The following is a 72,089-nucleotide window of genomic DNA, read 5'->3' as shown; positions in this document are numbered from 1 at the left end:
TGGAACTCTACTCAACCTGAGGGCTAAGGAATAACTAAAAACATATTTTGGAGAAAGGTTAAGGAATCTGGGTTTCAGAAGACACATGTATATCAGTAAACCTGAGTTCATCTGGTAATGCATGGTTTTTTACAGAAGTTTGTGTTCAAAAGGTTTTAGTCTTCTGTTAAACTCACTAGTGATGCACATAGAGGAATCAGTTCCCTTATCTGAACTGAAATCTTAGATTGAACTCTTCTACATTTCTTGAATTAAATTGTTCCAGGTAGACATGAGATTTGGACTGGTGTTCAACTATTCAAAAAAAGGTTTTAATGAAACTAAATGAAAATTTATTGTACTCTTTGCAGTACTTTTCTAGATTATCTAGAGCAATATTAAAGCAGACAAATCACTATATTAAATACATATTTCCTAATTACTACTTTTTTTTCACATAATTCCCACAATGGGGCAATCTATCTGTCCTTCTCTCCTGACCTCCATGGCCAGTTTCAATCAAATTAGAAAGAATAAGGTTCAAGTTGGAATCTTATCTTATGATCTTAATTTGAGCATTTTGGGAAACTGTTGAATAAGCCCTCCTAGAGCAAAGTTTCCCTCTACAGTCAGTGGAGACAGGTGAATAATTTTGGATCTCTCTGAAGGCAGATCTCATCTGCAAAAATTAGATATCTAATCTCAGCAAGGCAGCGATGATCTATTGTTGCTTTTGGTAGGGCAGAAACCCTGGAATAAGGCTGGCTTCCTGGCTTTCTCGAATTGAAGCTCAAGTTATGTCCCTCAGTTAGGCAGGCTTGATTCCATCTTAGGCATCTATAAAACAGTGAAGGTCTTCTGGAGGACAAAAGTCCTCAGACAACTTGCCCTGCCTGAGATAGAGACCCAACGAGCTCAGCTATTGTAGGGCCTGGCTGGCTGGGGCCAGGGGGCCAACAGCACCCCCCAGCTCTGGGTAAGCTGCAGCATATGATGAGTCTCAGCTGGCTCAAATGGTGCCGAGGACCTGGGCAGGGAAGCTGGAGTTATGATGACGGAGACTGAAGAGCAAATCCATAAGGAACAATTTGTTCCTTTTAGAATTTGTTTGCATTCATTCGTTTTGCTGCTCAGGAAACAACTTATTCAAATATGTCAGTTGCTTTTGTTTACTCTTGTAAATGCCAAATGCATTCCAAACTCAACTGCTGGAGTAATGGGTAAGCCTGTCCTTACCGTACCAATTGCTTTTCCAGAACATAAAATGCAAATCCTATGTTGTAGGAATGTATCTTTTGTGGGTGGATTTGCTGATATTGCAGTCCAAATGCCTAACTTTTACAGAAACAACCATTGCACTGACTCTTGCTTTCATTTTTAATCTTTCTTTGGCCCTTGGCCATATTCTAAATAAATGAAACATGCCTATATTGTTCCATCCAGCAGACAGATGATAAAAAGTGTGTTTCAGACTATGGGCAAGTCAGTCTTCAACCAGTCACTTCCAAAGATATGGAACAAGTACAGCAGTCTTTAAGTTTAATGCAACCCTTTCACATTTTAAATCAATTTACAATCTTTCTTTGTAATCAGTTTGGTTAATTCCCAAATCCAGTACAGGGGATATTTTATTGCCAATTCTTCATTTCTGTTATGATGTTCTTGATAAGGGTTATGTCAAAGACAACAATTCTTGATCTGTACAGAATCTTTGAAACAGTATCTCACACAGGTCCTTTGTTTCAATAAAGCTATGGATGGTACATAAACCTTAACAAGGCATTTTTTTAATTACCTGCTATGAAAGTCACAAAATACTGTTAATGATGTTCCAAGTAACAAGGACCCTTTGCCTTCTAGAACTCCCCTTGAGAACATACTTGGCTGAAATAAAATTTTATGTATATTAACAATATAATCTTTTTGCAGTGCTCACAAAATAAGACGTACTTGCATTAGTGAAGACACAACACTTCATAAGCCAATACATAATTCAACTGAGAATATTGATTTTCAGTCTGAATTAAAAGTAACCTTATAGTATAGCTAGTTTCATGATTAACATGTACAGCAAGCTAAGAATTCACCAAATACCTGATTACCAGTAAGATTCATTTTGCACATGAATTCAGGAGACCTTTAAAAGACAAACAAAAAACTATGTGAAATGAAAAGCTTTATATAGCATAGGAGCTGAAACCATTAACGCAGAAGCAATTGAAAAATCTTAAATTCTTAGGTATAACAAAAAAAATCTTAGTATAGCTTCATATTTCCACAGAAAAGGCCCCTTTTTCCACCTTAAAATTTCTACTGTCAGAAAAAAGAAAAACATGGTCAAGGATTCCTTCATGCCTGGCTGTCCATTTGGAGCCATGGCAATTGCTTTGCCCAGGCTGTCAGTTCTGGACAAATGGACACTATACATGCATCAGTACCTGCACTTACCTGCAGCCGTTACACAGTCTATTTGCACACATTACAGATGCAGATGTACAGTAAGTTTTCTGCAGATTCAGTAAGTCTTATACTTCCAGAAATGTCAAGATCACAGTGTGTGAACTGGCCATCTCTATGCAATCTTCACCCATAACTCCTAGATGAGCCTTGTAAGATTTATTTGAATATTGACTTGTTGTGTCTGCTTGCAGTAGACCTATTAAGCAAAAATTCTCACTGGACATGTTGTGAGCCATCTCGAAGCATGGCTGTGTCTATACTAGTAAATAAATCAAGTCAGGGTGCCTTCCATGGACCCAAGAGAAGAAGCATGATGCTAATGCTGTACTTTTCCCCAAAACAGGGTGGCTCTGTGTGGTGGGTTGACCCAGGCTGGGTGCCAGGTGCCCACCAAAGCTGCTCTGTCACTTCCCTTCTCAGCTGAGCAGGGCAGAGAAAACATAAGGAAAGGCTCATGGGTTGAGATAAGGGCAGAGGGAGATTACTTACCAATTAACATCATGAGAAAAACAGACTCAATTTGGGGAAATTAATTTACTGTCAATCAAATCAGAACAGAGTAATGAGAAATAAACTCAAATTTTAAATCACCTTCCACTCACCCCTCCGTTCTTCCAGGGAGTCATAGGTTTACTTGCTCTAAAAATGCAAGCAGAAATTTTCCTTTCCCCTGACCCACTGTAAGAGAAGGAGGTTGAACGAGAAGGTGGAAGGGATAACTAACTATACAAAAGAACTAGCTGGTAGACCTGCATTCCCGGCTAATAGCCCATCTAAAAGAGTGCAGGGAGGAAGGAGGAGTATTGTGCCTTAACAGAGGCAAGGTGTGTTGGAAAAGCTCGGAGGCCGTTTTGCTCATCATCTGTCTGTTCTCCAGCCTTGGTTTGTCTATGGTCTGCTCTGTTGCCAGCTGAATCTGCTCAGATTTCATCGTAGAGTTTGTGCTCACCGACGAACAAAGGGGGAGTCCTGTCTACAGCCAGCTGCAGACAGCATGAGTTTAGTGGGAAAGAAACTGCCTTTCTTTCACCTTTCTTCCCTTTCCCCTTCCCCTTCCCCTCCTTGGTGTGGGGGGAGATCTCCATTTTGGCTTCTCCCGTGATCCGGGGCCCCCCACGCGGTGGCCGCCAGAGCCCAACAGCGCCCCTGCTGACCAACACTGAGCACTGCAGGCTCTGCTCCTCCAGGGATCCCACAGCGCTCCTGCCCACCGTGATCAGAACCGCGCCAGAGGACAGAGAAGTATCAGACTGCTTCCTTTTTGAAGGGGACTTTTTGGGAACAGGATTATTGCTTAGTTGTTTTTGTGTTCTGTTACTGGTTTTGCCAATATACATATACCCTTCAATAAAGGGTTGTTATTTCTTCCTTCTTCCATACTTCCTCGATTGGAGCCTCTTAATTTCGGACTTACAATTGGTGAGAGAGAAGAGTTTGGTCTACCTCATAACTCATCCTCCTTAGCAAAACACTCCAGTCTCTTTAAACTGAGACACAGGGCTCAACTTCACTCCTGGTTTTTCTACCTCTTCCCTGCCAGTGGCGCAGGGGGATGGTGAATGGAGATTGCGGTCAGTTCATCACATGTTGTCATCACACATCCTCAGTGGGAGAGTCACACTTCCCCTGCTCCAGCATGGTGTCCCTCCCACGGGGGACAGTCCTCCACAAACTTCTCCAATGTTAAGTCCTTTCCACAGGCTACAGTTCTTCAATGCACTGCTCCCATGTGGATCCCTTCCATGGGGTGCAGTCCTTCAGGAACAGACTACTCAAGTGTGGATCTCCATGGGGCCACAGGTCCTGCCAGGAGCCTGCTCCAGTACGGGTTTCCCACAGGGTCATAGTCTCTTTTGGGCACATCCACTTGCTCTGGATGGGGTCCTTTGCTGGTTGCTGGGGAATATGTGTTCCAGAATGGGTCCCCGTGGGCTGCAGGGGCACAGCTGCCTCAGCATGGTCTGCACCATAGGCTGCGGGGAATCTCTGCTCCAGTGCCTGAAGCACACCCTGCCCCTCCTTCTCCACTGACCTTGGTGTCTGCAGAGCTGTTGCTTTCACATATTCTCACTCTCCTCTTTGGCTGAAATGGTGCAGATTTTTTGCCACTTCTTTAATCTGTTATCCCAGGGGCACTGCCACTGTCACTGCTGGGATTGGCCTTGGCCAGAAGCAGGCCCATCCTGGGGCTGTCTGGCATTGTCTCTGGCTGATATGGGGTAAGCTTCTGGCAGCTTCTTTCTCACAGAAGCCACCCCTGTAGCCCCCTGCTACCAAAAGCTTGCCATGCAAACCCAATACACACTGTTTTTACTATTTATTGGGCATAGTCTTGTTGTCCCTAACATTGTGCTGGGGCAGTGTCTGGGAGTTTATTAGTTGGCACAAGACTATGCCTGGAGTTGCTACCAGTTAGACAATACAGATGGTTTCTGGACAGTGTTTGGGGGCATGCTCTAACCCTGTTCATTTTACTTCTTCTGATGTCACTCACAGTAACAGTAAAGGTGTCACAACCAGGCATTATGGAGGAGGCAGGTGAAGCCATCTGTGTCCTGGGGGACTTGGCCACTCTAACTACAGAAATACCAAATCCTGGCCTCAGAATTGCATGTAAGTAAATGAAGAACCAATACCTTTTTTTAAATATGGTTCTTCATCTATGAGGGCAGTGTTTGTATTCTGCTTTAAATGAGGCTCCTTACATATAAAACTCAGGTGTCTCAAACTGCTAGAGACCTGCTTGTTCTTTCTAAACCCACTCATGCATGTGCTTTCTGCTTACAGTTCACCCTGCTTCCACTTGTAAGCAATGTTTGGTTCTCACACAACCACTACACAGCCCACACTTCTGACCCTGTGGAGGTATTTCTACGTATAACCATAGATGGGCATAGGCAGATAATCCCTTCAATATATTTGTTTTTTAGAATACCAACAACATAACAATACTTCCAAATCCACCAGCGAAGCTTGTTTTATAATGAATTTGAGTTCCGTAGGTGATTGAACTTTCCTTTGGATTGTAGCATAAGCTCAAGTTCTTGTTAGACTTCAGATAACCCATGCAGGTGGTAGCCATTTTACAAATGCTATCACTCAAAGCTGGGAAGCCTTCAGGAATATTCATACTTACATGTATCATGGTTAAACTCCCGTTGGCAGCTAAGCACCATGCAGCCGCCTACTCACTCCCACCCGCCTTGGTGAAGAGAAGAATCGGAAAAATTTCAACCTCATGGGTTGAGGTAAGAAGAGTTTAATAACTGAGACAAAATAAAATATATTAATGATAATAATAAGAGCATTTGTAATGAAAAAGGAGAGAGAGAGAGAAATAAAGCCAAAGAAAAATGAGCAATGCTCAGTACAATTGCTAACCACACAATGACTGATGCCCAGATGGTCCCCACGCAGCAGTCTGCCTCTCCTGGCCAACTCCCCAGAGTTTATATACTGAGCATGACATTCTACGGTATGGAATATCCTTTTGGCCAGTTTGGGTCAGCTGTCCTGACCATGTTTCCTCCTGGCTTCTTGTGTACCTGCTGGCTAGCAGAGCACGGGAAACTGAAAAGTCCTTGATTCAGAGGAAGCACTACTAAGCAAAAACTAGAACATCAGTGTGTTATCAATATTATTCTCATACCAACTTCAAAACACAGCACTGTACCAGCTACTAAGAAGAAAATTAACTATATCCCAGCCGACAGCAACATGAAAGAATAATTAAAAGAGAAAAATCTTGGCTATGATGTTGATACCCCAGTGTCTTGTGGAACCTAATCATTAAAATACTCATGGCTAAGGCATTTAGAATTTACGTTTCTGTATCTCGCAATCCTCTTCTCCCCTAGAAAGGTCATTAACATCATCTAATACACCTTAAGGTGTCTGATATATGCATATGGATATAGAGGATATGACAAAAGACCTATGGAAGACCACTGTCTCACTGGACCAAAAGTGGGTGGCCAGGTGTTCCAACTCTGCAATCAAACTGAGCCTACAGTCAATAAATGCCATGGATTTTAGAGAGCTAATGAGCTGTCCAGAGACGGGAGAGCTGAATGTCACCTGTAGGGTGTTTCTTTCCTCAACCCAGGTGCATGTTCTCATAAAATATGAACCTGTATCAAATGTGCCTGAAGTCAGTGACCACTTTCTGAGAGAGGACTGAGACATGCATACATATGCACAATATGCTCCCCTAAGCCCTACTTCCTTGGGGGACTGGGCTACAAACACCACTCAGAGTTTCCATAACTATTCTTCTGTTGCTGCTAGTTCCCAATCCCATTCTATCAATGGTAGAGGACAGAGACCTTCTATGTGATCTAGAGGACTGTTATGCCAGCCCCAGTGACAGAAATTCAGTGGGTCTGCTGGAAGACTAACGCTGGGTTTGAAGCACACAAATTACCATCTCTGGTGACAATTGCATTCAGCAGACTGGCACACAGTATTTGCTAGAAAAGAAACCAAGTTTGCATGGAATGATCTCTCTGAAGATAGCACTATAAACAGTTCTGTTCTTTGAGATCTCACCTGGAGGGTTTTCTGCAAGAGGATAAGTCTGTTGTTTTAGACTAGTATATCTGAAAACAGAAGTCATCTATTTAATGATGGTGGTTGTTCAGAGAGAATTCCTCAAAGAGGAAAAATGGGAACAGAAAATCAAAGGGAATTACAGCTATTTAAAGATGTTTGAGGAGAAGAATAACTGGCATTTCTGGACTATATGGATAGTATTCTAGGATAAATAGTATTTGAGGATACTCTAGGATAAATAGTACTCACACAAATGTCTGAGAAATTTAGACATCTGTTCCTCAATATCAAAGGAATGAAGTTTCAGTAGAACAATACACAGATAGACATATGCATATACATATTTCATATGGAAGATATATATATATATATAAATATTTTAAATGGTTATGTCAGTATATACAGGTATATGTACAGTATATTTATTTATCCATGTGTATAAACTGTGGTAGAAAGGTATTGTTCGCAATTTTTTACCTTACAGATATTACATTTCTAACCATTGATACTCTGGAAGGAAAAGCGCAGCATCAAGACTGTCAAAATACTTTTGATTGATGATAATAATAACATGATGATAATAATAAATTGACGATAATAACAACAACAATGACACCAACAAAAATAACAATAACAATAACAACAACAATAACAACAACAATAATAATAATAATAATACCACAGCACTTATAAGGGTCACTGTAACATTCAGTCTCAAATATTGCCTTCTTTCTTACCAACCTGGACAGTTTGTTTGATGGCTTTTTTCCATATTCTGCTTTTCAAGTGAACATTTGTTTTTTGAACAGTGTACTGATGGGCCTGAGAAATTTGTTGAAATACGCAGTAAAGGAAAGCAGAGCTAATATGGCTACTGCAACACTTCTGATGCAGCAACTTTAATCTAAAAATGTCAGAAAAATCTCCATGTGTGGTGGGTTTTAATTTTTTTTTTTTTTTGCTAGTGTCTGAGTCATAATCGGAGGATGTTTTGCAGTAACTTACTGCAGTGGATGAATGTATCATGCACATTAAAAAAGTGTCGCTACTGTTCATTTCAAGCCAGCTCACAATCTGTATACTCATTCAACTTTTTTCTCTAAACAGTATGCATCATTCTGAGCAGCTTCTATAAACAGATCAAGGTCTGCTTGCTGTAGCAACACACCTCCAGTAAGTGATTTTCTGGTTGATTAAACAAGAAAAATAACATTTCTTAGATCCAGCATACTTGGGTCAATAAATATCTACTTGTGCTAACCTCACAATAAGGCCCTCATCCATTCTTAGGATGTGATGGATACACAAAAAACAGGGGGAAAAGAGGTAATGATTACAACTGTATGTAAGCTGGGGCCTCTCTCAGTACAGAAAAAAAACAAAAATGTAATGGAGAAAGGTTCTTACCTTTTGTCAGAGATATCTGTGATTTGGATATCTACCTCCAGATAGATGGGATAATTCTGAGATAAACTTACAAAGTAGGCCAGATGAATCCTATTCTGTCCATTAACTATAAAGAGATACTACATAATCAGGTTTAAACTAGGTATTTATAGTATAAAATTAGGCAATATGAGTTCCATGGTTTCTGTAGTGTGTGCCTATATTTCCCCATCTAATTCTGCTTTCTCTACTTTTCCCTCTCTTACTGCTATTGGACCTGACATACCAGCAAACTTTGGAACTCAGTAGATTATTTCTATTAAGGCAAAAAACTATAATTTTTACCTACAGGTGTATAAGGTGACACAAGCTTGTTTAGTGCAAAGGACAAAGCGATTTCTGCTCAGAGCTGGTTAGAATCTTATCTACCATTGCTTGACCACTTTTAAATGAATACTGTTATTTTCCTTAAAATGGACTATTTTCAATAAGAGAAGTACTTGGTTAGATGAATACTGTCATGAAGAACTATTTAAAATAATTATTTTTCAACTTGAGAGATTGACTTGAAATTTCAGTTAGAAATTCAAATATTGTTTTACAGGCTTGTAATTAATACCTGCATGTGTTTTTTCAGCTCAAGGACATCTTTGTGTTAGGCTCCATATGGTCTTATAAGTCACAGCAGTACCTTCTAGGGTCACTAAAATTAAAATACAGGGGTTAACCAGCTCTCTAGTATTTTCGAATTTATAAAAAAGATTAGGTTGGGAAAGTGTTTTATGAGCAAGCAAACCTATTCTGGAGGACAAGACAACTGGATATGTTCCCTCCTTATGTGTCAGCATATGTGTGTTTCATGTGACCAAAATGGAAATTTTTCCTGCAACAAAATGAGGCTGTGCCCAGGCATGTGTGATGAGATGATCCCATTATTTGAACTGAGGGAGATGGATCTAACATTTTAGTCAAATCAGGGAGTATTTTTGGTCTCACAGTGAGGAAGGACTATGATTTGCTTGGGTAGAAACTTCAGAAACTTCATCACTGGTTTATGTTCTGTTAAAGTTATGCTAAGATTATACCATTTGTCATTTAAATGAACTTATTTTAATGTATAATAAAGCATGATTCATGTTCTTTATACAGTTTTGTTAGGCTTTTCAGTTTTCATATTTATCTGTTGTTTTATTTTTTTATATGTATCCATGATAAGTCTTGAGGATAAAGAGGTGTGGTTCTTGTCTAATAGGAAGAAAAATAAGGGAGAAAAGGACTGAATGAAATATTTTCCATTTGTTTCAATGACACACCTACTTTGTTTCGAATAAAACCAAACAATAATTTGACCTGTGATGAACTGAGAACAGTGTTTCAAACTAGATAATTTAAAATGAATCATAATTATCCTGGTACATCAGCTAAAGTTACATGTATCAATAGGCCTTTTACTGGAATGAAATTAAACCCTTGCATATATATACATCTGACCCTTAAATGTGCAGATCAATGAATTTAAAGTTATGCATGTAAATGCTTGAACCACTGAAGCATAAAATAGATAAACTTGGCCCATATTTGTTGAAACAGTGTAAAATGAAACATAATCATGTGGAAACATTTTTGTCTTTTAAAGGACAACCTTGACTTAACAATAAATCACACTTCTTTCTAAACATTGTTTTGTTTCTTGCTCTGAGCAAAATTTAAATGTTGCTTCACTTAACACTAGTGTAAGGGAGGAGGAAGGGGTAAATTCCATAGCTGAAGATGGACAAAGGTAGCATTTCTTTGGCAGCAAAGTAAGTTTCGTTTGGCAAAGAGGGATGCTTGCATTTGCACAGACATTTGGATTATAGGAAACAGCCCTAGCAGAAATGAATGAACAGACAGCATGCAGGTGAAGTCTGAATGCACATCAAATGGCTCTGAAATGTGGAAAATGATTGTCCTCAGATCGGATGTAATCCCATATTGGATGCATTTAGCTTTCCAAACTTAATGAGTCATACGGACCCAAATGAGAATATCCATGTGCGTAAAATTAAGATTTGAGTATTTAAAATGATATCACCACAGCAGTGCAGATTAGTCTAATGTTTTAAACTTCATCATTTTCTTTCTGGGTGACATCACTAAGGTTTAAAAGTGTTGGCAAGCCTGGAGATAAAGTAGTTCTTAAGCAAATAAGACTCTAGTATCATCAACTCCTGACAGAAATCCCTAATTAGTTTATCTTTAGCTTAAAATGATATAGTATATCCTCTGTTTATAAGGGTGAATTATATATTTCAAGTGTGCATGAGTAACAGCAGTAAGTTTTAAATATTTAGTATGTATAAATTAATGTATTATTTTTATTCCAAAACTGATGTCATTCTAGAGCCTTATCCAGGCCTATTTGAGAATTTCCATTTGGGGTATTTCAAAGTATGTAAGAAAAACATTTCTATCTGATAATTCATGGAAAAGGACATTATAGATCTCAGGGCCAATATACATCTAGAGATTGTGGGAGATGATCATAAATCAAAAGAAATTAACAGCTGGAATGTCCATTCAGCTCATATGATGTTAGGAGTACTCAGCACCTCTGAAAATAAGCTTGCTTACCAGATGCCTAAATAAGGATGGATTGGGGCTTTGAAAAATGTGAACTTAATAAGTTAGTTTTGTAAATGTACAGCAGTGTTTACTATAATATTCCATCACACCCTACAGTAAGGGAGGAAATAGGATATCTGGAACAAATGCAGTTTATGCCTCTAGACTTGACCCTGATACACGCTGCATCCGAAGGTTTGCAGGGTTGAATTCCCGGCTTTTCCAGAGCTTTGTTAAGCTCTGTGGTGTACAACCGAGCCTAGGACTCGTTGTCATTTTCAGGGCTAGAAGCCGAATTACGGACAAACCTTTCTACATATGGAAGGTTTTCCTTCTAGGAAAGTTTCAAACACAGCAAACAGCTCTGTTCTGCTCTTCCAGTGGTCTTATACAGATTACAGTGGAACAGTCATGATCTTCTATCTCTCTTTGCTGACACAAGTACTGAGGAGAGTTTTACAAGACCCATTAGTGAATGCTGCAATCCAGGCATATGCCATGGCAAATTGCAATCACTCCAAGAACAAGTGATTCCACTGGGAACTTCTTCAAAACACATGGTGCAACGTGGTCTTTGGCACTTAAATGTTGCCTTACTTCAAGCAGGGGGAAAAAGGTCAGAAAAATTAAAATAAAACACATTTAGATTACATTAATCTCGGTTATGAAGGTATATGCTCAAACTTCAGGAAATTATTTTTCTCAGACTTACATCAACTCAGCTGTTTTGCATATGTGAATATTGGTTAGTTCTGCTCTGTTTTGGGGCATAGATGTTAGTATGTTTTTAATATTTCTTTCATATCTTTGAGATTTGCTATTGATATGTATACTTTAATACTTTTGATAACAATTTTTGCCTCCTAAATATCTGGGAAGGTGGCCATCAACCCAGTTTTGTCTTAGTAAAGCCAAGTTTATGTATATATATATATGTATGTACACAAAAATAAGCCTTTTATGTTGTGACTATGGTATGATCTGGAGGTATAGAACCTATTTAACAGGATCACATTATACACTGGGTAGGATGACTGTTATGAGAGGACTCTGGCTCTGTTCCTGTCCAGCCTTGTAGGGCTGAAGTTCTACAGAACGGCGAAGGCTGGCAGGCACCTCTGGAGAGGGTCAAGTCCAGCCCTCTGCTCAGGGCTGGGCCAGCTACAGGAAGTTCTCAGGTCTGATTTTTAATGCCTCCACTGATAAAGATGTTGTGGTTGTTCAGGACAACCTGCTCCAATGTTCAACCACTTGCACACTAAAGGCATATTGTCTTATGATTAAATGGAGTTTCTTGCATTTCAGTTTGTGCCCTTTGAGTCAAGCCCTGTCAGCTGGTCCTGTTGAAAAGGGCCTGGCTCCATGCTCTTCACTCCACTCATGAGGTATTTAGGTATAGGGATTAAGATCCTCCCACCCCCCACCAAAGCTTTCTCTTCTCCAGGCTGAACAGGATCAGCTATTGGTCCTTGCTCATCTCATATGTTCAAATCTATTCATCACCCCTGTGGCTCTGCATTTCAGAGTCACAGAATCACACAATGGGTCCAGTTGGAAGGGACCACAGTGGGTCATCTGGTCCAACCTCCCTGCTTCAGCAAGGTCATCCTAGAACACATTGCACAGGATTGCATCCAGGCAGCTCTTGAATATCCCCAGTAAGGGAGACTCCACAACCTCCCTGGGAAATCTCTCCCAGTGCATGTTCATATGTATAGTAAAGCTCTTTCTCATGTTCTGGTGGAATTTCCTGTGCATGAGTTTCTGCCCGTTGCCTCATGTCCTAGTAGTTGGCACCACTGAGAAGAGCCTGGCTCCATTTTCTTGACATCCTCCCTTCAGATGCTTGTACACATTGATGAGGTCCCCACTCAGTCATCTCTACTTGAGGCCAAACAGGCCCAGTTCCCTCAGCCTTTCCTCATAAGAGAGATGCTTCAGTCCCTTAATCATCTTTGTTGCCCTCCACTGGACCTCCTCCAGGAGATCCATGTCTCTCTTGTACTAATGGAAATTTCTGCCTTTAGGTCCAGACTCATCACACCGCATAAAGAGCTGGGCCCCATCAAGACAAAGCTTTCAGCAGAGGGGTTGGCAGTGACAGGGAGGTGGCAGCCACTGCTCAGCGATAGCTGCCTGAATGTCTGACAAGGACTGCTGCAACACAGCCACCTCCCACCCATCCCGCGAAAGGACAGGGCTGCAAGAAAGCCCTTCCTCCCAGTCCTCAGGGTGTGAGGGTAAAGGTCTGTACAAGGAAGCAGCCCTGCTGCCTGTCCATTCCTGGGCCAAGAGTGCGCCGGTGGGGACAGGGAGGCTGAGCCGGGTTCCATGGTGCTGCCTTCCTGCTCTAGAATCCCAGAAGATAAGGGGCTAATGTGTACGTCTCAAACACCAAGAGCTGGATAGCTGTGGAGACAACAGGTACTAACACATGTTGGTACTAACACGCTGTGAGAAAACCAAGATGCTGCTGGAGAAGGGGGCCATATGGAGGTAGGGCAGCACTTTTCTGGGACAAACACCCTTGTTCTAGTTCCTGGAGATAAGCACAACACAGTAAGTGCAAGTACAGGAATGAGGCCAAGAAGTGGGCATGGACTGTACAGGAGGATCAAGACCACCCAAGACCCCTGAAGCCCTCCAAACCCTTCCCAGAAAGGCCTGAAAGAATAGAGTGCACATGATAACTGATTTACATAGAAAGCGAGAAACCTATCTTCAGGGTGGGGAAACCTATTCATAAAAATGTACCCCCCCATCAAGCCCGGGTGGCACCCCTCAGGACCCTGGGCATCCCATCAGCGCCGTAATCAGGACTGACATCTCATCAGATGGATCGACGCTGGTAAAAGGACTGGTGATCTCTTTTTCCCTCTTTCTTTCTCTCTCCTCCTCTTCAATTAATCTCTTCCTTTCTCCCTCTCTCCCTTACATCCTACCCCTTTATCCAAAACCCATTGCCGTGTGCTTATATACCAGGTCAGCGACTAACACAACAATTTTCATGCCAAGTGTTTAATTTACTAATAAAACTTTCTGATCGTTTGCGGACACTCCGACCCCTATCGTTCCTTTCCACCACAACCACTTACGAAACCCGGCTCCACCCCTTCCCTTCAGGGTGGGATGTCACACCCGCCTGTCTCCCACGCCCCCGCCCGTCAGCCCCGCTGGCGGGGCGGGGCAAAGGACCGGCTCTGCTGCCCGCGGTCCCGCCCGCCCTGGTTTATACCAATTCCCTCTGTCTGGCGGGGGAAGAGGAAACGGCGAAGCGGCAGCGCAGCCCCGGCCATCCCAGTGCGGTGCTGCCGCCCGCCCCTTTCCCGCGCCCGCCCCGCCCCGCCCGCCATGTTCCGGCGGGAGCGCGGGGCGCACGGAGCATGCAGGGCGCAGAGCACTCCGGGCAGTGGGTGCTCATTGCACCAGGTAACCCAGCGGCTTCACTCCGAGGTGGGACAGGCTCTGCCGCAGCGCCGGTCTCGCCCCCCGCCCGCCGGCCGGGGCGGTGCCGTCGCTCGGGCAGGAGGCGGGTGCCCGTGGCCGAGCGCTGGGGCGGGTCTCCGGGCTGCTGCGTGCGGCCAGCCCCGGTCCGGGTGCGGCTTCACACAGCTTTGACACCAGGCCCCGCAGAGCACCCGCCCTCTCCTCCCCAGGGACCCTGTTTAATTTGTGTGTGTCATTAGGGTTTTCAGAAGGCCCGGTCGCTCCCGGATGCCAAACAGCGTTGTGTGTGAGCCCTGGGAACAGAGTTTTAGGAGAGACCTCTTTGTCAACGAGGTCCCTGGTGGAGCCTCGCTGTCCCCTCCCTAGAGCTGACAGCCCACCTTGCCTCCATCCCCTTAGTCCATTCCTGCATTTTTTTGAAGGAAACCTAAGCCACAGCTGTAAAAGAAACTTAAATGCTAAGCTAGAGTGAGATCTCAGCTCTTGCTCTGTAGGCTGAAGAAGCAGAGCTCTCTACATGGCAGCTCCGCAGGTGCAATAGATACAAGGCCTTAAACACTGCAGGTTTTGTCTCTCTCACGCAGTGCTGAATTAATGGGAGGATACCTTTGCTCCTTTACATTATTTCTGCCTAGTGTCAGGTTTTAAACTCACAGATCAGAAATTGTTTTGCTTTTAAAGAAGATGAGTGAAACAGGGTATGCTCAAACTATAAGACACTTGGAGGAAGGAGATAATAATTACCTTTCTTAGTTTGGTTTTCTAAGGAAATGCAACTTCCACAATTATCTGTGGCCCAGCTTTGTACTGTGGCTATTCCTTAGGCCACCCAAAACTTACAAGTGTTAATAACCACACATGATAAAAGGGACGAGCGCTTTGGAATAATTCTATGAACTTTGCCTGTGATGGTGTGCGAAGTGCTATCAATGACACCACTGAAGGAAGTGTATAGGAAAAGCTTAGTTCAGCAAAAGCTGAAAATAAGGCAGGAGCTCAATTTTGAGACATGCATCCATGAGAAACCAGTCTCTAGTTAAATGAGAAACAGAACCAATTGTCATGCTTTCACTGATTCCTCTCTTCCTCTGGTTTTAACTTTTCAGTTCCACCCTTTGGTATCTGACATACTTGATGCCTAAGAAAAGAATTTATAAAGTGAGGAATTCCTTTTTTTAATATTGACTCTATGCAGACTAGGATTTAAAGCTGAATCTTTTATCAGATGACTGGCTGTGCCAACAGATGTCCATACTGTGCAAATATTTACAAATATGCTTAGCTTATGCATGAGTAGTCAGTTCTGTGCAGTGAGTTAAATTCTTCAGTAAGTGTTTGCAGGACTGGAGCCAGAGCTTGTAACTTTCATGAAGCCAGACAGTTTGTATTACCAATTATGCCAGCACAGCTCTGACAAAATTTATATAGTACTCCAGACCTGTAAGAAAGTTTATTAAGCCTTAGTTGAACCTCAAAGCACATAGTGATTTTTAAAAAAAGTCTGTGGCTGATAAATTCAAAACTCCACAGTTGATGAGAATTGCCAGTCATATGAATAGGACTGCTGAAATGAAATATTTAATGAGTTTAGTTTGGTTTTAACCAAAAGAGGTTTTTAAAGTTAATGTATCACTTTTCAAACTTTTGCATTTCTTAACTGCTTTGTTGAATCTATCTCAGAAATTTTTCATTGGTCATTTAGCAGAACATGTAGTAGAAAGACTTGATTACTTTTAGGAATGAAGATGGATGCAGTTGGATTTATAATGAAAATGCCTTTTCTTTGACTGTAAAATTCATTTTGTGTGACAATCTTCATAATACTCACATGGCATTATGCTACCTAACATATATAATAAAACCTGGTTTAAATAAGTCCAGGATCTGTTTCTGGATGTGAGTTTAATGCCATTTGTTACTAATCCACCAGTACCTTCTGCTTGTAAATAGCCTGTTCTTGTGTCTGCGGCCATTATCCTATGCATAGTGGGAGGAAGGAGCGAGGTATGATTTCATTCTGTGTAAGAAGCTCCAAAACTTTTCTTGAAATAAAGATACTTTCTAAGATCTGGGTTTCAAGTGCTTAAGTTAGTTTGAACTAGTCACCTGTGTAGTCTGTGTCCTAGAACAGCATCATGTAAGGTTGATAATATATACCATCCTACACAACTTAATAACATCTCCACTTGGATATATGCTGTTCATCTTGCTTTGATTGTGACATCTTAAAAGTTCCTGTATGGATGAAGATGGTGACTAGTTCTATAAATAGACTAGATACCATAGTCTAAAAAAGATTGAGGTCTGTAAGAAGTACGGAAGTGAAACAACTGGAACTGAAACTGGAGCTGGAGTTCTGAATGACGGTGCATGTGTTGCTCTGATTCCTTAGTTAGCGTGTTGTTCTGAGAATCCATCTGACCGTGGTTTTACTGTTTGTGTGACATGTAGAAACACTTAGCTGTGAAAAACATATGTAAGACAAAGGAGAGACCTTCTTATTTAGACTTCAGCAACTGACAGCATGGGATAGGTATCTGGAACATGGCAGATAAAAAGCAGGGAGATTTAATTTCCTGATTGCCATAGGAAGTGAGCAGACTATGTTTATTTGTTTTAGTATTGAAGGTTATAAATACACATCTGTACACATATTGCATAGACAATAAATTGCTGCTGTGCTGTTCAGAGCATATATGATGACTGAGGAGATAAATTTCAGTTTTGTTTCTGATTTTGTAATTTTTATATTGATCTTGGTGTTCTGGAAACAGAAGCAAGGAATCTTCTCTGTCGGGTAAAACTGCCTATATTGTTTGTTAAAGTCATGATTCTGGCTAGAGGAATAAATGCAGTCAGAGTTATTGTTTTACGAATGATATGTGTTATCTCAGCCCTCTTGAACTGTTCTGGAGGGTCAGACTGACAAACTTTCTCTAGCAAGTGATTAACTCTGTCATATTTCCAGTACTGTAAAACTTTGATAATTAGTGTCCATCTCATGCCTATACATGGTGGGACAGAGCTACAAACCACATGCTCAGCAGTTGCTTTGCATGGATTGTGGAGTTGGGTGAAGGTGGGGAGGAGAAGCAGAGTTGACTGAGCTGAAAGACAGAGCTGATGTTCCATCAGCAGGCCAGTGTCCCTGTGCTCCATTTCAGTCTTTGCCTACCTTCATTCTTTCCTATGGCAGTCTTTCCTCATTTACTGTTCTTTTCAACAGGCTAATGACAGTCTTTGCCCTCACCAGTTCTTTGCCACAGCAAGACACTCAGGCTGTTTGGCATGAGAGAATCACACAAGAGAAGTCCAAGTAGGAAGTGAAAAGGAGAGCCTCAGATCATATCTAGGCTGACTGCTAAGCAACTTCTAGATGAGATAGCAAATTTTACCTTTAGAAGTAGTAGCCGGCCCTTGGCTTGGTGACACCTCTTGTCAAGATGTTTCTGCTGATACTTTTTTTTTTTTTCCATAGAGACAGGACAATCATATTTTTCTTTTGTTTTTATAAGCATAAGGGTTCCTTTGTTAGGGATCAAACCACAAAAGGCAGGACAAAGAGGGAAGCCAGAAGTCAGGGGAGAAGTGTTAGGAAGTGTTAGTCTGATTGAGAAGGTAGGATGAGAAGAAGGTGGTAACCGTGTTAATCACTCCAGAAAGGCTGGAAGCCACTGATATACATTGTGCAGCCTTATTGTGGACATTTAAAGGAAGGTTGAGAAATGGATGTGAATATTCAAGATAGTAAACGATGAACAAACAGGAAGAGGATAGATACGGGGATTGGTCATATGGAGGGAGGTGATGAGGACAGAAACCTGGGCCTGTTTGTAGGGGTAGAGCTGTGCATGTTAGGCTTGAAATAGAGTAAACTCTTTGGGCAGTTTCTCCAGTTGCAGATTAACTATGGAGTGGATTTACAGGCACCAGATTTAGCCTGGGACAGACTCGGCTCAGAACTAACAGTTTATTAATTCAAGTGCTGTGCCATGTTAACACATCTCTGCTATTTCCAGAATCAGCTTTTCTGTGCAGCTGCTTTCAGGCAGTGTCTGAACTAATAAGTCCTGATAGACCAAGCTGGCTCTGTGTAGACCCGTTTGGGTGTTGCTGTGCTCCACATTCCAGGAGATTTTATTAGCTTGGCTGGAAATCTAGATCTGAATTTGCTTTGTGCAGAGTAGTTGATGTCGATGGTTAAGAAGACCTCTTGAATCTGGAGTTCTGGAGGAATCATGGTACAGAGACACCAAAGTGCTAACAAGTCCTGAAGGACCCACATGGACTTCTTTGGTGGATGGCCAAGTTTCCAGATTGTGCTTTTCTGGATTTCTGGTGGTAGCTGGATAATCAGGGCTATTATATTACCCATATATCCAAACCCGCCTTTGCCCTTGAGAATGTAAAAATTCCTGTGCAGGCTTTCTGTTGTTGGTCTAGCTACTGAACAGGTACAAGGGAAGAGAAATAGCTCTTGGAGATTAAAACCTGGCCATCTCACATGTAGAAAGTTGCTCAGATGTGCTTTAGTAGAGCAGATTCTGTCTGTATTTACTGAGTATCCATGTACTTTCTAAAAAAGATCCTACTGCCCTAATCAATGAGGGTTATGGGGGTTTTTTATGTGCATATAGGAAATTTCTACTTGCCTTTTGAGCTAGGTCTATGGAACAACCCTTTTTAGTGTTTTCTCTGAAAATCATAAAAACTAGAAATTATTTTCTAGACTGAGAAATAATGCTGAGACCCCATCTAACTGTAGGGCTATCTAAATCTAAGGACTGGGCTTTGGAAAACCCTCAAATACTGTGGTAAAGTCACCATATGTGACGTAGATCTGATCTGGGCTCAGTATAACAGATATGCTTACATAATGGCTTCAAACCGATCTTACCAAAATCACGCTAGCTGCTTAACAGATTGGTGTTAAGGACAGTCTCTTTTTCAGTATGCTTCCTCATGGATAGATGTTATGTCAGAACTGCAACTATTTATATCCTTCACTGGTTTTAGCAAAGAGGTGAGGAATTGAAGGCAGTGTTCTAAGTCTGGTGTTCCACTCTGCACCTGAAGTTAAGACTGCCTTATTTATTTTTTTTCTGTGTTTGTATTAGGAAAATAAGTAGTGGTTAGCTGCATGCTGAAAATTATTTTCCACTTTTATTTTTCTGAACTAGGCAGGTTTAGCTGACCACATTTTTTCAGTCTGCTGTGTTCTTAAACAGTAAATTGATTAGCTTTTTTATTGTTTTATGGGAATTGCCATATGAATAGAACTGGAAGAGTTGCAAGGGAGGAGGGAAATTTAACAGTCCTATTATTTTTAGGAATTACTTATTCAAAAATAAAAGGAGCAGTTTCACATTAGACTTGGCAAATTGTCTGAACAAATCTCATATATGCCAAAAGTCAAATGGAGGCAGAAATAAATGGGACTGTGATGCCAAACCATAGGGCATCAACACACATTAAATTAATCCTCCGTCCTTTCAATTGAGACTAAGGAACTTTTGTCTTTGTGCAATAACAGAGGAAGCATTTGACTTGAAAATTTTGGGTCATAGTGAGAGAAGATGTCATAGCAAAAGAAGCTGTGGAATACTTAATGTGTGAAAGTAGTTTGCTTTAAAATCAGAAGTAGACAGGTTTCGCATTAACTTTTTTTCCATTCTTGCACCTTGCACTTTGATACATGCTTTTATTTAGTATTTAAAAAACAATTCAATATATCTGCTACAAAATAAATCACACTACGGGGCTGTTAGGTAGTTGAACATTAATACTTACAGAATAATTTAGGTAATGAACTCAGAAATAAAGTTTACAATATGCAAATATGTACCTTTTTTAAACAGCTGAGTAAAAACATCAGAAAGATTATATAAAATATGCACACATGTTTATATACCTTTTTAATAAGGTGAGTGCAGATATGCTTATTTTAGAAGTTAGCACTCTCTGGGCATATTTTACTTAACATCCCCCTAAATTGGTATTTCATCTCCCGAACAAAGCCTTTTGACTGCAGGTAATTTGCACTGTTTCTTACATGTCATCTCCTAAAAGGCATGCTGAGCTCAGCTGTGAATAAAGCAGATATAACTGGTGAGGTAGGGAGCCAGAAGGAAGCATAGCAAATAAATAACTGAAAAGAGATGTTTTAATGTGTAACACCATCTCCTACTTCTGCTTTCTTCCATCTGGCTTGTAAGAGAGCATCTTATGCCAACTTAGGCCTCTCTGCACATGAGAATAGGGCTGATTCAGCCAGTAATACAGCTGCACCAGTGTTGACCCTATAAATATTGAGAAGGGAAGTCTGTAGTTTTTATCCTTTCAAGTGATAACCAGTTCTTGAACTTCTCAAGATTGACCTCTCTTTTATTCAGCTGAAAATCTGCATGCTCTGCCAAGCATCTAAACTTCAGTAATAGATGAATTAATACTGTCCATTGCTGCCAGTGAGTCCTTGAACTTGTTTTTTTTTTTGGCCTAAATGAACTGTGCCAGCATAAGGGGAAGCCAAAAGATGCTCTCAGGCATAAGTCTTAAAATTTAGTTGTATTGCATGGCTGTGTCCTGGAGCAAAAGGTATTCAAACTGTCTAGTAGCATTTCTGTGTGAAGTTGTGCTCAACATAGAAAGCAGTGCCATTTTTAGATATCATTGTGTTTATTGTAGAATTTTCAGGTGAAGTGAGAGCTAGAAAGACTTCAAGGGGTGAAAATTATGTCACATTAAACATTATTTCCTTAGGGCACCAAGTAATAAATTATCAAGCTGATAACCATTCTGTCTTTTACAACAGGCATGGCAAAAGTCCCTTACTGAAGCTACTGCTATGTATCGTCAAGAAAGGAGTAAGGTGGTGAGATAACAGCAAGTTTACATAACTGAGTAACAACTAAGAAGATCTTTTCAAAAATCAATTGTGTTCAAGTGCAAAGCCATACCCCCTATGTAAGCACGTGCAAAATAGGCTGTTTGCAGAGGTGAACAGAGGTGAACTCTGAGCTGTGTGCTGTTCGATACTCCTCTGGGAGTATTGTGAGCCAAGGAAGCAGAAGTGTGGTCTTGTGGCTCATCTGCCTTCTCACCGCTGTAAAGTCACATACAGTCTTGTTTTCTAATTAGCATACACTGGCCAAAGACACCAAGTGTCACAAATGGAGTAGGTTATATTCTATGCCATCTGCTTCTGCCATGGGTTCTGTCCCTTGGTCTGGTGATCATGTGTGGTGAATGAAAATAGCTTACTGACCTGGTTGAAAATTATTACTTCTTCATTGTAACTGGTTATTTCAAAGCTGGATCAGTGAATCAAGCTGACTTGCTGTGGGGCCACAAGATTGCTAGTTTTGGTGGAAAGAAGCAGCAGAAAAAGAAGCAGCAGAGATGCACAAGAAGGGAGCAGAGTTGGGGACCCCAGGACAGTGCTTTTCAATGGCCTATGATCTCTGGTCGTTTGAAGCCCTTCGTGAAACTGTGTCCTCAATCTATGCATACCTTAATTCATATGTTATGCTTATAGTTGTAACATATACCTTGTAACTTACAAAAATTGTCAAAAATTTGAGTGATACAAAGTACTGGATTTATTAATTAATTTTCGCTGGGCTTTTTTCAGAGCATGCTGCATGACAAAGCACACAGGCACTGAATTAAAGCCACTTACTTCAGGGTTGAGATTCTAAAAAGAGCACAAATAAAATGTTTATTAGCTTTAACCTATCTGTACCCTTAGGCTACATAGTTTAAAGTCTTCCATAAAATGTGTGTTTAATGGGCTCCATCATAACTTCTCCATCTGACACACCTTTCATGCATAGTTAGAAGTTAAGAAGGGAATGGAAAAGACTGGTGTAGGTGACGTATGGTTTAATATCTGTTTTTAAATGAAATCTTAACTTTATGTTTCCAGACCTAAATAATCCTCTTTTTTTGCGGGGTGATGGTGGTTGGGAAATTTGTGCTCTCAGAGGGTTTTTTCCTCTTACGCAATTGACAGATATTTACAGCCTTTTTGCTTGCTTGGCTGGCAGCTTTTTGCATGGGAATTCCATATAACTTGATATTAGTTTGTTATATATCGTATTCTGTAGGCATTTTTTTTTAAAAGATGAATAGGCTTTGCATCATCCATAACAGTTTCATAGATGCTAGTGGGAGTTTTATGTTGCTTTTCAATTTATTCATGTTGCTGTACCAGCTAACACTTTTTTGGTTTTAATGGCCAGATTCATTAGTGCCTCATATCTCTCCATTGTGGAAGAGATTATTGGCAGAAATCCTTTGCCAGCTGGTTCATTTTCACTTTGTTCTGTTTATATATTTTATAGAATTTGCCTGGTTGTATGTCTGACCTCCATGAAATACAATAGGCTTTTCTCCTTTTTTCTAATGGAAAGCTTCATTTAAGCTTCTACAGTCTCTTCAGCTCAGCTTCAGGACTCTGAGGATCTGTCTGTAGACTCCAAACTGATAGGTACATCACCCACATTTTTAGATGGACTTTGAATGATCTGGTTAATTGTGAATGAACAGTAGACTGTAACTTCAGCAAAGTAGACATACTTACTGGCCCAGTATTGGAATTTAATTGTCCTGCATTGTGCTTACCTCAGAACTCCCTTCTCTGGTATAGCTGTAGTGGAACTGGATTCATACTGCATTGCTGGAGGTGTCTATAAGCTCCATGTAGCAGAGGCATACACTTGCAGGGGATGATATAGATAGAATTAGGCTTTAGTGGGGTTCAGCTGCCTCCTGGAAGTGTCTGTCATGTGTCTTCCCAGGCAGTTTAAAGAGTGATTTGGTGATTGAGATGCCTCCTTGAGACAGGATTAATTGAACCCCTCCATATCCTTCTATCGGTTTTTTATATTGTTGTAGTGTATGTTGTCCTAGAAGAAAAGTGTGCTGTACTGGCACATATTAGTAAGCTGACCTGTACTGACTGTGTGTCACCTGCAGCTGTAAGTTTCAGGACTGTTGGTAAAGAGTTTACTGTTCAATCTGAAAGATCTTACCTTTCTCCCTAGTTATTCTTGTAGATGAACATGTTTCTCAGGGCTGAGCTATGGGAACTGTTGTAATAAGCATAGTGGCAATCATCTAATGTTTTCCTTTAGGATTTAACAAAAAAGGTCTTCCTGTAATGTCCCTTTTGTCTGCTTATTTTCTGTATGATAATTTCTTATCTGGACATGAACCTTAAAACTGAAAAAGAAAAAAAAAAGAAAGACCTATCTTAACTCTTAGTTTTGCTAGAAAATGGCTACAGTACTGCTTTTTAAGAAGTCTGTATTTATTAGATATAAGAGATCCTTGCTGAAATACAAGGACTGATAAATGTAATGGCATTAAAGAAGTCCAGTTACCTTTCCTGGCTGAAGGCCAGAACACACACAAGTTAGATTTAGACATCTAATGTCAAAAATCCTTTGCTCAGCATTTTTCTAGTCATGAAGTGTTTAAATTCAGATGAATAGGGCCTTCTTTGCCCTTAAGGCCATGTTAATATTGCATTCAGTTTTCCAAGCAGGCATTCTCCCAATTGCTTCTTTTTTTAATCTGCCAACTTGACACATAGTAAAGCCAATCTAGAACAAAAATATACTTCAGATGCCCCTGGAAATGGAGTGGGATATTGTCTACATTTTGAGGAAACTGAAGGTTAAAGAAACTCACAGAAACCTCTTTTGCCTTTGACCAGTCCTTCCCTTCTTCCTGTGTGCATGTCCCTTCAGGTGTACCATGCTCTGTGGCAGCTGTGTGGAGAATATACTCTGATCCTATCAGCATGAGATACTGAGACTGAAGCCTGCAACTCGGACTCTTTATTAGGGTTTGTTCCCTGCTGTCCTCTGGGCAGTGGTGAACCCCTTGGAGCTTGGGGAGGACCAAAGAACCAAATGGGCAGAGCTGTGCTGCTCTTCACGTGGGGAAGAGCTTCTGATTGAGCCCAGGCAGCTGCAGGGCCAGGCAGAGCAGATGGTGCTGAGCCTGGGATAGTATGGGGCAGGCCTGGATGATGGAGGGCTGTTGTCTGGGTTGGGAAGGCAGAGGATTGATGAGGAAGAGAAGGGACACAGTATCCCTTGGGTTTGTTACACTGAGCGTTCTCTACCTACAGGTGTCTCCCAGGCTTAGCAGAGATAGATAAATTCAGTGTGGTACTAGAAGGTTAGGAAGCAAACATCTCAACAAAATAAAGATGTGAACTTCGTAAAAAACAGCAAATGAGGAAGGATTGTTGACTTAATTGTTCACATTATACAAGATGCAGCTTAGGGCTCAGCTGGACTCATTCCCAGTGTTCATAAATCTGCATGAAGAAAGCAGAGCAAGTGAGCGCTGAAAGTTCCTTTGGGGTTTTTTTGTTTTGCTTTTTGTTTTAAATTTTGAAACTCGCGTTTAGTGTGTATATTTTAACATGTTCATGTGAAACACATCAAAGTGAACACATGCAGTGTGTTTCTTTCACTATCATTAATCACTTCAGTGTTTTCAAAAGTAACAAAAAATACACTAATGTTAAACTGCGGTCAAGAATTGAAATATACACAGTTCTAGAAATTTGAAGTTCGCCTTTGCCAGGGCAAATGTAGCTTGACAACCGTGTGTTTATGTATCAGCATGTGAAGCAAGTCTGGTTAGCAAATACGGACTTTTTCCATTAAAATCCCTCAACTTATATTGAAACTTTTTGAAGCACTTTTTCAAGCCACCTGAAGACTTAGTTAAAAATTGAGGCAAACAAAATGACTGTAAATTCTCTGAACCACTCTGGGAACTATTATCCTCCAACACTTTAATCACTAAATGCAGCTGCTTTTTGTGTCCTGCTTATGTCTTTATCTGGGCAACTTCTGTTTGTGACACAACTGAATAACCAGGAGTGGATGTGAAGGATGAGAGTTATTTGGGGCTTTTTTTGCCACTGAGGCACCTGTGAGAAGTGCACTTGCCCTTTTCAGGTGTGTTGGGGCTTTTAGCCAGAGTGGAGGGATAGCTACTTTTGGTTGTACTGTTCCTACTTCCCTGTTTGCCATAGAACATAACTGTACTAGCTCCCTCTCCCCAAACCTGCTGGATGTTGCTGAAACGGGAAGGACAACGTGGCAGTTCTCTTCCTTTGAACAGCCATTCAGCCTGCCTCTACTGCTCCTCCCCACTTTCACCAGCAGCACCATAACACAAACCTTAACCTGATCCCTGTCAATCCATTCTCTGGGTTCTGGATACTGATTATGTATGTGAAGTGTTTTAGTAATTTTCCTTGCTCTGATGAATGTCTATATGAAAGAAATTGGGACGAACTGGCAGTGTTCAAGCTAAGAATGATGATGCTGTCATCTTCACTGAGATGTGGGAAGTTGCTTTCATAAATATAAGTTAGCTTTTCCCTACAAAGAGAACTTGGATAGAATATAATTAACTGGAGATCCTTATAGATGTTGTTTCATACTTGGACCAGAGTCCTTGTGGTAGCCGTTTCCTTTTTTTTCAGTTTCACAGAGAAATTATACTTTCGGGGTTCTGCTTTGTGTCTTCTTCCTCAGACACAGAAAAGAGAACAACTGTCCAAGGCTAAAACCAGAGGTGGTGTATTCTCTCAGCTTTTTTTCGCATGCAGGGAGTTAAATGCACTCTTTATTTTTCAAGTTTATATGTAACAGATAAACAAGTATGCCTATTTTTTGCAGAAGTAACAACTAGTCAGACAATTCCTGCATAATCTGACTTCCTGAAAGTTTTAAAGGATCACCGTTTCTTCCCATAAGTATTTTACCTTTTGCACTTTTTTAATGTTCACATTGTGCTTGGCCTAACTTACCAAAGCATTCTCTTTGTGACTAATCAGGGCAGCATATCAGTTCATCTCACTTAACTGGGATGTCAGACTTAGGAGCTCTCTTGCCTGAAGGCTCTCTTGGGGGAAGTGGTTTTCAAAATCTAAATCATCCCCAGGTGCGTATCTTTCCTGTGACAGATAGAGAGTGCCAGGAAGTCTGGAATCATAATTTAGGTGCGTTGATCAAGTAGGATGAATTTGGGCTCAGGCATGTAACTTTTAGGCAGATGTGAGTTTCCAAAAAGTGTCAATCCCATTCATTCTGAATGTCTTGGAGAAGCAGATGTGAAATACTTCACAATTTACAAGTTCACAACTTTTTCCTCTCCCCCTACAGAGGCTGCTATTGACCCCCCTAAGACATCTGACAGTGAACCCGTGTTTACAAAGCTGCGCAATCCAAGCACAGGCAAGTTCTGGAATTGTGACATGAGCGAGTTAATATTCTGGTTGATTTGCTCCACCACCGAAAGGTTCATATTTTAAAAAGCTGAAATAACGATGATCATACAAGTCTTATGTGCCAAAGATACTGCTGGTGATGCCAGATAGTTAATGCTATGCAAACATTTAGGATTTCTTTTCTAATTTTAATTGGTTGAACTGTTTATTCATTAGGAATATTGGCAGCACAAAAAAGGTGTGTATTTTAAGTTCTGTTTTTAAGTGCATTAGTTTTGGGGAGTTTACAGTGTTGGGTGTTGAATCTGGGCACTTTTTTCAATCCCAATTTAGGCTTGATAGCATTCATCTTATGCTATAAAATAAATAGAGTTGGAAGAAGTGGTACAGTTATACTTACCAAGCTTTTTGAGTCTGTTAGTTTTTAAATCTAATTTTCTTTACCTGGTCCAAGTCATGATGTCTGTTTTCTCCTTAATCGAGGATGAGGCACTTTGAATTCAAAATACATTGGGAAGACCAACACATACAGGCAATACAGTGACACCACCATTCCACAGTTACTTTCTTCTGGTCAGATTGTTCTTTTTGTCAAAGGTTTTTTTATTACTATGTGAGTAATTAATATTTGGAATATGAGGTACTGCAACAAAAACTTGCAGTAAACCTTTGTTAGGGTTAACGTATTTTGTTTGAAAAACATGTTTCATGATGGGGTTTTTTTCTTTGCTTAAGCTCATTTGTTTTCTGTAGATTTAAGTTTTGGGGTTTTTTTGAAATTCAGTGCTTATATTTGTATGTATTTACATTCGTATAGGTGTGTAACTAAAGTCTTCAGATACATTTTAATGTAAATGTAGTAACTAGTTCTTGAAAGGGGAAAATAATTAAAAATAATAGTACAGAATGTGAAATCACTCGTCATCTTACCTGTTTTTCAATTGCTCAGATTTACAGTGGAAATAAAAAGCCACATTTATTTTCATCCTGTGTTATTATTTCCTGCTGTATCATATTGGCTTTATAATTTGTTAATGTTTTTAAAAGTGTAGATGTTAATTTGTTTTCCTGTGTGTAAGAAGAGATCTGTTTACCTTGTAGAATCAGAGATCTTGGAAAAGTTTTCTGGGGAAAACCTAAAGTGCAATGATTGCCTGGGTGTGTTCCTTTAGAATTTACAGGAGTTTATTTATAGACCTACATAAACTTTCGGTTATGTAGCCTATTATAAATATATGGTCTGAAAATGGAAGGACTGAGAACATACTATTAATGTATTTTCCTTATGTTTGGGTCTAACAGATGAATTGTTGATGCCAGATATTGCATAAATATGCACTGAAGGACTGAGCACATTATAGAATTCATGCTAACCACTTTATTAAATAAAAGTATGCTTGGTCCTATATATAGACAGGTAAAAAAGACAAAATTTCTATCCCTTACAAAGAGTATAAACTAGGATTCAGGCAGCATTTCAGAAGTACCACAGGACACGTTTGTAAAGGTGTGAACAAAGCTGCCTGGGTTTTCTCTCCATCCCTTAGAGTTTCTGTCTAACAATACTGTTGGGAATCTGTGGTGACTGTCCTTTTAATGTAAAGACATAAAATAAGGAGCTGCAGTTAGGCAGTGAGAAGGGTCCCTTTCCCAAGATTGTGTAGCTCACCACTGGATTTGGCTAGCGCACTTACTGGAAGGAGTCTTAAGTTGTTCAGTCAGCACTTTTGTGAGTAGTGTGATGTCTGATGTTGATCAAACTGTGGTGTAGACCCTTGTTGAGAGTGCACATGGTAATGATTGAAACCTCTACTCCGCCTTATATCTACTCTTTGCCTCTCTCCTCCCCTCCACAAAAGAAAAATTATCGGAGAACTGAAATTATATCCTTAAGTGAGGTTAAACATTTGGTCAGCCTTTTGGATAAAGGGGGGGAAAAATGCATTATCAGTAATTTTTGGGAAGTGATGTGTCTGCCTATTTTAGCTGACCTCCCTGCACACCTGGGGATGTCTGCAGACTGAGAAGAGCAGTGCTGATGTCAGCTTAGAGGGCTTACACTGAGACTTTTCTGAGCCAGCCCATAATCTGCAAGTCAGTGCAGCTTTGCAGTTTACGTGTTTTGGGCAGAACAGCTGCGTTGCAGTTGCTCTTGTTTCTTGAAGATGGACTGATAAACAAGACAGGACCAGTCTGGCCAATGGACTCGCTGACCACATTTCAGTGGCCCACATTTCAGTTCTGGTATTTTCCCATTTTAGATAAGGTAAATGCCAATCCTTTTTGCTGCCTATTTGTCGCCTTTTCATAGTAACCCAAAACTAATGTGAAATGGCAGATCTGCCCTATGGGATGACTTAAAATACAGCTTACCTTTTCCTTTCCAAGCTATCAAGATTCTGATGAGCCCTTCAAAGCAACTTCTTCTAGCTTCCTTATTCCCTTGATATGTCTACCCATACTGAGTCATCACAATTCATTTTGATGCACAAAAACCCCCACTTTTGTTCCCCTAACCCAGAGTCTGATATCTTGAAGACAGATATAATGGAAGGAGAGGGAATTTTTTTGTTTTCCACCTTCCCCCTTCAATACAGAAAAAAAGCTGATTTCTTGAGTGATTTTGATTTGGGTTTGGATCAAAGGCTTTGTGTTGTAAGATGAACTATTCACACATCTTATTTATTGATTCAAATTCAATTTCATTTATAGAGCTGGTAAATGAACATCTGTATATAATAGTGTTTTTTGTCTGAGCTTTCTTTGTAGAGAATTTATGTAGAATGTGTGTATGTTTGTGTGTCTCTATGTATATAAGGCACATTCTTCAGACATATTGGGTATTCTTTTGATTTTTATGAAAGCTTACAAACACAAACCAGATTTCTTTTCAACAGGGGAAGCAACCCTTTACTTATTCAATAGTGGTGCTCAGCAGCTGTTTGAAGTAAAAGCTTTTCAAGAGGAACGTCGTTCCTGGTTTATAGGTCAGACTGTTCAACAAGGTGAGTTGCATAATGTATCCTTCCCCCAACTTTAACTAATGTTTGTACATAGACCTTCCCTCTCTCTTCTAGTAAATTTACAGGTGGTTTTGCGAGTTGTTTGAGGCATACTACATCATATCCCCACCTTCTGATAGACTCATTTGCCATATGGATTTAACCAGGTCTGGGGGCTTTGTCCAAGCGTTGGAATGTATTGTCTTGCTTTCTTTTAATTACCTCTGTAGTCCCCTGTGTGGGTGCTGGGATCTCAGGATAGACCTGCTGTCTGAAGTTGCTGTTTCAGTGTTTTGTCTGAAGTGAGCATTTCTTTACCATCCTGAACATTCTCTGATCCTACACACCTTTCTGAAAAAGAGAAGGAAACTTACCTAATGACTTTTGACAACTTTCATGATCATTTTTCAGTAAGGATGTCATTATAGTAGTGTTCCTCTGTCAACATGGCCACAGACCAATGAGTATTAATTCAGGAGAGTAAGGTATATTTATTTTGTTCCTTTTAATTAGAAAAAAGACCATTTATAGTAATAAATAAAAGCAACCACACCAGACATATGCCTTCTTTAATGGTAATATCCCAAAGTGTGTGCTAACTTTTAAACATCCTCTGCAGGCACATAAAGCAATGCAAGTAGTATGTCTGTGAGCTTTTCCTTGCTCCATCTTGGAGGTGAGCCAGCAGACCAGGTCTGCTCCCTGCTCCCAATTATGTCCACATTGTTTTCTCCCTCTCCCTTTCTAAACTTTATTTTGGCCCTTGGGAAAGAGTTGCTTTAAGGAATCATGGCCTCAGTTTTCTTTAAAAGATAAGAGGGGAAAAATTGTTCTTGAATGTTAGAGCTGCTGCATCTCTGAAACGGTCAGGACAGGGGATCAGACCCAGCCAACATGGGTTTAGGAGGGGCAGGTCCTGCCTGACCATTCTGAATCTAACATGAAAAAGCTGTGTCTTTGCAGTTAAAGCAAATCATCTTGTTATCTGCAGAGAAGGGTAGAAATCTTTATACATTTCTAGTGAGTTTGAGCATTTTAGAACAAACAAAAATAGCTCTTTCTGGAGGTTCAGTGGAAAACATTTAAATGGAGGCTTTGAGAAAGTGGCTAATGGGTTTTTTTCCCTTCCAGTTTTATTGTCAAAGCTTTCATGTTTGTAAATAGTCCTGATGCTTGCTTTGCCTCACACAGCACATCATGTTAGTAATACAGATGTTGGATTGGAGATCAGCTTTGTCCAAACCATGTTCTTCCCACATGATCTTTCGTTATTTTTAGGGCCATCATAGTAGGATTTCCTTTTCTTTAATTATCTTAATCATGTGATTTAAAACAAAAAGATTACATTTTTTACTTTTGGTTCGTTAATTAATGTCAAATTGTCATCAATTATTGAGTCTCATTAGTGAATTTCCTTGATGTTCCATTGTTTCCAATGATCTGCAATTACACAAAAAGCCTGACTAAGCCATTGTCCTGCAATGAACTCCAGATGGGCAGAGGTGTCTACTTCAGTGGGAGACCAAGTTCTTCCTTTGTGTGTAACTTTGAATGCAACATACTGAGCCATATTTTCTGATCTCTTTAAGTTTATTTTGTTCTATTAGGAGACTGCATGCAGAGTCTTCCCTTACAGATGAGACAGCTCTAGCTTAACTAGCTCTTGAAATTCTTTATTGTCTTGTTTATCTCTTCTGCCAGCACAGCGTTGTCTTGCCCAGTGTTTGAGGTGGAGTATGTTGAATCTGTCCGGTATCCCAAGTCAAGTTTCTGTTACCCCGAAATCTGCCAATAGAGGGCAGTTTCAATTTTGCTGTTTTTAATATGGTTCAGAAGGCGGCCAAACTCAGAGCCAGAAGACCTGAAGTGGAGCTTGTGCTTTGGTTTGTCAGGGTTGAGAATTGAGCTGTCTCTGTATTTTTAATATAAAATTACAAATAGAATTTTCCTGTCCATTTTATTGAAATATTGAGATAATTACTGAAAAAAAATTCTCTTAACACTCATAAAAAACATCCTAAAACCTGAAAAGGTCAATATATTGGGCCCCTTGGTACTAAGCTTACTTTTACATGTCTGTCACCTAGATGGGCGCTTGCTGTTTGTTACACCAATGGACCCCTTATTTCTGATACTTTACTACCTCATAAAGGCAGACAAGGAGGTAAGCCTACTTTATTTTTTTGACTGGAATTCTCAAGAGAAAACATCATTTCTGACTTCATTTCTGCAGAAGTTATGTTAATTTTACAAAGAGTGGTTTCCATAATAATGGAAATTTAGTTTGCATTTAAAACAGAGTTATCTTAATAACTAGAAGTATTTTTGTTTGCATCAAGTTTTTTGGTCAGTAAATTATGTTCCAAGAGTCAGCTTGCAATCTCGACAAGCTCTGATCACCTCCTTTTTTAAGAGAAGCAGAGACTCTCTATTGTCCTTTTGTGAGAGCCTGTCCTAGCACTATTGAATTTAAAATTATGAGATGTCATCAGAGTAAAACAAACTAGTGCCCTTTCTGAGGCATCAGTAGATTGGTCATTCTGGGAAAGAAGGTAAAATGAAAGAAAAATTTAGATGCTATAGAGGAGGAAGGAAGACTGTTTCTCTTTGAAGTTTGAACTTGAAAGGAAACATTACCTTTTTAGAAGCAATATTTGTAGAGATGTTATATCACAGAACAGCAGTGGGATGATCAAGTATCCAAAAGTTGGGCAACTAATAAATGGCTTCATTGGTTTATCATGGGTGTGGCAAAACCTCACTTAAGTTTCTAAAATATATCAAAAGGCATAGGCAAACTTACTGATCTATTTCTTCTAAACTGCCTGTGGAAAAAAGGGCACAAAATAAGATGGAAATGTTGATCCTTCTTTGTTTGTTATCTATAGGAAAGAGTTTATTGCAGCTTTATTCCTGTGTCTCATAACCTTCTTTTTGCCACTGTTATTTCACCTTTTCCTTTTTAAGGAGAAAAAAACCTCTTAAATACTTTCTGGGTTTGCTTTTTGTGTGTTTGTGTGGGATTTTTTACTTGGTTTTATTGTGATTTGACAATAGTTGGTTACTTTTCTTAAGCCTCTGACCGTCTAGCAAGAGAATTAATTAATAATGAAAGCAATATACCCAAGTGGGTTTTTTTCATGCTGAGCAGTATAATGACTTCAGCCTTGGCTCCTGAGACCATGCACTCTCTAAGGATGAGATGCTCACAGTCTTTGTACTGATGCGCTAAAGGATCTTTCCAAAGGGGAGGCTGCCAGTTGTGCCAAACCATGCTGAATGATTATACATTGCTTGGCAATGGCAAAATTTGTTTGATGGTTCTGTCATGTGTGGGGCTATTTAAGTTGTGCCAAAATCACTTTATATCTCTACTCTGGCCAAACTGGAATTGACTTTGCAGAGGTGAAAGGTTAATACTGTGTTCCAGGAGCTGCCCTGCTCCTTTGAGATTTATCTTTATGGGAGGAAAAGCAAAATTTCAATGGAAGTTATGACACTGGGTTTAATCCAACAGGTTTTGGTCTAAAACACTATTGGCACACACTGACTACTGTGTCTTATGTCATCTTCCAAAAAATCCCACTGTACTTCACATTAGTTTCTCCCCATGTTGTTTTAAATTTGGTCTTTTAAATCCAGTATTTGAAGAGTTCAGCATTTTGCAGGTATTTACTGGTTTAAACTAAATATTTATAGCTCTCTTTGTAATCAGTTTCTGAATGTGTCATGTGTTACCATTCAAAATACGATCTTCTTTAAATCCTTTATTTTAAAACTGTGACCATTGCATGCATATGTATTTCTATATATGTGTAGCTTGTATATGTCTTAACATTATAATAATGCTTTTGTAATCCCTTTGATGTATTTTCAGCAGCAAGGAAAGTTCCAACCACTTGATCAAGTTGTGCTAGACCCAGAATACCCTAGCTGCCCATTACTGCTGAAGTGTGCGAATGTTAAACAGTACATACAGCATATAACAGAAGAAAAAGGTGAAAAAAGGGGGGGGTGGCAAAAAAAAGACTGGTTTTGTTAGAGTTATTTAATTACAAGATAGATTTAAAAACTGGTTTTTGCTTTACCAAACACCCAAGGTGCTGGATGAAGCTGTACTTTAAAAACAGAAGCCAAGACTTAGAAGTTGTCGTTGCAGTATTGTGAATAGTAATGTGTGGATCTCAGATTATCTACTGTAACTGGAAAATGCTTTTGCAGTCTTGTTGCTAGGTGTCATAAAAATGATAAACTGATCAGACGTTATTGTATATGTTGTGAACTTTCTTTGACTTTGGATAAGAACTTTGCATCTCTCTAAATTCTTTATTTAGTGTAGGATGGTCCAGCATAGGAGAAGTTATCCGTTGTCCATTTAACTTTTTTTTACCCTTTCTTGCAAAGGATTGAAACAAGAAGTAGGAAAAAGATGGAGAAGAGCGAATATGCTGTGGAGAAAGGAAAACACAGCTTTTCTAGCTTTGCATAATTTTGTGTTGTAGGTTTGAGCTCAAAGACTTAATTGTTTTAAAGTAGAAAAGTTGATTGGGATGCATGAGTGTATGAGAGAGAACACCTAAAGGGAAAAAGTTAGCAAAGTATCGATTCTGTATGTAGTTTCCTCAACATATGCTCAGAATTCCCTTTGGCATGGGTGCTTTTATTTTATTTGAGGACAATCTGTGTTTTCTAGGGAAGGGGAAGGAGCATTACATAATTTTTGCAGGTTTGCAGACCTGCAAAAGATGCAAGACTTCAGGTTTTTATATTTAGTCCTTTAAAGAGCACTTTCCTTATGCTTGCGAACTTCCTGATAGGAAATGGAGATATACCTACATGAGGTGGAGACCTACAGGAGAAGGTACAGGAATCTGCCACCACGTGCAAAACAGCTAAGCTGTCTGACCCTTCTGCATGCAGAGCTCCTCTAAGGAGTTGAGATGCACAGATTAAAAGCTAGAAACATTAGAAATTTGCCTTCATGAAGCAAACCAACCATTGTTATTGATAATATATAGGAAAAAGTATTTAGGTAGTAGGGTAGTGGCTATGGAAAGGTGACTGGAGAATAAAAAGCCAACTAAGTAAAAGACCAAACCTCTTCCTACCTGTCTAGAACATTAAAGTGTGAGGGGGGTGAGGAAACTGTGAGTTTTCCTGAAAAATTTGGATGCACAAGTTTAAGTATTTCCAGTATGATATGGTGCCGATGCAGCAATGTAGGACAGTTGCATTTGAACTTTAGGGCGGGATATGTTTCCATTGAAAATGATCACTGTAACCACAGAGCAGAAAATCTGGGCAGCAAGGCTGTTGTTACTTGTTACTACTTGCTGGGACTGGGTTAGTTGGAATTATGTGCTTCTATAAGCACATAATTATGGAATAATATTAGATTTCTGAAAGAACCTTCAGAAGACATTTAGTTACAATTGGTATCATTGAGAACAAAGAATCCTTTTCTTTGTGATTTCTGCCTTATGAGAAAGCGTCTTGAAGACAGGCAGATCTGAACTGCAAAACCCCTTTCACGTTCCCATGAAGTGAGAAATACTTGTAGTAAAAAGTATTTTTAATCTTTTAAGCAGTTGCTGTGCCCTACAACTTGTCTAACACTGGCTAAATAGCTGGGGGTGGGAGAAGAACTATTAAACTTCTGTGCATAGAATCACAAAATCATCAAGGTTGGAAGAGACCTTCAAAATCATCAAGTTCAAATACCAACCCAACCATTATCCCTATAACCCCTAAACCGTATCCCCAAGTACCACATCCAGACACCTCTTGAACATTTTCAGAGATGGTGACTCCACTGCTGCCCTGGGCAACTTCTTCCAACGCCTGACCACTCTTTCGGTGAAAAAAATTTTTTGTAATACCTAATCTGAAACTTGTTTGGCGCAACTAAAGGCCATTTCCTCTTGTCTTTCACTTGAGACATGGCAGAAGAGACCAACCCCCACCCCACTACAAACTCCTCTCAGGTAGTTGTAGAGGTCCCCACTGAGCCTCCTTTTCTCCAGACTAAACAACACCGGTTCCCTCAGCTGCTTCTCGTAAGACTTGTGCTCCAGACCCTTCACCAGCTCCATTGCCCTTCTCTGGACTCACTCCAGCACCTCAGTGTCCTTTTTGAAGTGAAGGGCCCAAAACTGAGCACGGGATTGAAGGTGTGGCCTCACCAGTGCCAAGTACAGAGAGACAATCGCTGCCCTGGTCCTACTGGCCACACAATTTCTGATACAGGCTACAATTGCATTGGCCTTCTTGGCCACCTGGGCACACTGCTGATTCATATCCAGCCGACTGTCAACCAGCAGCCCCAATGCCTTTCTGCTGAGCAGATCTCACTCTTCCCCCAACCTGTAGCGCTGCATGGGATTGTTGTGACCCTAGTGCAGGACGTGGCACTTTATCTTATGAAACTCATGGAGTTGTCCTCAGCCCATCCATCAATCTGTCCTGTCGAAATACCACTGCAGAGCTTTCCTACCCTCAAGCAGATCAACATTCTTGCCCAACTTGGTGTCTTCTGTGAACTGACTGAAAGTGCACTCGATCCCCTCATCCAGGTTATTAGTAAAGATATTAAACAGAACAGGCCCCCGTTCAGAGCCCCAGGGAATCCCGCTAGTGACTGGCTGCCAGCTGGATGTGGTGCCATTCTCTCTACCACTCTCTGGGCCTGACCATCCAGACAGGTTTTTATCCAGCAAAGAATGCACATGTCCAAGCTAGGGGCTGCCAGCTACTTCAAGATAATGCTGTGGGAGACAGTGTCAAATGCTTTACTAAAGTCCAGGTAGACAACATCCACAGACTTTTTCTCATCCACTAAGTGGGTCACTTTGTCATAGAAGGAGATCAGATTGGTCACTCATCTGAGAAGGTGAAAATATGTGCCAGATCTTCTTGGTTGTCAAACCTAAGCCTGCATAGGAATGTAGGACAAGGTCTGGATTATTTTTCTGAAGGGGCACTTACTCCAAACAACAGCACAGCCTTTGGGCAGTATTTATGTTCTCTTCTTGAAGGCAAAATAAAAATGAAACAAAACAAGTATTTGCTATAAACAAGATCTTATATATTTATCTAACTTTTGTATCTATTCTGATACTGTATTTGCAGCTGTTATCCATCAGAGCATCCTCTGATAAACTGTATTTTGTTAGACAGTAGTGGAGATGCTTTACTGCTTGAGTTTTTTCATTTTCAGTAATGTATTCTGTACACTTATGCATTTGTGTTGTTTTGCAAGCAAATGATATTAGCTGTTAAAGAAGTTATGTTCACTTCTTGGGCTTTGTTTTGAAATGTAAAGTAAAAATTGTTTTTGTCATAAAAACATACACACATCAGCTTTATGTGATGCTTTGGGATGTTCCTCTGCATGTACCTGCCTGTCCATGCTTTTTTATTTGTTCAGGTTTGCATTGGGTTCAAAGTAACAGTGAGGTTTGTTCTTAGGACTTTTCTTTTTTAGAACACCAGAAGTACTGTTAGGCAACAAACCCATTGGCACTCGCTTGCCTGTCATGCACAGATCACCCTTCTGTTTAATCCACTTCTATGTGTTTCATATTCTCATGTCTTTTATTGCCTGTAAAAAATACCAGTATTATGGCTTAAGGTACTCTTTTCTAGCTCTTAAGACTTGTCCACTTTGTAGCCTTTCTTGTTTAAGGAGTTCGGGCAAGATGTATTTGTTGTGTTGAGGCTTCTGCAGCTTGACAGAACCTAACAACATAATTATTTCACTCTTAATTTAATCATAAGACATTTAACATCTGTCTAACAAATTCTTATCCCAGAGCGCTCACAGTTTACACTTACTGAATTAGCAGAAAATCCACCTTCCCTGGCCTCGGTGTTGAAGGGCACTGAAAATTCATTTAGTTGAATTAAATTCTGGGTTACCTGATTTGGTAGTTGGGGAAAAGGTATTTTGCAACTCACTAAATCTAGGTGAGGAGGTTGTTTGCATTGGGTAGGAAGTACAATAGAGGTTTAAGAAAGGGTTATGAATTCCAGTTCTTGAGTGTTACTCTTTGTTTCATTTTACAAGGCAAAAGCTGCGCTGTAATCTTGTCTGATGTGATTAACATGAAGAGCCAAGAAAACTTACCTGATTAGAATAACTAAATGATATTGCCAAGCTTGTATTCCCAGAAGGTAGGAAAAAAGGGGCCATATGAGTTTCAGAGTTATGGAAAACACTGAGAAAATGGATGTTAAAATGTGCTTTAGGCAGTTTGCTCAACAATACATCAGGGAAACTTCCAAGTCTACATAGCGATTACCCGATCGCTGAACATATTATTTAATTGTAGAACCACTTATATTCCATCTGTATTTCTCAGACCCAATCTTTCCAGATGTCTCAGACCAGTTTTATAGGCACCAGACACATTAGGGAACAAAAGGCTTTCCAATATATACTCATATTATCAAACAGAGTCACTAACTCTCACCAATATCAAATGTGCATCACATGTTAAATCCATGTTCCAATATCGAATCCTTTTGTCAACAGTTTGTGACTTTCATAACTCACTTTAATTCTTCAGAGGTCTCAAATATTGTCAGTTTCTAGAGTTTAACAGTCAAAACTGTCAGGCACACAAAAATATTTTCAAACAAAGTGATCTCTAAAGGGTTCAGTGTAATTATTTTTCACATGTTTTAATGAAAATGGCTTCACAGTTCTGCGTTTCCTTTCCCTAACTGAGTCACTCTGAATCATGCTGTTGTGGGGGAGTTTGCCAGGGAATCCAGACTAGAATTACTTTTCAGCATGGGTTGGGGGATGGTGCCCGGAGGATGTCCCTTCCTCAAACTTTGATATGAGAGGAATCCACGAATCATAGTCACTGTACTTTAACCCAAAACACGTTAGCCCTTTGAGAAGCAAAGGCTGGATACTTGGTTCAAGTATCCAGAGTGTTTCTCCATTTTCTGCTTCTTGTCTTTCAGAGCCATTTAAAAACTTCTAAGTCCTAAAGGCTGCAGTCAGCAATGTCACAGCTAATTACTTTACCTGCAACTTATCATTAAGCACAGCGTATATTACTGTGTTTTTCATTTTTACTGTGAAGAGTTTTTGCATTTTACTATTCTGCGATTGTTGAGACAGATTTAAACTTTATCTTGTAAACAGCTTTCCTCAACCTCTCCATGCCCCCTACCATGCATACAGAAAGAGCACACAGTAGTTCACTACTTGTATGCAATTTGAAAGAGCCAAGATAAACCCCAAAGAAGGAAATGCTGAAGAAATCATAAATAATATGTTGTTGTTTGCAAGGGGAGAATGAAATTCATGAACTCAGTGTTGGAATATGACACTGTATCAGTAAATGGCATGAAACAGATGTAGGTATTTATGGGAGTGGTATACAGTAGATCAAAACTTACTGAAATACCTGTTAAGAAAAAAGACTGAAACACAGTGGGCTCCACAATCTCCTTTGAAATCTTATTAGGCATCTCATTCCATTTCCCAAATGTAGTTTTTTGTTAATTAATACTGATTTTTTTATACTGAAATTTTCATGAGCTTTTGTAATTTTCTCTCTGTTTTGCCTCAGCATTGTGAACTCACATATCTACAGATAACTAATCACATGTGAATAGCAAGTGTTCATTCTACCCTAGTTATCACAGGGGAAGCACTTTATGAAATTCTTGTATCACTGAGTTAATTTGTGTTGCTCCATAAATCATGAGTGAATCATGCACTTTCTCCCACAAGGAGTGTGTTTCACTATTTTGAATTCTGTATTTTCTTTTGACATTATATTGAATTATGTAAAAGGAGGGATAGAAGTAAAACTTCTGTTTCAGGAACTCTGTGACATGAGAGGAGAGAACTGATAGAAAAGTGTTTATCGAAAGGGTGATGGTTTGTCTTCAGTAATAAACTCACTGTCCCAGCCTCTTACTAGGTACTGGAATTCAATAACTAAAGCTTTAAGATAATACGTTTTGGTTTGGTTTGTGTTTTGGTTTTTTTAATAAAAGGCAGTCGTGGAACAAACATTTTGTGTTGTGAACTATGTAGTTAAAATGACTGACCCGGTGACATAGGGCAGTAAAGGTTTGGGAAACTACAAGGGCTTGAGAAGAGTCTCCGTGAATTCAGGCAGCCCAAGATTACACATAAATAAATAAAATATGTGCTTTACTGGATTAGGTCCTAATTAAAGAATTTTCAAATTATTCAGACTGATACAAATCAGCTTATTCTGTTTATTTTTCTATGTTTCCAATATTTTTGAAACTTATTACCCTGATATCAAACATGTCCAAGACGCAAATTAACTTTCATGCTGTATCTACAACTTAAGAGATTTTAAATGTATTGGAAATGCAATTCAAACCAGACATGACTTTCTTCCCCTTTCTTGTTTTTTCTCAGAGATTGGCAGTCAGAAATTCCATAAATACAGCCAAGAGAAGACACTGAAGTGGTTAAAGAAAAAGGTATTGGGTTTCTCTTTTGCTTTATGTTTAAAATGCACATGCTTATTTATTAGCTTGTCCATTTCTGCATTTGAGCTATGTGGTGTGCCTCAGTTCGAGGTACATGTCCTGTCCAAGACGGACAGACATCGCAGTAAAGTTGTCACACTTGGGAATGTGATCATGTGTTAGAGATATTACAAGCTTGTTACATTTCTGTTTTTGACAAGGCTGGCCATGAAAGGGATTCATGGAGTGTGGGGAGACAGAAGAAGCTGTCAGCTGTTGCTGTAGGCTTTGCATAAGGTTAGGGGCTTGCCCTTTGCTTAGTCCCCTACATAGATGGGCTGGAGGAGAGCTTTGAATGTTACAGCTTTTAAATTCTGCCATGCTTTGCAGCTGGACAGAAATGCCTTGGTTTTCTGCTACAAATGTGTTTCCCAAAGTTTTGGCAGAGTTGTTTAGAATGGTCCTTGTTTGGTTGCTGTTATCCTGATCCAATCATGCTGTTCGAGAGTTCTGTACAGAATGCCAAAAATAAAATAGTGTTAAAGCTAAGCTTTATGGGGTCTGTGTTTTGGTATAAAGGTGAATTTCATTTTATTCACACAAACGTGCCTCTAATATGATGCCACTTTGTAGAAAAGGATGGTATGCATCACATGATATAGGAAAACCTTGTCATTTAAATTAGTCAATACAAGCACAAAATCTGGTCTACTTTCTGCAGTGATGAGGCATCAGGATACCTATTTTGCAATGATTACCTGCATACCTGCATATTTACATTTCAACAGGTACCTATTTTTGTTGTTGAAAATACCACCTTCTGACAGTTATCTCTCTGTTGCATCCAATATAGCAGTGCCCTGTAAAGTCCTTAGTCTTTGATTTCCACCAGGACTGCCTCTACAATCCAGCTGAGCTCAGGCATTTTCTGTTTTCTGAGCAGGTGTATTTCTCACCTGTATAATCATGGCTATTACATCTGAGTAGCTCGGTTCATCTTAGGGTGCTACAAAACTGGTGCTGTGTTGCCAAGGCAACACGTTCAAAGACATGCTATTTTCTTTGGGTTTTTTTGAACTCATATGCTAGTCATTACAAATGTATATTAAATTTCACCACAGTCCATAACTTGAGTGTTTTATATGCTTGAAACAAAATTACAAGAGCTTTGTCACTGCGTTAACATGTGCATAACAATACTGATATAGACATTTCATTCTTTGGTTTTCTATAGGTTAATCAAACAGTGAAAGCACTTAAAAGCAACAATATATCAGTAGGTGAAAGGGTACTTGCAAGTACATTTGTCAGCAGTAAACAGATCACAGATACTAAAGAAGGTAAGAAAACTAAACCTAAAACTGAATTGTAATGAATTCCATTTTTGTGAAGTTGCATAAATGGATATAAAAAACATGATTAGAAACTAAAATATATTGAAATTGGCCTTTGCAGTATGTTTATTCCTTGTACAGAAAATTCCATATATGTTGCGACTCTCTACCTTGGCTTTTCCAGGTTCTTTGGTATCTTCATCAGATGACATTGTAATTAACAGTAGGTCTCAGCTGAGATTCTCTTAATTTCTCCAGAGGTCAACAGAAAACATTTTTCTCAGTGAAATATATACTGAAGTGCTTTGCTGAACTGAGACTGTCTTAGACAATTGGACCCATATTTATAATATGTATGAGTATCCACCCAGTAAGTGTCTCTGTATTAAAACATGCTTCTTTTTAATATTATTTTTATTAGGATGCATAGAATATTAGCATATGAGCATTCACAGAATTCTTCAAAAAGGTGAAGGGATCTTAGAAGGTCATAGTCACAGAGAAAAAGCTCCTAGTCCAAACATTACTTTCTGTGACAAATATATAGAATGCACAAATGTGTAATTATTAAGGGCATAACTTTAATAATATGTGTATTAAATTGCCCTGAAATTGACAGTCCTGTTACCAAAAAGTCTGGTTTGATCCTGTTTGCTTCTAGACACCTTTTTTCTGGGGAGGACAATGTCCTGAATATTACTGGGATGTGAAGTTCTGTAGAGAAACCTGAAAATGGACTCAAAATAAATTCTTTGAATGTTAATGAAAGTTTCTAAGAAAAGTTTAGAGCAAGATGAGCAAAAGCAAATTATTTCTTATTACAAAGACATTCAGAAGTCTTCATGCTGTTGAAAATTAAGGAGAAACAAAGCAACTTGCTGACAAAGTGGAAAATGAACTACCAACTAATGATATCAAAGGAAACAACATAAATGAGATTTAAGAGGGAACTGGACAGTTTTATAGAACAGAGATTGTAATATATGATTTTCAAAAAGAGGCGAAGCTGCAAAACTTGTGACTTGAACTTTACAGTAACTTTTCATCCTTTTCCCCACCCCCATTTTTTTAAAGAAAGGGAAAAGTGTCCTGGCAGCAACCATCTTGACTATGCTTAAATACTTTTTCTCTGAAATTTATAATTAAATAGTTCATCTGCAGTGGTTTTTACACCTTGCTCCTTACTTACAGTGACATGGATATAATAGTCTTTTTAAAAGCCTTGTTGTTTGATATTTAAGAGAGCAGCATTGAAATAAGGAGTGCTGGGGTTTAAAGTAGGTGAGTTTTGGAGGTAGTACCACTCTGTGTGGCAAGGTGAATGAGAGGAAGTCAAATGGACATTACTCAACACTTATTTCTGTCTAATAAGACTAATTTCCTTGTCCAGTCCTTTCACTGCTGTGACAGTGCAATTTATTTCTGAAGGGAATTACTTTCATAGGGGTATTATGAAATTTCAGTACCTTATAAATAGATGGGTGTATGTAGTTAGCATTTACAGATGTAAGTATGGGAGGATATAATGAGTGCAAATAGGAAAATAGGGGAGGTTTAACATATGAGACCTGAATATTTCATTTAGAAGACAAGAAGGGAGGTGTGCAAGTATTCTGATATTTGACAGAAGGTTAATAACAAAGCTAGACTAGGGTGAGAACGCAGACTCCCCAGAAGGCAAACAGTGGTATTTTTAAATTGGTAAAGGAAGTCGGTGAAGATTGCTTCAAAGCAGAAATGCAGAGAGAATGGATTTTATATTTAGTACAAAATAGTGGTAGTTGACTTGGGCTCAACATTCAGTGTCATAATGCAAAGACTGAAATGATAAGAATAGTTTTAAGTAGCAAGTTGGACATATTAAGTGCTGAGGTGAAATTATCTTGGGTTGGAATTATTTCTTGTTCTCTCCTGACCCTAAAGTGGGCTTAGAAAGTGACAAATCCTTGATGAATCTAGGCAGTGAAGGAAGGAGAAGTGCAGATAGGCAATACCAGAAATTTGTTGTCAGTGTGGTTGAAATGTGTGTGCTGGTGTCAGTTTGTTAATGCTTTCTGTTTCAATGCCAGTTTCCATTGGGCTTTTTAGATTAAAAAAAAAAGAAAGGGAAAAAAGGGGAAACTTATCGCTGGCGCTAAAGAAGTAGTTCTTTGCCACTCTGAGCGCTCTAAGTATGTAAGCATATGAGCAGATAAAGCTGGCCTGTTTTAGTTGGCATTCAGAGGCGAGATTTTAACTTAGTGTCTGTCTGGCAAATGCTTTCTGTGCATGGGTGCAGTTATTCCCTAGCAGCCTCAACAACAGCAAGTTTAAAAAATCGAGCCCATGATCAGTAAGTGCTTGTCTAGAACGTGACCGGAAAAGATCTGGTTTAGGACTTCATGTTATAAAAGGGTCACTTTTTTTTTCCCAATCTCTCAGAAAAACATTTATAGCAGGAGTGTCCTGTACTGAAAACAGCTTCTAGTAGTTCATATTTCCACTGATAATTATCCTGTCTTGCCAGTGATGTTTAGATAGGCCTTGGCATTTTCTATAAAGTACTGAAAATTAAGTACAAGACTTTGAAATAGACTCATTGTCTCATCTAATTGTTTTCAGTTAAAGCCAGAAAATGTTCTTTAGTACTGAAGCCCTTGCCAAATATTTGTAAGATCCAGATGCTTTAAAATTAATGATTGCATGTTCTGTTGAGTCAGCTTTTTACTTTTGCAGGTTTTTAAAATTTATTTTCTTCGAATACAGGCTATATAGTATTCTCAGAAATTGAACAACTTTTGTAAAGTACATACAGCAGATATTAATAACATGTGCTGACAAAGTGAGTGTAGTAAGTCTTCACTTTTTAAATAAACCTGCAAGTGTCATATAACATAAACTACTCAACACAGAGAAGCATCACAGTGTATCCATTAGAAGTCTCTGACTATTAATTCAACCTTATGCTTTATGGTAGCACGTGCAACAAGGCTAAAGCAGCCTGACTACATAACATGAATGTTCTTTTTCTTCTCCTTTCTATTCCCTGCCCTATTCCTGAAGACTACATACGGTATGCCCATGGGTTAATATCAGAATATATTCCTGAAGATCTGAGTAAGGAATTGTTGAAATACTTAGGGTAAGTATTGTTCCAGCTAGCTGAGAGTATTATATGGCATGCATTAATGTCCTTTAGGTGATTTCTGTTGAAACTGAGATTTGTTCATCAAGGTTGCAGTGAATGTCACAATGAGATTATATTTGCCACACTTTGAATGTGATTTTTCAAATGTAGATTATGCCTTTCTGTTTCTCCTATGATGTTAAGGACCATGGGCTGGGAGAGAGATGTAATAGTTAAGTTGGATGTGTCTTTTATCATAGTTGCATCATGAAACCCTGAGTAATATATCCTATTTTAAAGCAAGCAGGAAGCAAATCGAAAGAGTTAGAGCACTTTGTCCAGAATGGTCAAGCACAAGCAGCAGAACCAGGAGTAGTGTCCTTATGTCCAGTCCTCTTTCCTTTTCCCTACTCACTCAGTGCTGCTGGAGTTTGACTTCACATATCTAACCTGTGTTAGTTTATATTTAAATCTGGAAGGTGAGCCAGCATCCTCATCCTCGTGTTCCCTGACAGAAGGAGCCTTTTCTTGTAGCATCACTGGGACCCTGCACCTACTCCTCAGTTCAGTTCTGTTATGGTGACCCGTGGAAAAGTGCAATTTGCAGCTTGAAGCCCCACAGCTGAACAGTGTTATAAGTCAGAAACACAGAGTCCATGAGCTGCTTTTTGGAAGGGCTTGCCACACGTTAGCAGCTGATAGCCAAGGTAGCCTTTGTGAGGAAGGAGTTGCAGACTTTAGGTTGTGCAATCCATCTGTCTTAATTTATAAAAAATTAACTTAAAATCTTTTGTTCTGCAGGCTCCCAGAACTCAGAAACCCAGCACCAGAGCCACCACTGAAGGTAGGAGAACATTAGGATGTTGATAGATACGTTGTGTTGTAAGGTAATTTCTCTGAATTATTGTTAAAACTAGGCCGGGCCAAGCACTGAGTACAATACACTAAATAAGTTGGCCTTGTGAAAGCCAGTCTAAAACAACACAAAAAATTTACCAGGTAACTCATATTTTTTAATAAGGAGTAACTTGCTTGGTTTTCCTGTTTAAAAAAGGGGAGGGAAAGAGAGAGACATATTTTCTGGTTTTGGTCAGCAGTCTTTTCGTATGTGTTTTGCTGATTATAGTTTTATTGAGGTTGAAGGGACAATATGACCTCATAGATTTCCTTTCATATATAATTTATGAGGACCCTGAAAGGGACCTCCTGGGTCATGGATTCCCAGACAACCATATTGGATAATCTCTCATACACTGACCATTCTTCACTGTAAGTCTCACTAGGATTTTTTATTTCCATTACTTCTCTTGGAAGACTGTTCCATAACCTCATTCCTCTGATGCTCAGAAACCTTTCTGTAAATTCCACCTTGAATTTATTCATGGCCAATTTATTCCCTTATGCTTTTGTGCTAACTTTATCATTTTTTTTTAAATTGAAATGGCTTTTTTCCCTCCCAAACATTAGTTCTCTCAATGTGTAAAGGGAAAACATATATCCTTTGTGTGTCATTTGGTGAAGCCAGCTTGGTTGTGTAAGGTGGGTTCTCCATTCCCTCATCATTACAGAAACATTTCTTTACACCTATTCCAAGGTTAATTCAATTGTTTCAAAGCAGGTGACCAGAATAATGTATAATAATTTCTGATAAAACCTTTATTCATACAGTATGATGGCATTCTACCCTTCTTGTCTTAACTAGAAGTACTTTGTCCCATTACAGATTAGAATCCCGTTTGCATCTATTGATGTGTTATGTACCAGATAGCTCTCAGTCGTGCTGTGAACAGTTAAGACAGTTGTTTTTTTCTCCACTGCAGTTTTTACTTGATCAGCATTCAGATTTACAAGAAATTCATGCAGTTAGCTGCTGTGTACATGGTGTTTTACTTCTTCTGTACTTTTAGCTTGTTTTTAATGTTTCCAGTCTTGAAGATTCCTTGGCTTTTCCTTCACAGTGTTAAAAGCTCTTTAGGTATTCATAATGTGACTTAGTGGTGTACATTCAGCAAATGTTAGCATTCTGTTATCTTTAATTACCAATTAATGAACATTTTGAATAGATACTGTTCATGGCAGTCCACTAGTAATCTCCATCCGATCCAGTGACATCCCCTTCTGCATTATTTGCCTTTATTTCCCTTTTACCCACTTTCTTACCTACCTTAAAATTCTTGTGCAGTATTTATTTTCTATAATTTCAGTTGTTTAAGTGGCACCATGTCAAGTCCTCTTGTCACTAGAAAATGTGTTATATTTGAGAAAATAAAGATAAGTCAGTAGGCATTACCTGTGTTTAGTTTTCAGGCTAAGACAGGCTGAGAGAGCTGTGGTTGTTCAGCCTGGAGAAGAGAAGGATCCGGGGAGACCTTATAGCACTTTCCAGTACCTAAAGATGGCTACGAGAGGACTGGAGAGGAATTTTTCACAAGAGCATTTAATGATAGCACAAGGAGGAATGGCCTCAAGCTGAAAGAGGGTAGATTTAAATTAGATATTAGGAAGAAATTCTTTGCTGTGAGGGTGGTGAGGCACTGGAACAGGTTGCCCAGAGGGATTGTGAACTCCCCATCCCTGGAAGTGTTCAGGCCAGGCTAGATGGGGCTCTGAGTAACCTCGTCTAGTCAAAAGCATCCCTGCCCACAGCATTGGAGGTTGGAACTAGATGATCTTTAAGGTCCCTTTCAATTCAAACCATTCTATGATTCTATGGTTCATTTACTCTCTATCTTTAGTTATTCTTCCTTCTTACATATAGATGGGTCTTTGGCTATTCTGCAACAGTATGGTCTCTACCTGATAGAACATTTGCCAGGTTTTGCCTCTGATCTTGTGATTTCTAAGGTAGTCTCCCAACAGAGTCAGCATATTTAGTTTTACTTCTATCTTGAATAGAGTGATTTCTATTCTCTTTTCTGCCCCTGTGTTTAACCTCCTAATCTTTATTGAAAATGATTTACTGAGTCAAAGGATTTCTTCCATTTTGGGTCCATACATAGATTAACTTTAATACCTATCCAATTCTTACAGCATAGCAGCTTCACTTTTTCTCTTTTAATTCCCCTTCTGCCTCTGTGGCTAAACAACTTTGTACTGTTTGTTTTAATTTCCTTTCCAAGGTCTAACTCAGCTTGACTTTTTGGCAGCTCTCACTTAATCCCAGTATTACCTGACCCCTAAACTAACTCCTTTTCTTTTCTTTTCTTTTCTTTTCTTTTCTTTTCTTTTCTTTTCTTTTCTTTTCTTTTCTTTTCTTTTCTTTTCTTTTCTTTTCTTTTCTTTTCTTTTCTTTTCTTTTCTTTTCTTTTCTTTTCTCTTCTCTTCTCTTCTCTTCTCTTCTCTTCTCTTCTCTTCTCTTCTCTTCTCTTCTCTTCTCTTCTCTTCTCTTCTCTTCTCTTCTCTTCTCTTCTCTTCTCTTTTCACAGTCTTTTCTCTTTTCTTTTCGCAGTCTTTTTCATTGTAGAATTCTGCTAACACCTAGTATCAGTTGGATTTTTTGGGGGAGGGGTGGTGAACATATGTGCATCTGTGTGAGCAAGGAAGCACATTCACACTGTTTAGTCTGAGAAGTTCTGTCCTTCAAGATTTTTCACCTTGTTTGAAGTAAAAGATCCAAAATCACTTCTTTTTCTTTTACATTCCTAGTGTCCTCCTCACACATCAAGTCCCTTTGCTTTGCCTTAGGCAAGTAAGGCATATGGTTTGCAAAGTTTGCCCTCCTAGAACCAAGAACCCCACTTTTGATTATCCTTTCCATAAGTACTTTAAACTGAGGCACCTTATGTCTACTGAAACTAGGTTGCTTACTGCACTGCCCTTTTCTGCAATGTCCCTGCTACTTACCAAAATGAAGTCTAAAATAACCTCATTTCTGGCTGGTTCGGTGACTGTTCTGTTAAGCAACATGTCAGCTAGCACATACAGGAATAATAGAGCCCTACTGTTATTAATAGCATTTGTTCTCCAATGTATATCTATAGATACGTTATTTCCATTTGGCTGGACAGTTGTTCTGGCTGCACAGTTACTTGGCCCTTGGATTCAGTAAAGAATTATCTTTATGCATTGTAAGAAATATTGCACACACATCAGGAGCCAACTGATATTCATTAGCTATATAAGCATGTTACAACAACTGTATTAAACTTCATGTGATGTACATTTCATATTATGTACTAATAGCTTTTATACCATTGGAATAGTTCTGAGAATCTATTTTTAAAAATAGTTTTATTTCAGCCCTTTGGTTACAGAGGAAATGAGGCTTACAACTGTTCAGTTGTTGGGCAGTGAAATCTTGCTGAGGATCTGAATTATTTCCAGAGCACTGACCAGGGTGTGTATGATGTTTCTGTGTTTAAGTCTTTGCATCTTCAAAGATTAAAACACTTTATTTTACAGTCTCAGAGAAGCAAGGTAGGCTTGTACACTCAAACATCTAGTCTCCTTCACACGATTTTTATTCGCTTGCATTGACATTTGTCTTCATGAAGGCAAGGTGTATTGAGAGACATAATATATGATTATTGCAAAAGAAGAAGTTCTAAGAAGTTCTAATGTATTTCCTATTTTGCTAAAATAATTACATGTTTAGAATTTATGTTAAAATCTGAAGGGAGGAGAGGTTTACAGTGATTAGCAGAAAAGCAACAACAGATTCTCTCTCTAGAAGAGCAAGAGCAAATTGGGTACAGTCTGGACTTTGTGATTTGATGATTAAATCAAAATTGCATGTTCTTTGTATTAATTGCAAGCCATTGATCTTGTGTTGTAATCGTCATACTGTCCATTTTGTCAGCGCAGGGAGTCTGGCCATTGGCAGATGATGAGAGACATTTACAAAGAACATGTAGGCTTTGCTACAACTAAACATCAAGTGTTTTGCTGAAATGCAAACATTTTTGTTATAAGTTTTAAAAACTTGTTTATCAGATTCCAAAAAGAGGAGAAAAATGATTATTCATTAAATTGTCATTTGAAAATGTAATCACAGCACAGTAAACAGCCTCCTAGAGAAGCTGATCCAGATTCCATTGAAATCAAAAGAAAAGGCTGCAGTTGGATCTGGTTCTAAGAGGAGAGAAATCTAAGCTGCAGACCTGGCTTCTGTGCCAAAGAGAGAGAGGGAGGGGGAGAGAGAGGTATCACAAGCACCATAAACAAAATGAATAAAACAGGATCTTAAAATGTATGGTACCATCCAAGTTGCTTGCAAAATCACTCTCTTTGGCACAAAAACTAGGAAGGCCACAGTCTAGATTTCACAGGATATTAAGGACAGGGTAGTAATATCAGATATATAATAATAATAAAAATACAGTGCTGTAAAATACTATGTACTTTTTTTTCCCTTTTGGAAACATACCAGAAAGTTTTCACCTTTAAACTAAACACATGCTCACAGTTTATGGAAAGAAATATTCATTTTTACAGCCTGATCATGTGAAGTACTGAGAATCGTTCACTTGCATTATTTCTGAAGGTAGAGGGCACACAGCACAGGCAGGGTCAAACTTCTTAATATACTGTTGGATTCAAGTGATGAAGCAGTCAGCAGTGCTATGTCGGTGTTTCACTGTTACCAAACTGTAGAAACGAATTAATTCTAAAGGCTGTGAACAAACTGATAATAGTAGACTAGATGATCATCCACGTGTGTTGGCAGATAGCAATCAATAACACTGGAGTTGCTGCACAGTTCCGTGGGATCATGGGGACCAGAGACTAGGTTCCTTGACTGTTAGGCAGTAACTTTCAACAGCTACTCCAGAAAGTTGTCTAAATAGACTCTGACATCAAAGTCACTATCATGGCTCATTTCTAAAAGTCATTCTTCAGAAGGCTAGGAGGAAAATGCTTCCCATGGCAGTGAATGATCTCTTCTGAATGCTGTAGAGATGGTATATATTCACTTGTCAAGAAGACGATTGCAAAGAGAAATCTACCGTTCTTGCTGCAGATTCTTCAGTTGATTGCCAGTCCTGTTTTGGTGCTATGGTTACATTATAAAGCCAAAGCTTTGAACTTCCATGTGTCTACATCGTAAAAGTGGTTGACAGAGCAACTTCCTCACTCTAACATTTCAGAAAAGGAAATTGTCAGATGTCCCTGTGGAACCAGAAGAAGACTATACTAAACTCAACAGCGACAACCTGAAAACCAAAAAGGTAAGCAAGCCTTGCGTTCATGCATGTTTTGCTAAAGCATAGGTTAATATCCAATATTAGCACAGAGTGCTTAACTTTCTCTTCCAAAACACATCAGGAAAACAAATACAAAATTATCTGATATCTGTATCTTACATCTCCTTGAACTTTGCATTCAGGTTTAATTTGACTTTGACAGTTTTAATTTCCCATTCTGAACTCTTCTATGCTGTTACTGCTTGGCTGTATTTGACCAGTGAACATTCCAGTGAACCTCGCAGACTTAGACACGTGTTAAGGTGCTCAGCTAATGTTTGCGAAGCTCTTTGAGATCTTTAGATGGGAAATCCTATGGCTTAGTGATAGCAACTGTTAAATTTCAGTTACTTGAAAAAGAAACAAAGATGGCAGCATTTACTTACATTCCAAGGGATGCTAAGACAGGCTTTATTTTATGTAGAAATATTGCTTGTGCACTTACTTATGTCAACTTAATGAAGTTAAATCAACACAGAACTTACTGATTGCCAGCTTCAAAGCAAGTTTGGAGGCCAATTCAAATCTGAGTCCAGCAGTGCCTGCCACTGTACTATTCCTAGGAGAGCAACAGAGATGTGAAAAGAAATAGAGCCTGTCTTTGTGTGCCAGAGGCTTGTACTGGCTTATTTCTCTGAACATTGAAAGAAAATGAATCTTCCTCCAATCCTTCGGGAACCAAAAGGCCCACTGTGCTGGTCTTGTGACCTTCAGACTAATGCTGACTACTCGTTATCCCTTTGCAAAGAGAAGCAACTGGTGACAGATGCATTCCTTCCTCCCCCCAAACCCCCCAAATTTTTTGTACTCAGTGCACATTCGAGTTTTGAAGTAAGAGGATTGCCCCCTAAGTGAGGGTGATGAATAGTTTAAAATATCCATGTTTCCCCCTTCCCCAATTATATACCTATAGTTTTTGAACTTAGCATAAATATAGAAATAAATTGAGGAAAAATAATTCATTTTAACATTAAATGTGATTTACTTCTGAAGTAATGAAGCACATTGATGAGAGAATCTGGGAAAGAAAAGATAGCTCTTGGACTCTGTACAGTGTACTACTCTTTTTTAAATACTTTGGCAGTGGTTTTGTTTGTAGAGTAACACAGGCAATTGTACTGTTGCTGCATATCTCCATCCTATCCATAACCATCTAGCTGATCCCAAGTATTGTAATTGTGAAGTTCTGCAGACTGAGGAATATCATAAAGAAAGGTCAATGCAAAGTTTTCTTAATAGGGGAAGCAGCTAGAGATTTAAAACGTTGTGTTTTAAAATAAAAGAAAGAAAAGAGGTCAGCTCTGTAAAATGTGGCTCATAAAATGTGTTTTAGGTGTAAAAGTCTGGTAAGTTGTCCCAATGGCCTCAAAAGTGCTTTGCAAATGTTAGTTACTTTCTTCATTCCTAGTTCTTCCATCTCCTTTCCCTTTATTTCACTGTGTCTAAAGTCTTTGATAGTAAATCAGTGTGAATTATTCATCATCTGTAATGCAAGTCTGTAATTCAGCCTGCTGACAGCATAATCATGAGATTGAGTTGGAGGGTACTGTATGCATCTGTTATATTGCATGCATTATTCCTCTTAATGTACACTCAGGGATTATCCCAAAGTAAACGTTTGATTTGGGATACCTCATTCTGCAGAAAGGAAAGATGTTTCACCTCCTTGTCCCTGTAATTGGTTTTCTGTCTTTGTCTGAGGTTAAGTAGTTCATGACAAGTGTTTTTCAGTTTGAATAATCTCGAATTTGTTTTTAAAGGTTTTTCTCTTGCAATTCAAAGCCTGCAAAACATTATCTTTACTGTTATATACAAAAAAAATGATTCAACTTCTTGCTCAGCTTCTGTATTTAGGAGTTTGTAGCATATATTCCCCCCCTGTGGAGATGCTGTTTAACTGGCTTTGTTTATTATTTCACTAACAGGCAAATACCAAGCTGTCTGCAGCACAGAAGGCTCTGGCCAAAGTTGATAAGAGTGGAATGAAATCCATTTCTACCTTCTTCAGCTCCAAACCTAAAGCATCAAAATAAAGACTTGTTCTTGAAAGAGTTTAATACAGTGGTTATTTTTATGTTAAGTTAAAGATGTCTCCTGGGGCTTTTTGTTACTATAGTGTATGCAGGGTATGTCTGGTTACATGGTGGAGTGTGATGAAGAGGCAGCATGACGCAGAGCTCTCGTACCTTAGTGTGGGGCAAGGCATGCAGATATTCCAACCTGGGTGGAATTCCATCGGGAAGATGGTCTAGCTGCTTCAACATAGTGAGCTGAGAAGCAAAGCTTAGCGGGGTACCATACTTCTTCTAGAGCAAGGCCAGTCAAGGCCGCCAGAGAGTTTTCTCCATCACACTTCATGCTGGGCTGAAAACGTGCCCTCCTTTGATGAGTTCTTTTATTCATAAGGAGCATTATTTTTTGAGATTTTCTGAAGTTTTTTACCCAGTATTACACCAGAGTGGGATGGCATTGTTACATTTTTATTTTGACACAAATCTAACTGCTGATGTAATGCTGATGCATTGTCATTGGTGGCAATTTATCGAGGCAAAGATATTGTCTGTGTTGGGATTTGGGATGTTTTCAATATGCTAGAAACTAATTGCAATAAATGTCAATGTACATGTAATGCAATAAAGTGCTTTGTGTAACAAACTTGTGCTTGTTGTATTTGCTGTATGTTTCAAGAGTTAGATTAGGTTTCAGGACATTTCTTAAGGGGTTTTGGTATTTTCCTGTTGTATGAATTTTAATCTTTAAAGAGTTACGGCGTCTCTTTGGGTTAGATGATAAATCTCTTAGCACATAGCAATATAGGGGTATTTTTATGTTTAGTTCAAAGGTCAAGAGGTCCTTATGAAAATAATTAGGGAAATATTGATTTAAAGGCAAAAATGGGTGGTTTTTTTAAGAAGCCTATTTGGAGCTGAATTCAAAAGCTTAAGTTGTGAGTGTCTTAGATAAGGTTTAGTTTTATGAAGTTTTGCACAAGGTAGGACTGTTGCTTAAAATGCCCTACCCACTCTTTTCTATGTTCTTTAGTCATTACAGAGTATTCCTGTATATTTAGAGGGATAGCTGGTGTTGCAGCTTTCCTGACTCACAGAACTGAAAAAGAAATGGAGTCACTGGGATCATTTGTATGGATCTAGCCAGTTCTGCATAGCACTTGGTTTCGTCCACCAGTTGTTTTACTGAGTCATTGCTGTGGATCAACTACAGTGTGTGTTTTTGAAAGGCACTCCTAAAATATGTCATTCATTGCTACTTCAGCTTAATGTGAGTTTCAGAGAAATTAGAGGGTTCTCCTTTTGAGTAACTTATGCCATTTTTCCACTTCAGACTTACTTGCTGCATTTTACAACCCTTGGATTCCAGTGCTGTCTGTTAGGTTAAAGAGCTCTATGGCATTGTCTTCCAGCCAGAAATGAATGAGAAGCCTTGCTGTGTGTTTTGCAGTTGTTGGGGTTGTATGCCTTTCAAAATGGTGATTTTCTGAAGTTTTGGACATAGTTTGTCTATGAAGAAGTCAGTGGTTAGAATTCCAGATAGAGGAGAATATCTGGAAAATTATCTCTGATAATAACAACGGTGTGATAAGCCCAGAATGAGCAATTGTGGCCATAAACTGGAAGGGTTAAATTTTGGAAAACTTTCAGCCTAGCCCAGCAGCTTATTTGTTGAGAAAACCCCTCAACATCACTCAAAAATGTCAGATAATGAATGCTATGAGGAAAAAAAAAATGGAAAAAGAAAGGCACGTACTGTCATGTTAATGGAGAAGTTTTATGCATTAAGCAACATGTAAGGGAGTGTTTTGGTAGAAGAAAGGAGTTGTGTATCTATTAATGGAAAGCCAATTTCGAGCACTAGAAGATGCTGAGAAAGCAGACAAGCATGGGATAGGTGTTTGATGGGAAAACCAAGAATGGAAGAGAGTTAAGTTAGAAACAGGAACTATGAAGTAGAACATATACATGGTGAAAGCTCTTTAGGATATTTAAATCTGCTGGTTTTAGGGGTTTGGTTTTCAATAGTTCAAAAGTTTTGTGAAATGAATTTTGGAAATGCACTGTTGAAGAACCTTCTTAGAAAATATCCCAGTTTCTCTGGTCAGAATTTGAGAAGAAGGAGGAAAACTAATAAAGATGAGAGACTTTTGTGCTGACTTCTGATCTGGACAACCAGTTTTTATTTTTTCTTACTCTGTATATGACTTTCACATCTGCTGCGGCACTCAAGGACTAGGTCTAGAGTTCTTCCTCTGTGCATAGATGCATTGTGCTTTAGTGTGTCACATCTCAACTTTAGCTGTCAGCTGTGCTGTAACTTACAAAAATAGTGATTTTATTAGTGACCTTGCTTTTGGAACAGGAATTTGTGCATGATAAAAAAAAATAAACCATTTCCAAAAGCTGTTAGAGCTTTCACGTGAAAACAAAAACTTCTCCCTTTAGGAAAGCATGAAATACATTAAGTAACTTTGAAACTTCCTCAACATGTAGCTGTAAGAAGTTATGAAGAACATATGGTGCCAAGTACATAAAACAATATTTCCTACCACAATGAGGATTTAAATATAGTTACTCTGCCTGGCCAGCAGTAGCAGTAGGTCATTATGAAGTGCTGCTTTGCTATTTCTTCTTGGTTAGCATAGTATGAAACACTATGCCAGCACCATTATAGAAACGTGGTCTTACTTTATTTCTTTTTCTGTGTTAACATGACATCTCTACATGTTCATGTAAATATCTGATGAGTTGTGATGCTTTTATAGTTGTTTTTTTGGGATTAAGCAGCTCTTATATTTTCCCTTTTTTCGACTTCACATAGCAAATGGATTGACATCAGTGGGCATGGAAAACTTCATAAGGAAATACAAGCACTGACTTAGGGATATGTAAGGATCAAATTATACATCATTTTCTGTCTTAAGTAATAAACTTAGTTCCATTTGTAGAAGTGGCAATTAGTGATTTCAATATTTTCAATGGAAAGGGGGACATAGTTGGCAGAATTTGCATTCAGATCTGAAATCTGTAAGAATTCAGTGATACTTGTTTTCAGGTGGATGCTTATTTGAATAATGTTTATGACTAGGGTTTTCTCTTTCCTTTGTAGATGCCTGCAAAAAGACACGCAAAGAAGAAATGAAAGGAGCATAAGGAGACTCACTAATATTGTTTTAACTTGCCATAATCTCAAAGCTGCTTTTAAAGGCTTTTTTTACGCATTTTCTGAAAATAAATACTTGAAATTAGACATGCCCTGTTCCAAGAAAAAGCAAATCTCAGCAGATTAACATTGTTAAATATGTAGTGTGTTAAACATACACTGCTTCAAATTTTACGGCTTATATGCTATTGGTCTATCGGGCCCTTCCAGGAAAGCACTTATGAGCATGCCTAATGTTAAGCACATGAGCAGTGATACTGAAGTCAGCACTGTTGTTCGCATAGATAAGTGCTTTGCTGGATCAGCGCCTAAAGTCTTGTTAGGTGCTGAGCATCCTGATCCATATCCAGAAAAGCACTTACATACAACCTTATCTTGAAGTGGAAGAACCAGTCTAATTTTTGTGCATTAGTGTTCACCATAAAATCTCTCTTGGCACAATGACTCATATGCTTAAAATTAAGCACCTGCCTAAGTATTTTGCAAGGTCAGACCAACAGCATCCTTGAGCAACTCTTAAATACTTGATTTTTTATGAATTTTCCTTTTTTTTTTAACTCATTTTTAATAGAATATATTATTTTAGTGGACATAATCACAAGTTTTAGAAACTGTATAGCAAAATATGTTGTATGCATTTTCCTTCTTTCTTTGTCAGAATCTATCCAAATTTAGTGAAGTGGCCTTTTTGGACTAGAAGTCCAATTTTCCAATATAGAATCAACCAAAATGAAGAAAAAAGTGAACTCTATTTTTTTAGGACATTTACATTTTTTGAAATAACTTCGTTGAGTTTGATTTACATGATTTTATCCAAAGAAGGTGCCACCTAGCTCGAGTCGTGCAGACAGTCTGACTTTTAAGTGCTAAAGCTTCAGGTAGGTTGTGTGTTCAGAAAGGCAGATGGGGAAGCTGTATTTTTTATTTTACTTGTTTTATTCTAAGGATTGAAACCTTATAAATATGTATAAAGTAACATGTACATTTTGTATTGGGAACTAAACCAAAATCTGTATAATCCTTCAGGTAAAAAAAAAGATGTTATTATAATTTTTTTTATTTATGTAAGAGACACTTTTTGTGGAGTGAGCTTCAACCAAAATGTCAACCTGGGTCTGCGTAAGACATGCAGAAAATGGATGCTAATGAGATCCTTAAGTGATATGTGTCAGATGCAGTCTGATGGTTTTAACTTAAATACCTGTTTATCAAACTACCGTTAATATCTAAGTCTTTACTAGAAAACTTCTTAAAATTAATAATTGACAGGATTTTGAAGATAGTGACTGTGTACTTCTGTAAATTCTAACTGTGACCCCAGTTCACAGACACCAACAGCAAATGACCAAGATGTTCTGTAAAGCATTCTAGATAAGAAGGAAATATTTTACATCCACTCTGGCAAGTTCTGCCTAACTTCAAGTAAAGGAGAGCTCCAAGGAGAGTTTATTATGACATTGCTGAAAACTAAATTCTAAGAGGCAATAGCTTATTTAAATTTCTTTTCAACTGATTCTGATCAACTCTGTTTCAGAATATGAAAAGCCTGAACTTTTAACTATATGAAAATCCTATATGAAAGGAAAGGTAATCCGAATGCCTATTTTACAAATTTGCACTGAATTATTTTTGTTACTATTATGCTTGTCTGGTTAAGCAATATGCACTTTCACTTTTTGAGGAAAAAAATATTTATTTTAACATCATTTTCTAGGCAGTATGGCAAGAATATTATATGGGTCCAAGATGAAATTTCTATTTTTCTAGCTTACATTGAAAAATGCTTGATATATGAATAAGATGATGTATTTCAGTAAAATGTGGTTCTATTTTTTTGTGAGATTTTATTATTAATTCATATACAAGAAAGAAATAAATGCCTTTGGAATAATTTGTTGATTGTTACTTCATTAATAGCACAGAGAAATTCAAAGAAAAATGCAGTGCAGTCGGGCTACTAATACTGTGAGGCTCGACAAGGTAGTCCATAATTCTTAGACTGAGTTGAAGGAAATAATGAATCCTAAAATAAATAAGACAGATTCAGTGAAGCAATTAAGGTAATCCTTGAGGATGTTGCTGTACAGATGTTCTAAAGAAGACCCATTTTTGTGTACATACAGTTGTTGGCCTATGTACTCTGGATATTTTCATTTTCATGAATGTGGTAGTGAATCTCTTGAGTGATGATGGGATGAGCAGATTGGTGGTGAAGAGAATGATGTGATATTCATGTAACGTTTTACATATTACACCTTCTTTGTCATCTCATATGTAATATATAAATGCTCCATCACAGACTTACACAGAACTGATAGACAATTATTTTCTGTGGTTTTTTATAGCAGACAGTTAATCAAACACAAGGGAAATGCTGTTCTCTGCCAAAACATTATCCCAGTATCACCATAATTCTGTACAAATTGCTGACATGAGGCTTCAAGGCTGTTAGGAGAGTTATTGCCATTTCATTTATAAAATCCAGACAAGGGGCAAAGCAAGGTGATGGGTATTTTATTTGGCTGTCAAGTTGGTTTACTGATATAAATGAAAACCAAACAAGAAAAGCAGTAAGGTTTGTACCATTTCATATACTCATCACTCACCACCACTTATCTGAAGCAACAGAAGTACCAGTGCTAAGGACAAAGCATTAGGCCAGCATTATTTAAATACAAAATAGCATTTACACTTCGTAGTTCAATGAAGTCAACTCGCAAGGTATTGCAAAGACCGAGGAAAACAGCACACTGCTTTACATCTTCATAGAACTTCCATAGCTCAAGTGTTTTAGCTGAGCTCTCTAGTACCCTCTTTGAGCACAGCTGTTGTCTTTTAGGGTCTGTCACATTGCAAATTGCCCTAACCTTTCCAAAGCTCCCTTTTAAAATGCATTGTGTACCCTGAGACAGTTGCAGAGCAAGCAGTGGTGTCTCAGGGAAAAAAATGCCCAGTGAGGTTCGTCAGTTTTTTAAAGGGAAAGTGAAAAGTTCTGCTTTAAAATTTGGCTTCTGATTTGGGGTTGTTTTCATTGTTGTGTTCACCCTTTGTCTTTTCACTCTGAGAACCTGATTCTTTTTCAAAAGATGCTAATTTGGTACAGCCCCACCTGCCCTTGACTTCAGGCCAGACAAGCAAACTATTTCAGAACAGACACCTGCACTCATGAAGACAGCCAAAATCAAAGCTCTCTGCAGCCCTGCAAATGAGTGAAGCTGGCCCCAGTTGTGAATGGAACCACCAGCTCCCTCCTCTTGAATTCCTTGTGCAACTGATGTTGCTAGAGGCTCTTCATAAACAGTTCGAACTTGATTTAGCAGGGATGAATGTAAAAAAAGAAATTACATACTTTTCTGATCTTGTAATCAATCCTATGCTGAAGAAGCTGAGCGAAATGGTTACAGAGGTTGGTAGCTAGGCATAACTCAAGCTTCCTTGAAGGAAGTAATAATGGAGTCATTCCACCCCATTTTAACCACCACAGTTAGGTCTCTGTGCACCTCTACACAGCTTCTCTGTCATTAACAGAGAGCATCCTGAAAATATGACTTTTGTATTCCAGGAAGAACAGTCCATCAGAGCTGTAGCTTTTCTTCGTGCACTGTGAGATGACCCCAGACACTGTGTGCCTGCATGTAGAATTTGTAGATGGCTCTCTTCAGCATGACTGTGCCTCCAAGAATTTGAGGCAGTCCTGTATTTGAGGAATTGCATTCAGCCTCTAGGCTAAAAAGGATAAGTCAGGTTCTCAAGATCTCCTTAGCTTTCCAGTGAGTATTGTTTATCTTCTCTCTCCTCAGTTTATAAACTAAGTTTATAAATAATAAACTTAATTTTAAACCTGTTCTGTTGACAATCACCCTACTAATTATATTCTGCACTATTGCCATGCTGTTTTCCCTTAGAGCCCACTAAAACAATCCTGGAAATTTTGCCCTATTATTCCTGCCCCTACCCCCCAGCCTTCAAATTACTATTCTATGTTTGAGAAGGCAAAATTTGTTTGCAGTAATTTTGCAGTCCACTCTCTGGTGCTTTTAACCTTTCCATCAGCACACAAGAAGCACTGAGGAACTGGACAATATCTACTTTATCTGCAGGCAATAAAGATAGGTAAGTTGATCTGGGCCTCTCCTCCCCTTTCCAGATGTATTCTTGTGACTGATTTTAAGGAGTTTTAGCCCCTTAATTTCCAGTTATTGTTTCTCAGATGCTAACTGCCCCCTGCCCCTTTGGCCGTGATGCTGTGACTTTTTGTGTGAGGCCCATTCAGGCTTTCAGTGTGAATTAAAACAGCAACCAACAGCCAGAGGGTCGTAACTGTTTAGGCTTTTAGGGCTCAACTGAAAGAGTATATCCAAGTGTACTTCAACTCTCTGTCCCTCAGCCTTCAATCAATAAGCTGTGAGTTATGTCTCCCTACCTCATCACAGTAAGGTGTGACAGTTACTAGCTCACAAGATTACAGTTTAAAGAAAAATACATTTAAAACTGAATCCAGTGAACTCAACCTGAACTTCTTTGAATTCCCATATGCCTTCCGCAAGCAGGAATACTTCTTTGGAAACCAGAGCAATGCAAAGACACTGATTTGCTCCAATTTCAGGAAAAGCAATGTGAAATTACCACTTGGTTCATAAGACTGTGTGAGGCGGACAACCTGGTGCAGAGTAACTGGGCCCTGACCCACGCTCCCCAGTCTTGATGTCTGGAAGTTGTTCTTTAGATGGAGGTTATGAGTTGTTGGTTTAGGCTGGGCTCTGTGGAATAAACAAAAACCTTTACAGTTTTTGTGCTGCTATGATATGATTTTGCCTTTAGTAAGCCAAAAATTTTAACTTCTGGCCTTCCTGGAGTCTGGTTATACTAGAAACCTAGCAAAAAAACATGTTCTGGGGCTTTAGCAGGATAATTAACCTGGGAGGGTATTTGGGCAGCTTGCAAGATCCATGAAAACAAGGAGAGATTCGTCATGCACATTTCTCCCAGCCAGGACAGGATTTTAACCTTTGCAAGTGCTCCACACCCAGCACAACCATAAGTATGTGCTTTGCTCCAGCTCTAAGCAGATGGAGCAGTGACAGAACTGGAGTGAGATAGAAATGAGGAGATAAGTTTAAATGTATTGGGGAAATCTAGCAGAGATAGAGACATGATCATCTCTGCTTAGCAATTGTCAGGATGCACCTGCAGAACTGTGTCCAGTTCTGGTCCCCACAGTTCAAGAAATATGCGGACATACTGGAGAGGGTCCAAAGGAAGGCCACAAAGGTGATCAAAGGGCTGGATGACCTCCTCTATGAAAAAAAAAAGACTGAAGGAGTTAGGTCTGTCATTCGTGGTAAAGAAAAGTTTCAAAGAGAAGAGAATTGAGGCTCTCTTCCTCGGGAATCACATGGAGAAGACAAGGGGCAACAGGTTTTAGTTTGACATAGAAAGAAATTTTTTACATTAGGAACAATCGTTCACTAGAACAGCCTCTCCAGGGATGTAGTAGAGTCCCCATCACTGGAGGTTTTCAAGATGCAATTGGATAGGGTGCTAGATAATCTCATCCAGGCTCCTTTTCCCATGAACAGTTGACCAGATGATGTTTCGAGATCCCTTTCAGCCTGGGCTATTCTATAATTCTATGAAATCTGTAATGGATGTGCTGCCACAGAACTGCAGCAAGTGTACTATGTTCTTTTTTCTCAGCCTGTTGGTTAGAGAGTGCAGCTTTGGCAGAGATGAGACCTTCAGGGGGGATTATTTGATGTGTTTTTTATTTCCAAAGCACACTGTCCCTGTGTGCATATGCTGGACTTGAAGAGACTGACATTTCCCTTCCAGGGCTATTGGTTAGTGACAAGCAGCATGGGCCAAATGATCTCCTACAGGGATCAGAGGGTTTGGAGTTTTTTTACAGGAAGTTATGGGTGACAAAAAGTTCACAGGCTGCCTAGGGAGGTCATGGAGTCTTCCTCTCTGCAGACATTCATAACCCACTAGGATGCATTCCTGTGTAACCTGCTTTAGGTGACCCTACCTTGGCAGGACGGTTGGACTGGATAATCTCCAGAGGTCCCTTTCAACCCTAACACTTCTGTGATTCTGTGAAGATGGGAAATAAAGGAGTAGAGATAGGAAGGACAGAGAGAAGAAAGAGCTTGGGTAGTACAGGGGAACAAAAAGGGCTGTAGTTCAACACTTTCATGCTGTCATTTTGCCTGGGAGTTGTGCAGTGAATGTTCTTCTTTCCTTGTGCCAGTGGTATGTGTAAACCACTACGTAGCAGGCAACTACTAAAAAGCAGTAACTCTTTAGAATAGACATGCTACTGCATGACAAGAAGAAAATGTTACTGGACCTTTTTAAGAGAAAACCACCTCAGAAATGAGTTTGCCAGTAGCACAAGGATCAGAAAGATTCCAGGTCCAGTTTTCTAGGGCCTTTTTCAGCATTTCTTCATAGAAGACTATTTTTACAGTGTACAAAAAAATCCTACTTGGATTTGAAGACCACTGAGACATGAGGTGTCTGTTCCAGTGGACTTACAGAATAACCACAAGCAGTGACATTCTCAGATGTCCTCATACTTGTGTCCATGTGTTCTGCTCTATGTGTGTGTGAGAATTTTCAATTCTGCCAAAGTGTAACCACATAAATCCTATTGAGCAGAAAGGGAGTTGTGTAGCTAAATTCTGTCCTGGGGTTTGGAAGCATTGTACTTAAACTAACAGTTTGTATTACCGTGTATTTAGGCTGGCAGAAGCTAAGCCATTATGCTCACAATACCTGGTCTCCATGAGTGAAGGGAAGGGCTTGGGGAGGAACAGAGCTCCAATGGGTCAGCTCCTAGTTGCACACCTGGTGTCAACAGGAATGAGGCATTTGCAACCATGGAACCCACTCTGAGGACTAAGACCTGCTAGGGAGAGGTGGGATCCACCTGACAAATTTGAACAAAAGCATCTTTTCCAACCCAGCTGACCAACCTAGTAAGGAGAGCTGAACTAGGAAGGACAAAGGAGGGAAGCAGCAACAATGGCCTAGTTAAGTGGGCTAGCAGTGTGCAAGGTCAAAAGCAGGGGCTGCAGCATGTTGGATAAAAGACTTCATAAATGATAAAGCAGAGCAAAGGGACACTTGCCTTAAGTATACACAAATAGAGTCAGTCTGGGAAACAAGCAGGAGGAACTAGAGCTCTGCATGCAGCTACAATACTATGGCACCATTGGTATAAGGACATAATGGGACAGTTTGCCCAAGTAGAGAGTTGTGATGGATTGATACAAGCTCAGGAACAAAGCAGGGAAGATGAAGAGGGGAATTACTGTGAAGGAGCCATTTGGATGTATGGAGCTCCTCTGTGGAAGAGATGGGCTTGCTTTCTTCCTCCTTTGTGAGGTGGAGAACATAACCACTCTCTGTACCCCAAGTTGTCGCCTTTTAGCTTTTCTGGGGAAAGTTGAATAGACTGGAGTCTTTCATTGTAAAACTTACTTTGTTCAAGTTTGATTTTTTCAAAATCTGGAACCTGCTCTGGATTTTGCAATTTGATATCCAAGAATCACATTCTCCCTGTTGGCCACAATGTTGTGGGTGGGGTGGGTGGTCCATCGGTAGTACACTGGGCCCACACCATGCTTTTTTTTCACATTCATTTCTTCCTGGGGTGGCCCGCGCTGTTTACACCTAGGCTTGGCAGCACTGCATGGATTGCTTGTAGCCCACTGTCCTGACACTGCACTAACTTGTTTTTCTTCTTTAGCACCCAATCAGCTAAAAATATTCCTAGGAAACTTTTTGGGTATTTTGCCAAGTTGTTGTAAAATATATATTTGCAGAGGGCCAAAAAAGGTCATGTGTCCCTCCACCCCAGCCTTGCTTGACAGAAGCCCAACTGATGCTGATACTGATGCCCCTTCTGCACCTACAGGAAGCTCTATCATTTGGGTTTGTTGGTTTGTTTTTCCCACGTAATCCATGGGACATTGATTTTTGCCTCTTGTTGAAGAAGCCATGTGGTATTAAAAGCCATGTGGTATTAATCTCCTTGTGCTACAGCAGCACTTTCTGGTCCAGTGATCTTCAAACTCTTCAAGGAGTGTTTCCAGGTTTCCTGTGGTTTATCTTCTTCAGGGGACTGCAAATGAAACAAATGAGACAGGAGGAAGAATGAGGAGGGGTATGTCTCAGTGAACAAGAGATGCCTTCCCTGGGGGACCAGGAAAAGAATTAACACCAGAGACTGTGACCAGGGTCAGGGAGTAGGCAGGAAGAGTGAGAAGGGAGCTGCAGAAGACAGGAACAAAAGGGTTTGTGTCCTGAAGCAGATGGTACCAACACTGGTTCCCAGCCTGAGAGCTGTGGGTGACATTAGGCACAATTACCCACTGCGACTCCTTGGGCTTGGGAGATGGGGTAGGGTCTCCTCATGTTCATAAGAAATGTCCAGGTGCCAAGCAGTGCTTCTGCTTTGCACATCTAGGAGCAGCAGACACAGAACACCTGCAGCCAGCTGGACCCAAACAAGCAGCTGTGGGCTTTATTCTCCTTTCACACAGATAAAGGTGACCTGACTGACCAGAGGAGAAGCTTAAAAGTCCAGACTGGCATCTGAAAAGTCTGAGTTCAGTTCTTGGCTTGATCCAAAGCTCTGCTGAGACCTGGGGTGATATGTATACACCTTTTTTGCCTCATGGAGGGGAGGAAGGATAGAAATCTCTGCTTCCCCCCACCCCTGCCTCAGTGGTTTTGTGATGCCTTATATTTTTAATATGACCTCCTTGAGGCAGCACCCATTTCCTCAGCTATGTTCATGCAGCTCTTGGATTACAGAAGTCCTGACTGTCAATTGTTCCTCTCTAATCTCAATTGTAAGAATTTTGCTGTAGTGAAGGCTACAGGCTTTGTCCATCTAAAATATCCATTACACAAATAAATTCTCGCTGAACAGTCCTAAGTGCTTTTTGATCTTGTCTAGAAATCCCTTTAACTCAAGGCTTAGTTATTGGTATACAGCACTGTGCTTCTTAACACACTTTTTTGTTTACTAGTGAGTATTTGATTGAAACATTTTAAAAATACTTAATTTTCTAAGATATTGTCTTCCTTGGGGCCCAGATTCCTGTTGAATTTAACTGGGCATAAGTACAGCTCTTTGCTCTTGGCTTTGGACTGCTGTTGGTCTATTACACCCGAGGGAATAGTATGAAGCTAATGACCAAGAGCAGAAGAGAGTTACACAAAAGACTGCTGAATAAAGCCTGTAACAAACCAAAAATAAATGGGAGGAGGTGGGAGGAGGAAGAGGGAAGGCGGGTTGTGCTGCATGAGGCTCTAGACCAGCACTGTGTGCTGCATTACAACAACAGAGCCACAGGGGACGAGCAGAAGCTACCCATCCCTATTTCATGTGTGGCACCAACCTGCAGCACATTTCTTACCAGGTGAAGGATCCCCAAGCTCCCTGGACACCACCTGGACAGCTCAGCTAGAGGACTGATGTTCAATAAACTGGGAACTAGTATGACTCTTTGCTCCTACAGCACTTGTCTTGATAGCTAATTAAACCAATTCCTAAATAAGCAATACAAATAGTAAGCATACAGTAGCATCCTGGTTTCACCAGGGTGGAGTTGAAGATAGCATTGAAAGTATTTATTTGTGTTTTAAAAGGCTACTTTTCAAGGATGAGTTAAGTAGCCTAATTGTCATGTCGCTACTGCATTTTGAAGTTAAACAGCTCTGTGATCTATGAACTCAAATCACACAGTTAATTACCCCACATTCCCCCTTCTTGCTCCCCTCCCTCTCATGCTTTGCTCTTGAAATACATTATATTTCTTTGACAGTCCACTGAGAACAATGTCTGCTTTTGTGACAGCGACATTTCCAGTGGTGTAAAAATCTATGCGTCTGTCAGGTTTCCCCATGTGAAACATAATTGCTTAATTTCCATTTGAAAGTACATCCCTGACATTAGAATAACGTAGACACACCAAAGATAACAATGATTTCCTGACACTTACAATGGGGCATAATGTGGTAATAAATATGTGTGCAAAATGAATGCTCTGCACACAGAGGGAGTAGGTCTGAATTTACAGCTGCAGATGAAGTGTTCCTCAGGAAAAAAAAAATTAGTAAAAAGAAAGAAACCAACAGATTAGCATCAGTGTGAGTCTATGTCAACCAGATGGCTTGCTATGGAAAAAGAGCTTCCCTGCTTTATTCCAGTAACCCTGGCTAGCAGGCTGAATGTCTGAGATGAGAAGAGAAAAATGATCTCATTCAGTTGGTTTTTTTGCTCCTTGCATATATACAGTTTGAGATGGAGTGGAGTAAAAGCTCTGAAAAGAACACAGAAGTTGTCCCCTAATGGTGGTGTGTGATGGACCAGAAAAGGTCCTGGATACGGGTTCAAGCATGCCAAAATCATAGCATAGAGCACTGCCAGCTGGGAGCAGGGCAGCCCTTGGGGGACTGCCACTGGTTCTAGCCAGGCATCTACGCTGTATCTTTAAATGGTGATGTGCTTCTTCCTCTGACTTCTCCCTCCCTCATGTGGCCCCTAGAACATTTAGAGTAGAAGTCATGTCCCCAGGGCCCTAGTTCCTAGCATCCTAAGATGTTAATGTGATGCCAGTCATGGCCTGGTATGTTGGTCCTAACCTGCCACTGGACTTGGCACTGGAGCACATGGGCAGCTACACCAGGCTACTGCCTGATCCAGATCACCTCATCTCATTTCAGGCATTTAACTGAACACTTAGTTAGGAGCAATTTCCTCCGGGGTCACTGGGGACAGAAGTGTGTCTTCATTTGAGTGTTGACAAGGAGTCTGGCAGTGCCTTGCCCTACAGACTGTGGGGAAAAGTGCTAGTGTAATGACTCTCAACTTGACCTGAAGTTAAATGGGAGGAGTCCAGGCTCAGATGCCTACCTTCAGGGTGATGCCTGCTCTCCTTTGCCAGAACAGGTCAGGACATCCTCACCAACAGACTATCTGAATCACACATCACTTTTCCCTGGAGACACTGCAGTTGGACAGCTAAGGAAGGGACCTGTAGCTGACAGTTTGAAGAAGTCCAAGTGTGCTTATCTTAACAGACATTTGAGACCCAATATTAGATTTATAGTGTTGGCTTGCTGCTAAAGTATCATGTCACAAAAGCTCTTGTACAAAGGTTCCTAGGTCAGACATCATCTTTGGACAATGTACTTCATACAGCAGACTATTTTGCTTGGAGTTTCTGGATTCCAGTGAGAACTAAGTGCATTTTAGTGACACTGCAATGAGAATTATCCTACAGAGAGGTTGTAAAAGTAATGTGACTGTGCACCAAGAAACAGGAGATAAAGTCCTCCTTCTCATTGGAGAAGTTGTGACACCATTTGTTAAGACCTGCTTCAAGGCTAGGGCACCATTCACAGCACAAGAGATGAATAGTTATTTTTCATTTTTCCTTTTTTAAATTCTGTTCCCGATAGAAATTTCTCACAGTAAGAAGTAAGGAGAATGTTTAACTTTGATTTGGTCTATGGTAGAATTAATGTGCGTGGAATATCCAGTCCTTGTTTCTTTTTCTTTTCTTTGGCAGTGAATGAATGTCTGTCATTGCGAATGCCTACAAAATTACTATTTTAATGACCTGTTTGCTTCAATTAAGGCCTGGCTATTATCTTTCCAAGAGGCAGAGAGTTGGGGAGGGGGGAACAGAGCAGGAGAAAAACACTGATCACAAGGACGTGTGAGTAGAACGTTTAATGGGCCAGCTGAAACTGAGAGTGGATTGGGAAAGGCTGTGTGATGAATCTGTGACATTGCAATATTTCAGTCATCACATTACAGATTCTGGTTCATGCATCATTTGCTATGAAAGTTTTGAGATTTTAATCAGTGTTTCAAGAGTAAATTGATACAGCCTAATCATTTAGAATCTCTGGCACACAACCAAAGTGTATTATGTTAAGTGTATGTTATGTATTATAAAAGTTGCTTGCTGAAAATTAATTGAGTATTCCCGTGCTAGATAATGTTTCTCCATTCCCCAGAGCCCATCCCTTTGCGTGCAAGTATTTTCCCAAGTGCAATGCAGATGCCAGAGAAAAGGTGAATATATAACATATGTAAAAGACTGGCTCAGTTAGACACAGCATGGTATCAAGCCTGTTAACCTCCCTGGCTAGATTGTGGGACTGTTTATTTGTCTGCATGATGTGTAGGACGAAAACTGCTGGGTACAAAATGGAAAAAAAAAAAAAGTATTTTCCATAGAAGCAAAATATAAGAAAGCCTGTGCCGTGACAGTAATTCATGTAAAAAATTGGAAATGCATTTGCATTTCTATTGATGACTTATATGGACTTGGCAGAACACGCAGCCCAAGTAAATGACATGGTTAGCAGCCAGTGAGTCTAGGTAAGGGATGTGTCATCATACTGATTATTCAAAGGCTCACTAAATTCCCATGTTATGCTTGTCCTGCATTTTGTACCTGTGGCAATGCTGATGAAAGGAATGAGTTCAGAGATGAAGGGTTGGGCACACCTTCGATTTGCCAAAAGCCAACAGTGGGTGGCCACCAGCATTATTTATGCTCTGCACTGACATTTCTGATACAGACCAAATCTCCATCTGGAGAATTTGGTTTCTCAGGGGGATTTGGGCCCCTTTTGCAAAGAGGAGTTGTTTTTGGAACTTCCCCTAATTACCTAGTACATAGGCAATAGATTCATATACCCCTGCTGCCTTATTCATGGTTCTGTGTGGGGACTCCCCAGCTGAATCTCCCCACCATCAGGATGTTCTCCCCAGCATCCTGGTCAAAGCTGTCATGACGCATTTATGAGTTTTGGTCATTCTCAATGTCAGGCAAAAGAAGATGGGTGTTTTCTGCCCACAGCTGGATCTCACTTCCTTCAGCTCTAGTCTCAAGTCCTCCTCATTATACATTTACTTCATTTACTACCTCTCATCTTCTCATAAGATGTCAATACAAGTTCATTAATCTGAACTGAGCAGATCAAATGTTTGAAACCCATTTGTACACACCCCAGGCAAGACCCCCCCCTCATTATTGCTTAAATCCTTCAGCCACAATGTGAGGAGAAAGGCATCATTACTCTTGATGGCTTTGGCTAGGACACCTAGCCTCCCTCTTTGACTTTCTGTCTTTGCTTCTTTGCCTTTTTTAAAGCCCCAAGGCAATGGAAGGAAAGCATTTGTTTGGGGTCACTTCAAATGCTTCAGTCGGATAGAATTGATTGTTTCATTTTGCTGAATATTGGGAATTTCTTTCTCTCTGTTGCAGTTTAATGCATAGTCTCCTCCCCAAGTGTAAAATCAATAATTCTTAGTGGCCTTAATTAAGGCACACTCATTGCCAGTCCTTTTTAGATTAGACATGGTCCATAAGACGGAGGAGGGAGATAGCTGGAAGGAGGTCATTCAGCTCTCTTGAGGAAAGAACATCTCAACAGACTCAAGCAGCTCCTTTCTAATCAGAAGGTTTGTAGTCCCTTGCCTCCATACATGGCCTGGCTTCTATCACAGAAGTGTCAAGAGTACATTTGCTGGGTGCACACACAGCAACTCTCATTTACTGAGCAGAGAAATCCCGCATCTGGCTTTCCCCTCAGGGCCCTGTCGCCCTGGAGTCATACATCTGCAGTTCCACTTTGCAGTACTCTCTGACCCTTTTCAAAGGACAGCTAGCTGACCTCATCTCTCAGGAGCTTGCTCATCACCTGATGGCCACAAAACAGCTGAAGAGTGTCCTGTTAGCAGGTCTCCTGCTTCCAAATGAGTCCTCCTGCAGTCTAAGGCCGCAGCCTTTGCCCTATCGCCTGACCATCTGACATGCTGTCTTTGATAACTGGAGAAGGCACTTGGGTGTCCTAGGGGAGAGGTTTCGTGCTTTAACATTGCAAGGGAATGCAACTTAGCCACCAACTGTTATAATTAGCATAAATAATGCAAACATTTAATCACCTATTCTCTGTTCATGGTGGCACCCTCTGGTAGGACAGTGAGCAGGATATAGAAATGGAGTATCTGAGAAAGTAAAATATCCCTAAGGTTCAAAATCGATACCCCTCTTCAACCCTGGAGGTGAAAGTTCTTCCCTTTAGGAAGAAGAAGTGAATGATTTGGTGACTATGAAATCCTCATCTTCTCCCCATGTGTCATTTGGACACAGACAACCTGCTTCCAAGAATAGGAGGCCAAGCTCTTTTTTTCATAAATTGTGGAAGAGCCTGAAGAACTTCTTTGGAATATCCTTCAAAGGTACTGTAGCCCTAACACCAGATGCCAGAAGACACAAATGCTTTTGCTTCATTTAATGCATACATGGAATAGCACAACCAAGCATAAACCCTAACAAAGAGCTAGAAGCTCTCAGCTGCTAGAGCAGCTCCTAAAGCTCAGAGTCCATTTCTTCCTGTCACTGGCTGCTTATTCACCATACAGCTGTGGCCATCCAACCACACCTGGTCCCTTTCTCGCCTGACCCATTGACCTGGTCCACAACATGGGATTTGCTGTGATCCACTACAGTGCTATTGAGAGGTGTCTTGTTTCTCCAGCCCCATCAGGGCCCATAGGCCTGCCACAGTTACCCTATTCCTCTCTAAACTCATCTCTGCATCTCTCAGAAGAGTGAAAAGATGAGATGGCATCAGGACTTTCCCTCTGTCCCCTATTCTCTGTATCCTTCATCTGAGCCAGGTAAATGCCCTGCTGCTGGATGCCCAGCCTAGTGCAGGCCATGACACCCCTCAGGGTACCTCTACAGGACCTGTTGTGGGCTGGGGCACATTGCTGGGACACATAACTCTGGAACTTGTGTGAATGTGGTTAACACAGCCAGATAAAACAGGCCATAATAATAGATAGCCATAGCTCAGCACTGCCTTCACTTGGTTTCCAATCAGGGAGGGTAAAAATGCACTCATGGAGATGGGACTACATGAGTCAGTGCTTGCCACTTCTGCAGGAACCATGAGTACTTTTGTACTCTTCTATCTCCCAATAACAGGCCTGGCAGTGCTTTTGGAGCCTTTTCTACAAATGACCTAAGAGAACGGAAAGGATTTTGGAGGATGAGAGCCCCAGATTTCTCCTGATCATGTCCTGACCCTTGCCAAGTCATTTTGTCAGTGGAGGAGCTAAATTGTGTCAAGGAGTAACCAAATTACCATAAGCTGTTTATAGGATCTGACCTTAGGAATGCCTGCAGCAGGAAAGGAAGAAATCATTAGCAAAATAGTCAGGTGGGTCTGTGCAGGCATCAAGGAGTGACAGAACTCATCACCATGAGATGCAGGTGTCAGAGCCAGAAATCATAGCTTTCATCAATTCTTTAAATTCACAGCTTTCAACTTTTTCTTCCCTGTTTGCAGATCCCTCAACATTTTTTCTAAGGGAAGGACACACTGCTTTATAGTGAGTTTAGGTCTGCTAACAAGAGGCATTCCTGGTCTCTATAGGTCACAAAGACTTCAGGTAGAAAATTTCTGCTATAGGTGTAAGTAATAACTCCTAGGTACTTGCTGTTCCAGACTTTCTAGGACAACACAATCTCAGTTTCTTAGCCAAAGTGCTACATGGGTCACCTACTACCAGACCTCTGGTTCATCATGCTTAACTTTGTGCTGTGCTTCACTTGTGAATGAAGTCAAGGATAGGGAGCCAAAATCCTTGGTCAGTGTTACTCTAAATCTTTTGTATATCTCAGAGGACTTGAATTGTGGCTTCAGATCCAGCTTGTAGACACCTGCCTTCATATTGTATGTTTTTTATTAAAATAGTCTCTCAGCAAATGTCATATTAGCAAACCAAATTTTGGGAGCCCTTTCCTCTTTTAAGGGCAATCACTGTGTCATGACATTACAGATCATCATTAACTTTATTTTAGCAGCCAAAGAGAAAGGCTCTAGACTGTATTTGATTTTTAAGATATAGGGAATAATACTTCATCCTTTTTCATTTTGGGACTTGAGAGCAAAAGCACTGAACACTTCTGTTTACCTTTATTACACAGTATTGGCATTCCTGAAATCTGGAACCTAAAACTCATAATCTGTTTTCATTAAAGTGCTCAATATCAGGCTTTCTGCAATGTATTATTTCTTGTTTTC

At 39.7% G+C, this 72,089-nt stretch overlaps 1 protein-coding gene across 3 annotated transcripts; it reads left to right on the top strand.

The window, feature by feature from the left end:
• The first annotated feature begins 14,238 nt into the window (after positions 1-14,238).
• Positions 14,239-53,438, top strand: RNASEH2B (ribonuclease H2 subunit B). 3 transcript variants are annotated; one of them, XM_051780224.1, is made up of 11 exons: positions 14,249-14,409; positions 26,625-26,696; positions 29,587-29,694; positions 31,779-31,855; positions 33,572-33,689; positions 40,109-40,173; positions 41,396-41,501; positions 44,538-44,616; positions 45,403-45,445; positions 50,688-50,768; positions 52,709-53,438. In XM_051780224.1, the coding sequence occupies exons 1-11, from the start codon at positions 14,364-14,366 to the stop codon at positions 52,814-52,816; spliced, it is 903 nt and encodes a 300-aa protein (XP_051636184.1). In that variant the 5' UTR covers positions 14,249-14,363; the 3' UTR covers positions 52,817-53,438. The 3 variants fall into 3 exon arrangements, with proteins under 3 accessions (XP_051636185.1, XP_051636184.1, XP_051636183.1); XM_051780223.1 differs by having other exon boundaries at positions 14,250-14,409; positions 33,569-33,689; XM_051780225.1 differs by lacking the exons at positions 50,688-50,768; positions 52,709-53,438 and adding an exon at positions 50,561-50,680 and having other exon boundaries at positions 14,239-14,409; positions 33,569-33,689.
• The last annotated feature ends 18,651 nt before the right edge of the window (positions 53,439-72,089 follow it).

The sequence above is a fragment of the Manacus candei genome, unplaced genomic scaffold (assembly GCF_025592945.1).
Source record: "Manacus candei isolate 608988 ecotype Guabito, Panama unplaced genomic scaffold, ASM2559294v1 h1tg000014l, whole genome shotgun sequence".
NCBI lineage: Eukaryota > Metazoa > Chordata > Aves > Passeriformes > Pipridae > Manacus > Manacus candei.
Note: the sequence above shows the minus strand (reverse complement) of the source record. Positions and strands in the feature narration are given on the sequence as shown.

Coding starts and splice junctions, on each gene's coding strand:
- RNASEH2B (XM_051780223.1), top strand. CDS start 14,364: ATGCAGGGCGCAGAGCACTCCGGGCAGTGGGTGCTCATTGCACCAG. Junction 29,695..31,778: donor AGGTCAGACTGTTCAACAAG/GTGAGTTGCATA, acceptor TCTGTCACCTAG/ATGGGCGCTTGCTGTTTGTT. Junction 50,769..52,708: donor ACAACCTGAAAACCAAAAAG/GTAAGCAAGCCT, acceptor TTTCACTAACAG/GCAAATACCAAGCTGTCTGC.